This window comes from Salvelinus sp. IW2-2015, linkage group LG22 (genome assembly GCF_002910315.2).
Source record: "Salvelinus sp. IW2-2015 linkage group LG22, ASM291031v2, whole genome shotgun sequence".
In the NCBI taxonomy this organism is placed as follows: Eukaryota; Metazoa; Chordata; class Actinopteri; order Salmoniformes; family Salmonidae; genus Salvelinus; species Salvelinus sp. IW2-2015.
In genome coordinates this window covers 9,256,397-9,327,298 of record NC_036862.1, presented here as the reverse complement: position 1 = coordinate 9,327,298, position 70,902 = coordinate 9,256,397, and the positions used below count along the sequence as shown (strand labels likewise).

The following is a 70,902-nucleotide window of genomic DNA, read 5'->3' as shown; positions in this document are numbered from 1 at the left end:
TCCACATCATCAGATGAAGGAGGGGCATATGTATGTCACCAATTAGTTTGTGACCGGGCAAAAATGACGGTATATAGGCCTATATCAAACACAATACATTTTGCCCTACAGTTTGTAGTTAATTATCGCAGTCGTTTATTGGAACTACACACTACTTTTTTGTAGAAACAAAATTAAATCTAGGTGAAGTAGGCAATCATTTCATTTCTTGCCTAATTCTCTCTTTTTTGTGTAGGCAGTTTGTGTTGACAGTTTTTGTGTTTGTGTTTTTTTTGTGTTGACAGTTTTTGTGTATGCTAAAGTTCACATTCTGTTAACATATGACGCCAAATTGATCTGACTTGCAATATGTAGTCTATGACATTTCACAAAGTAGTTTGGATGTAGTGAACAACTTTTTCAAAGTAACTTTTGTTAACTACACAATATTTTTCTTACGGGTAGGGTAGCTTTAGTGTATCTTAACCAGTGGTGTAAAGTACTGAAGTAAAAATACTTTAAAGTACTACTTAAGTAGTGTTTTGGGGCATCTGTACTTTACTTTACTATTTATATTTTTTACAACTTTTACTTTTACTTCAGTACATTCCTGAAGAAATGTATGTACTTTTTACACCATACATTTTCCCTAAGACCCAAAAGTACTCATTACAGTTTGAATGCTTAGCAGGATAGGAAAATGGTCCAAATTCACACACTTATCAAGAGAGCATCCCTGGTCATCCCTACCACCTCTGATCTGGCGGACTCACTAAACACAAATGCTTCGTTTGTAAATTATCTCTGAGTGTTGGAGTGTGCCTTGGGTATTCGTATAGATATAAAAAAAAGAAAATTATGCTTAATTAATATAAGGACCTAAAAATAATTTACACTTTTATTTTTACTTTTAATACTTAAGTATATTTTAGCAAATACATTCACTTTTGATACTTAAGTATATTTAAAACCAAATACCTTTGGACTTTTACACAAGTAGTATTTTACTGGGTGACTTTCACTTATACTTGAGTCATTTTGTCACGCCCTGACCATAGAGACCCTTTTTATTCTCTATGTTGGTTAGGTCGGGGTGTGACTAGGGTGGGTAATCTAGGTTGTTTTATTTCTATGTTGGCCTGGTATGGTTCTCAGAGGCAGCTGTTTATCGTTGTCTCTGATTGGGGATCATATTTAGGCAGCCATTTCCCCACTGTGTTTTGTGTGATCTTGTTTATGTGTAGTTGCCTGTGAGCACTCCATAGCTTCACGTATAATTAGCTTTTTTCTTGTTTTGTGCATTTCATGAATAAAAAGATGTGGAACCCATATCACGCTGCGCCTTGGTCCGAATGTTATTTTGACGATCGTGACAGAAGATCCCACCACACCAGGACCAAGCAGCGTGCCCAGGAGGAGAAGGTATCCTGGGCTTGGGAGGAGATCAAGGAGGAGAAGATATCCTGGACTTGGGAGGAAATAATGGGAGGACCATATCACGTTGCGCCTTGGTCCGAATGGTAATTCGACGATCGTGACACATTTTCTATTAAGGTAGCTTTATTTTTACTCAATTATGATATTGGGTACTTTTTCCATCACTGATCTTAACTTCTAACAGTGAAATAATTGGTAGCTTGGTTAACTATATTTTCAGAGTAGCTCCCCCAACATTGCCCAGAACAAAAAGATTATTAAGATTATTTGTGATTATTAATATAAAACAATACCCAGAACACCAGAGTGTAATATTTGTCACACTTTGAACCATTTAGGACCCCAAACAAAAGGAAAATAGATAAGGGCTGCATTCAATCTTATCATAGAAGTATCATTATTGCTAGCTCGATTGAAATGTAATGGCAATGTTTGCCGAGACTGCATTCATGGTAAAGACATACTATATGTCGGTTCAATCGGAAATCACCTTTAAATTTGAACCCGGAGCTTCAGCCAGGGGTGCAACTTTCACTGGGGACGGGGGGACATGTCCGCATTTTTCTGAAATTGCAACCCCCCCAGTTTTATAATTGGAATGTGATACAAGGTGTGCTTTAGGACCATGCGGACGCTGTTTGGAGTGTTTAACCGACTGGATAAAAAAATATATAAACTCAGCAAAAAAGAAACGTCCCTTTTAAAAAATATATATAATTTGTAAAAATCCAAATAACTTCGCAGATATTCATTGTAAAGGGTTTAAACACTGTTTCCCATGCTTGTTCAATGAAACATAAACAATTAATGAACATACACCTGTGGAACGATCGTTAAGACACTAACAGCTTACAGACGGTAGGCAATTAAGGTCACAGTTATGAAAACTTAGAACACTAAAGAGGCCTTTCTACTGACTCTGAAAAACACCAAAAGAAAGATGCCCAGGGTCCCTGCTCATCTGTGTGAACGTGCCTTAGGCATGCTGCAAGGAGGCATGAGGACTGCAGATGTGGCCAGGGCAATAAATTGCAATGTCCGTACTGTGAGACGCCTAAGACAGCGCTACAGGGAGACAGAACAGACAGCTGATCGTCCTCGCAGTGGCAGACCACGTGTAACAACACCTGCACAGGATCGGTACATCCAAACATCACACCTGCGGGACAAGTACAGGATGGCAACAACAACTGCCCGAGTTACACCAGGAATGCACAATCCCTCCATCAGTGCTCAGACTGTCCGCAATAGGCTGAGAGACGCTGGACTGAGGGCTTGTAGGCCTGTTGTAAGGCAGGTCCTCACCAGACATCACTGGCAACAACGTTGCCTATGGGCACAAACCCACCGTTGCTGGACCAGACAGGACTGGCAAAAAGTTTTCACTGACGAGTTGCGGTTGTCTCGCCAGGGGTGATTATTGGATTTGCGTTTATCGTCGAAGGAATGAGCGTTGTTGCCAGTGTTGCCAAGGAGATGGAGGGTCCGTCATGGTCTGAGGCGGTGTCACAGCATCATCGGACTGAGCTTGTTGTCATTGCAGGCATTCTCAACGCTGTGCGTTACAGGAAAGACATCCTCCTCCCTCATGTGGTACCCTTCCTGCAGGCTCATCCTGACATGACCCTCCAGCATGACAACGCCACCAGCCATACTGCTCGTTCTGTTCGTAATGTCCTGCAAGACAGGAATGTCAGTGTTCTGCCATGGCTAGCGAAGAGCCCGGATCCGATTGAGCACGTCTGGGACCTGTTGGATCGGAGGGCTAGGGCTAGGGCCGATCGATGCACTGCAGTACTTAATGTAACTGGTGGCCACACCAGATACTGACTGTTACTGTTACTTTTGATTTTGACCACCCCCCCCTTTGTTCAGGGACACACTATTCTATTTCTGAAAGTCACATGTCTGTGGAACTTGTTCAGTTTGTCTCAGTTGTGGAATCTTGTTATGTTCATACAAACATTTACACATGTTAAGTTTGCTGAAAATAAACGCAGTTGACAGTGAGAGGACACATCTTTTTTTTGCTGAGTTTATATAAATAAATATGTCTCCCCCACTTCTAAAACCAAAGTTGCACCCATTTCTTCAGCGATACGGATTGAATCAAGCCCTTACCGGCCTTTACACTATAAAGGTGGCACTCTCCTAGCCACGCTAACCTTGACCTCATGTGGATGCTAACAAGCTAGCAAGCAGCTAGGCAGTGCTACATATCAACAGCCATTGTCAGCCAATCCAGTAGGGGTTGGAAGCTATGGTGAGCTTCGATTGGTCACTCACGTTGCGTTATCGCGGAGGATTTGAATAAAATTCAGCTTTCCCCAACTTTTTAGTTCTGCCCTGTTCAGCTCCCTCGCCCATGCTCACATCGCTCAATGGGCCCCCGCCCACTCTGCTTCTCTTGCTTTCCTTCCATTGAAAGTGAATGGCTTCGATGTTTCACCGCGCAATGCCGCTTCCTGGCGTAAACTCACCGTTAGTGTCACTACTTATTTATCATTCATGGCTAATCCCTTTAAATCTCTGGAAATGCTTTCCTTGCTGGTCCAGTTTAAACACCAAGATACGTCCTCATATCTCAGTGGAGCAGCCAATGAGGATCTTAATAGATACTAAATACTCCCAGAATTAAAGCTATGAGGTTGTCTTTTTTCTCTCTGCATTTATCACTTTCATTATGTTAAACCTTCTCAAGGTCAAAAGAAGTCATACTTTATTTACAAGTTTAGTTAGGTTAATTAACTTTAACCATTTCATCATTCAGGTTCCTGCCTTGGATGACTGCTCCCAGTACCAAGAGTAGGTCATTGCCAATTATGGGCAGCTATTGTGTGCCGGGCATTTCAGACGCCCAGAAAGAAAATCGGCATGTTTTTTACTTTGCTAGTTTGATCAGTTACCTYATTGGCCGTTCAGTATTTATTGATTTAGATACATTTGAATGTTAAACATTAGTTTTAGTCTGATTAGAGTATATTGCCACATTGTAGTAGCAGCGTTTGAGCACTGGTAGGCAGCATTGATGCAGTTTCCATAGCTGTGGTGAGGTCAGATGGTGTGCAGTACTGCTTTGCATTCTCATCATTAGCTCTAAGATAACATTTTGACAAGACCTTTTCTTGCATGTGCTAATTACCACGTCATGGCTGAATAACAGCCATTATCAATGCTTTGTGGATTGTCAGGGAAGGCTCTCTGTAAATGTAGCACASACCCCCCCCCCCCCCAACCTAATCTCAGAGGCCTATCAGTCAGAATAAGGTATGCACTGGACCATGATAAGGTAGTCTGCACTGGACTTCATAGTGAACACAGATGTGCGTCAATCTCATCGATCAGATCTCAGAACAATTTCTGTAATGCCAACGTCGTCAGGTAGAGAAGTATGCAAAGCCCAGACCAGAGGTTATTTTCATTTCCCTGTGCCAGTGCCTTCACCCAGTGGGGAAGAGGGAGGGTGGAGCAATACGTGCCTACTGCCTACAGCCATGGTGGTCTATTGGCGGTGCAGTCCTCTATCAGGACACGATGCCTCTCTCTGAATGTCCTGTGTTTACAGTGGAGCCGCCGCTCTGAGCACCACCCTGGAACAGCTGCCCGCCAGCCCACCCTCCTCACCCCTAATCACTCAGACTACCCCCTACTCGCCTGCTTCCTGCCCCTTAGAAGGAGACAACGCTCCAGTCCAACTTTCCCATTGAATTTGATATTGATTCTGTAGGGCTAACCATTTGGTCTGAATGATGAACATGTCATATGGCCTTTCCCACACAGATGCTGGTGTTGCTGGACTCCTTAATGGAAAAGAAAGACCACGAAGATGACCTTACATACCAGTAAGGAGGAAGGATCTTGGTTTGTGTGTAGTAGCCAGGGTGTTTTCCTTTGATAGAAATGTTCCTACTAAAAGAACAAATGCACTTTAATTACCATCCTGTCGTGCCAGTGGACAGGTGTGGTGACGAGGGTGCATACAGTAGTCGTGGGCGTCACTCTCCTCCCTGCCTGGCGCTCCCCATGCCGGGCCCAGGGCCTTTTGGAATTCCACTACAACCCAATGAGTGGGCCACCCATCTGGGTGGTTCTATTCACCCAGGGGAGTATGGGCAAGGGGTGGGTTTGGGGTGTACTCTTTCCAAATGGCCTGGAATGAGATCTCTATCTTAATTGATATCTAGCCATGTAATCTAACATAGCATTCAGAACCCAAGCCTGATCTCTCCTTTTGTCCCTCTCTATGGAAAGTGTAGTTACTGGGCTGTAGTTTTTCACCCCCCTCTGTCTCTATTTTAGCTTTCATTTTCTACCCCTATGATCCTCTCCAGTCCTCTCCCTTTCCAGATTCTTTAGGCTGGGCCAGATGTAGACGAGGGGCATGCCTTTGCCATGCTGGCACAGTCTGTGATGTCTCCATCGGTGGTGTCTGGCTCCACCGTGGGCAGCAGATGACTTCGAGGAGGGTTCCTGTTCCACTGCGAGTTGGCTTCCCTCTATCCCAGCCTATAGCCCAGGAACCACATTTCTCTTCCAGTTACATCAATTAGTTCCATTTACACAGTTTCCAATCCACACACTTAGACATGGTGGGCTGCATTTGGTCCCGGAGGATTTGGTTTGTAGCCACAATGGTTTCTTTCATTATTGATGATTTTATTCATTTAAACTATTGTCATGGTTTGCTGATGTTCCCTACCCCTTTTCATGTTTTCCTTAGTTGTGTATTCTGCTTGTTGACTCTAATGTCTGTTATTGTGTAGCTGTAGGACCAGTGGCTGGAGGATCTGCAAGCAAGTGATGGCAGATGGAAGGACCATCAAAGCGAGGGATTGAAAAGGCATTGCTGAGGACCAGAGGATCAAAGCCCTGGTCTATTGACCAATCCTTTCTAACATGATGTCCAGCACAAATCTATTATTGAGATGAGTAGCTCAGCCAATAAAAGTAAGATCACTATTAACAATTCGTCCTGTTCATAGCAGTGACAATGTTGACATTATTTGTTATAAACAGATTGTTTATGGAAGTGCCAAAAGGTTAGTGCCATCAGGACTATGTGTGACCTTTGGATTTGCTGCCAAGTTTATACTACACTTGTGGGAAATAAAGTACTGTTTTGACCCTGAACTTCTGTTCCTTGTCTCCTCGTGCTTTTGAATGACATCATGCAATTAGGATACCTCCTTTTAACCACTTCAAGTGTTATTGGGTCGGCTGTTATGAATGGTCTGCAGCAACACTTAGATTTCATCACATTCAGGGGATATTCTCATGCTTCCCAAGTGACAGCAAATCAGGTAAGCAGCGGAGTGGATTCAAACTCAATTCTGATACCACCAGGTGAAAGTTGTGTTGGTCTATAACTAATCAAGTGTGGATTTTTTTTTTTTGCCTTGTATTACTTAAAATGTGTTCATTTTAGGGTGTAACATTTATTGCAGAATGTTGGTATGATTATTAGAAATGTTAATATACTGTAGTTGCCCAACAATGTCTCCAATTGGTATGTCAGGATGTTATGTTTGGATGATTAGCGTCCTGAGTATATTGTGTAATTTATAAGTTCCTGTGGGAAATGGCTCACATGATTGAACTATTCAGTTCATTAGAAATAAAAGTACCGAGGGGTTTCCATCTGGTTGTTAATGTCTTGAGTTGGTGTCTTTGAATGGGGAGCTGCTTTGGTTGCCTTCCTGGAGCTCTTTCTCTCTCTGTCAGGGCATCTTTAGTCCTCTCAGCAAGGATGGATGAATCAAGTTTCCACCAACTTAGTCATTGAATCATTGGAATCATGTGTGATGAATGTGCTTGTGTTTAAATGTAAAGCTCAGACTCAGTCTAAACCAAGGTTCTCCAACTGGCGGACTGGGGATTTTATTGTATGTTAAATAAATAATATGTTTTAGAACACCTACTCATTCAAGGGTTTTTATTTTGTACTATTTTCTACATTGTAGAATAATAGTGATGACATCAAAGCTATGAAATCATGTAGTAACCCAAAGTTTTCAACAAATCAAAATATATTTCTTCAAAGTAGCCACCCTTTGCCTTGACATTCTCTCAACCAGCTTCATGAGGTAGTCACCTGGAATGCATTTCAATTACATGTGTGCCTTGTTAAAAGTTATTTTGTGGAAATGATTTCCTTAATGTGTTTGAGCCAATCAGTTGTTGTGTACAGTAGGGGTGGTATACAGAAGATAGCCATATTTGGTAAAAGACCAAGTCCATATGTCAAGAACAGCTCAAATAAGCAAAGTGAAACGACAGTACATCATTACTTTAAGACATGGTCAGTCAATATGGAACATTTCAAGAAGTTTGAAAGTTTCTTTAAGTGCAGTCGCAAAAACCATCAAGCGCTATGAAACTGGCTTTCATGAGGACCGCCACAGGACCGTGAAATGTCAGAATAATAGTAGAGAGAATTATTTATTTCAGCTTATATTTCTTTCATCACATTCCCAGTGAGACAGAAGTTTACATACACTCAATTAGTATTTGGCAGCATTGCCTTTAAATTGTTTAACTTGGGTCAAAAGTTTTGGGTAGCCTTCCACAAGCTTCCCACAATAAGTTGGGTGAATTTTGGCCCATTCCTCCTGACAGAGCTGGTGTAACTGAGTCAGGTTGGTAGACCTCCTTGCTCGCACACGCTTTTTCAGTTCTGCCCACAAATTTTCCATAGGATTGAAGGCTTTGTGATGGCCACTCCAATACCTTGACTTTGTTGTTCTTAAGTCATTTTGCCACAACTTTGGAAGTATGCTTGTGGTCATTGTCCAGATGGAAGACCCATTTGCGACCAAGCTTTAACTTCCTGACTGATGTCTTGAGATGTTGCATCAATATATCCACATAATCTTCCTACCTCATGATGCCATCTACACTGCTCAAAAAAATAAAGGGAACACTTAAACAACACAATGTAACTCCAAGTCAATCACACTTCTGTGAAATCAAACTGTCCACTTAGGAAGCAACACTGATTGACAATAAATTTCACATGCTGTTGTGCAAATGGAATAGACAAAAGGTGGAAATTATAGGCAATTAGCAAGACACCCCCAATAAAGGAGTGGTTCTGCAGGTGGTGACCACAGACCACTTCTCAGTTCCTATGCTTCCTGGCTGATGTTTTGGTCACTTTTGAATGCTGGCGGTGCTTTCACTCTAGTGGTAGCATGAGACGGAGTCTACAACCCACACAAGTGGCTCAGGTAGTGCAGCTCATCCAGGATGGCACATCAATGCGAGCTGTGGCAAGATGGTTTGCTGTGTCTGTCAGCGTAGTGTCCAGAGCATGGAGGCGCTACCAGGAGACAGGCCAGTACATCAGGAGACGTGGAGGAGGCCGTAGGAGGGCAACAACCCAGCAGCAGTGGATGTTTAAAGGCACAGTCAACTTAGTGTATGTGAACTTCTGACACACTGGAATTGTGATACAGTGAATTATAAGTGAAATAATTTGTCTGTAAACAATTGTTGGAAAAATGACTTGTGTCATGCACAAAGTAGATGTCCTAACCAACTTGCCAAAACTATAGTTTGTTAACAAGAAATGTGTGGAGTGGTTGAAAAACAAGTTTTAATGACTCCAACCTAAGTGTCTGTAAACTTCCGACTTCAAATGTAGTATCATTAAGTTAAAGTCGCATACAAACATGGTCTCTTTTTTGTTTTCTTGAGTAAGGCAGCTCCAAAATGCAAGTGTTTCACTCTAGCTCAGTGCTTTCTGTAGTGGTGGGGCAAACCAGCAGAAGATATGTGGCGTTGCACCGTGACTTGGCTCAGTGTTCTGTCACTCATGGGGATGCTGTGTCACCTCCAAGTCTAAGGATAGAGCTAGAACATTTTAGCCCCTTGGGTTCTGCCATAGAGTTACATTAGAAGTTCCCATCCAAGAAGGAATCAAGGTTATTGGCCACAGATAAAATGACGTCAAATCACATTATATCTACAGTTGCTTTGATTGGACTGATCATATCAACATCATACTTTCAAAATCTTAACTAGCAGTCAACATCATGAATTAAGTCGACAATCTACTGGCAAATCCTTTTTAATCCTTGTCATATAAAGATAAATAATGAAGAAAAATTATAGATAAAACGTATCGGTGCTCATCGGCCATTGGACATAAACATTCCACAAAAAGTTGGAAATTGCAAATTCTACAATGAGTGGTTTGGGAGGAATCAGTGTGGATAATTGCAAGCATTGCAACGCAATCCTTAGCCTGCTATTCGGTGGAGTGGCTGTGTGGTCCCAAGTCTAAGAATAAGGGTGTCTTTTCCTAGTTTAAAATGATTAACATTCAACATATAGCATTATTTGTGCCGCGCTCAAAACAACTGTTAACTCGGAACTACAAAATCTGACTTTAGTGAGTTCAAGACAACTGGGAACTCAGGAAAAACTTTCATCCCACTCAGAATTGTAAATTCGGAACTCAGGCTTCTTTCAAGAGCTACGACCTGAAGATCACTGACGTCATCATGATTCAACATTTTGTTATTTTGAGTTCCCAGTTGTCTTGAAAGCACCATAAATCCAGAGAATGTCAGACTTTGATGACAAAGTTTGTCTGAGAAGGACCGCCGCGCCACCTTCCTGTGAGCACAGCAGAACAAGGTGAGTCCAAAAATGTCTTGTATGCTGCTGCATAAATTATGTAATATGCCAGGGAGATATGTATACTGTAGCTAAGAAAGTAATACTAAGTGTATGTTGTGTAGTAAGCTGTTAGTAGCCCTTGTGCCTCACCCTAATAATTTGGTCTATTTTCACCTCTTAATTTTGCTTACTGTTCTGACTTGGTGGTGCACACGTAGCCTATAACCTGTTTTTGAGAAATGTCATAATCTAATATTGTAAGAGCTTTCATTGTCTGCTTATATGCCCCCTTTATTTATCCTACGGTTCTGACTTGGTGTACAGGGAGAACACTGTAAGATCGGCCCATGTTCTGAATTCTGTTGCTGTACATTTCAAAAGTGCTGAACAAATAGTTATATTAACTACGCCCGTCCTAGCTCGCTCATTAATGTCTTAATCAAAATTACGGATTGCCTCTTATGTGCTTGTCGTCCCCTTAGGCCATAGTTTGTACATCTCAGTTGTCAGTAGAAACCACATTTGTTTAAGCAAGTCAGCCATATCAGCTGTTTTTTTTAAAGGCAGTAAATGTTGCTGAATGAACTGTTTCGCTGCCAGACAAGGCTTCGCTGATAGGTTTTGGAACTACTGTTGGGACTCTGCTGTTGGGACAGCTTTATGTAGGCCCTAACAGTTTGTGGGAACCGTTTGTCACTGTTATAGTCCAATTAATGTATTATTCAGTGTTGTGTTGTGTAGTGGCTTTGCTGGCATGCACCCCACTTGTTTTTTTTGCCCCACCAAGATTTACATGCTAAAATCGCCACTGGGCATGCTTCAGACGCCTTACACGATCAACAATATGCTCTAGTAGTACTTCACTGCATTGATAAGGACTCAGCTCTCAGTCCCTCTGAAGTGATTACACTATTTGGAATCAAGCTTGAAAACGATTGTTGAACTCTTTCCCCAAGTTCTCAAGTTGTCCCTCCAGCCTCATGGCTCATAGTTAGTAGTGGTACTAGTGTGTGACTGACTGTACAGTATGATAACCTTACTAGGCTACCTGTTGGCCTGTTAACCACAGGATAGGCAGGGGGAATGTGTTTTTCTTTAGATTATATTGTGGCTGATTTTGAGCTTTGTCTGAAATGGTGTCCATTGGCCAGTTAACACTAAGCCTGCTTACAAGGCCGTGTTGGGCTGGGGCTAAAGCCATCCCGCCACCGAACAAAAGAGTAGGGCTTTACCAGGGGGACACCCAAACTGCTGACTCTCAACTTGAGCTAATGCGGCCCCATTCTGTCCCGTCTCGCTCCTGTCGGCCTCTCTCTCTCCTTCTCGCATCGCATCCATCATCCCATCCATCCATCCATCCATCCATCCATCCACCATCCATCCATCCATCCATCCATCCATCCATCCATCCATCCATCCATCACCATCCCATCCATCCATCCATCCATCCATCTCCAGTCCATTTTCATCATCTATCCCTCCCTCTCTATCTATCCCTCTCGCTCTCTTTTTCCCAGCCTGGGACCCTCTGTCTACACACTAGCCCAGCAACAGCCAGGTCTTCCACCAGCCTACTGACAGACAGAGTGCTAACCTTCAGATAATTATCTGTCCATCCAGTTGCACCCATCTCTCTTTTTTTGTTAGTTTCTCAGTGTGTCAAGTGTGTTTGTMTGTGTGTGCTCCGTGGGTTTGCGTCTCTTCGGACCATGTGTGAGTGTCTACGTGGGATATTCAGAGTCACCTGGACACCGTCTTCCAATGCAGGTCAGTAGGGATGGGGGACGAGTGATGAGGGATCTGCTATTCATTAGCCCCGTTGTGATAGACATTGCTTTGTTGAGTTGCATTCAATAGATGAGTCTCTGGTGACACAATATTGATGAGTAACAACATTGACTTATTCTGTCTTGAATCAAATCTATTGGTTAATCCAATCTATTTTTATTGGAAGAAATGTGTGTTCCAAAGTGGCTTTTATTTCACATGAACAGTTTTTTTAATGAAGAGATGCAACTCAAATCAATTCTTAGTTTTAACCATCCACTTGCTTCAATGTCGTGCTGTGTGGTAGCACTAGCAACCCCTACCAGTCCAGTTGACCTCCCTTCTGAAACATATCACAGGAAAAATTCCATCTCTTGCTCTTGTTATTTATGTTAAAGGGTGGTTCCCCACCGAGTCTCTTGACTATAAATACACCTAGACGGAGGGCCAGGTCAAGGTGAAATGAGAAGAGGATATGAGCATTGTTTAGCTGACAGTTGTGTTAAGTTAGTGTAACCTTATCTGGCAGACATTCCTGGTGTTATATGACGTCTGTGCTGGCTTATCTACTGAGATCTGTTTCCTCCTTGTGTCTTAATAAATGCTTGGATTTTGTCCTGGTCTGAGACAGGGATCCATAGTTGGAGGGGACGCTTAGCAGATATATGTTTTCTGGTTGCCATGTTTGTACATTTCATATTAGCTTTACCATATCAAATGTCTGGGTTTCTGTCCTCACATAGTGCAGTAATATTAGCTAGCTTGAAGAAATGCTTTTCTTCCCATCATCTATAGATGTTGGGCTTGTGACTGCTCGGTCTATGTTTTTTTCAGTACACACACGTACACGCACACGCACGCACACACACAAACACACACACACACACACACACACACACACACACACACAGTACAACACACACACACACACACACACACACACACACGGTTAAGGACCAGACAGATGATGTGACCATATGTGACCAACCTCTGGAGTCAGTCAACACTATGGGCTGCAGCTGTCCGCAGAGCCCATCCCAGATCCCAGTGTGGTTGTTTTCCCCTGTAGCCCCCCACAGCCAGCCAGCTCCGGTTTCCCTGGCCCTGGCACAGTGAACGGCTGACACGAAGGGATTGCTGTGCCGCTGGGACAATCTGTCCCGTGCCAAGCCAGTTGCCCACCTCACCTCACCCCCCAATGCTCCTCACCCCCCTGTCTAAATCCTGGTTTTGTGTTCGCGGCATAATGCAACAATGACATCGTTAGGACAATGCAAGTGGCCTGATCCCCCTGGCAGCCTTCAGCAGTGGGCTTGGGTCCCTGGCCAGGGTCTGGTCTCACTGGGACCACCTGTGTGGCTCACATGGGGGTCCAGCTGGCAGAATGGAGGCTATTACTCCATGTCTATGCAGGTGTGTTACTAACCACCACAGGTGTGTTACTAACCACCACAGCACTCACTTTGACTATCTCAGCTCTGCAAGCAGGGCAGTTTATAACAGACCATGCACACAGCACACTCAATGTTAAGCTCACAACAACAGCTGCTCTCCCCAGAAGAGTCACACTTTCTCTAAATGAAGACCCCAGGACTGTTCTTATTTGGAGCTCTAGGGATAAAAATAGCCCCACAACATCAGCTCCGGTACCCCAGATCTGAAGACAATTCCTTTTGTTATTCCACCACTTTGTTTGACTCCTCAGGGAATTTAAACAGTGTCACCAGCAGCCAGCCAGTCAGGCAATTTACATGTCGCTGAAGAAGAGTAGTCCCCTGTCTTTTTCTCAAATCTGCAGCAGGAGAAAGCTCATGCAACTCTGACTGAGTCCTGTCAAAGTTTTTGGCCCCTTCCTCCTCCTCCTATCTGGATAGTCCTGCCCCTCACCTTCCTAATATGGGGGCATCCCTTTGCCCTCGTCCAATCAGTGCTCTCGTTACGTCCCACCTAGAGATTTCCCCACTGAGGTTTCAGTGAAGGGACAGGCTGACTGGTAACAGGGTGATCAGGAGAGAGTGAGTGAGAGTTTGACAGAGAACAGTGTGTGATTTCAGCTCATCAGCCTGGTGAATCTCTCCCCTCTACCCAGGGAGGAAGCACACTGAGACAGTGGTATCAACCAGGTAGGATGAGTCTCAATCTCACTACAGTGGAATTGTCTGACATCTGACTCCTTATGACTTCTTAGATCTGAGAGTTTGTGGACAGTTCATGTGGAAGAGGGGGATTGTTGCAGTGGGTAGGTGCCTGTGGTGCATGTATCTCAGGTTAGGATAGTGGCAATACTTTTTTAACCTCTGTGTTATGGCTGTTCAAATGTTTGTACATAGTGCAGAATGGAATCAAGATCACTGGTGGTAATATACTTAAGTATTGTTCATGTCATATCTTTTCATCTAGTTATCTGCATCGTTGTTTGAGAATGTTCTTTCCCCCTTATTTTATAGAAAAGTTTGTCCAACTGTGCAAAGGGTTGTGCAGCATAGACTGCAGTCTGGAGACTGCACACCCTTAGGTATTGAGAACATAGCTATTGTTTGTTGGATAAGTGCACAGGCCATTTAGAAGGACAAATGCCACTTGTATTGTTGATAACATAGGGCTATGTCACCACACAATATGCTCAGCATGGTTGCTGCTGCCTGCTGCTGTTCCCGCGTGCATAGACTACTGATAAGTAGCAGCAGCGCGCGGTTGTTTCAAACACTTCGTCTTACTTTTACACACGGGCAACAGCTGCAACCTGCCAGTCACAGGATCTGAGTGTTGCTCCCCAGCCCAACAGCTTGGGATGCCATGGCAAGGTGGGTAGAATGGCAAACCCGCTATTGAGGGCAAGACCCACCCAAGGTTAAGGTTAGGTTGGAATGACAATAACAGACATATAAGGTATTCTGTAAAAGTATAAGCTGGCCTCCCAAGTGGCACAGTGGTCTAAGGCACTGCATCGTAGTGCTAAAGACGTCACTACAGACCCGGGTTTGATCCTGGGCTGTGTCCCAGCTAGCTGCGACCGGGAGACCCATGAGGTGGCGCACAATTGGCCCAGCGTCGTCCGGGTTAGGGGAGGGTTTGGCCGGCTGGGATGTTCTTGTCCCATCGCGCTCTAGCGACTCCTTGTGGCGGGCCGGGCGCAGTGCACGCTGACTCCAGGCGCCAGCTGTACGGCATTTCCTCCGACACATTGGTGCAGCTGGCTTACGGGTTGAGCGAGCACTGTGTCAAGAAGCAGTGCGGCTTGGTGGGGTCGTGTTCCCAAAGCCCTCTCCTCCCTTTGATGGCATGTGTTGAATGTCTGTGTGTGTGATCCCCCTGCCATTCCTCTGAGGGGGGGGGGGGTCAAATGTGTTAATGGGACACCAGCACCATCCATGGGGGTGGGGGGTACAGTCTGCTCTGGAGTTAACGTCACTGCACGGACCTGTTATACTATGGATAGATGTTTATACTACTGCATAGCGGAGGCTAATGCAGGCAGCTAACCCTCCCAAAATCACGTCTGAAATAGGGAGACTGTATGGGACCCTCTACAATGCTGTGGATTCAGCCGAGCCAGAGGGTTATAGATATATCATAAGAAGGATTTTAATGGAAATATGAACATTTATGGGAGTTTTTATTTACTGGGAAATGGTAGGATTCCGTGGTATAATATCATAGGAATCCTATCCTGTTTGAGCTGTAGGGGAGTGTGACAGAGTTATTATGTGTATAAGAAAACTAATTAGGACAGTTTCCTAGCGACAGGTTTCTTGAGCAGTGGGCGGGTCGGTCGTAGATGAGGAAGTAGTAGGGTCAAGAGGCGATTGGGCGATTTGGAGGAAGCTGGGGAAACTCACAAGGAAACACAGTTTGACACAGGGAAACTGCCATCAAAGTACACAGATAAAAGCTGGATTTAAGATGCATGCCAGTGCTTTGAATACATTATTCATCACCCAACAGTGCTATATTTGACATTATAAACTGGGTGGTTCGAGCCCTAAATGCTGATTGGGGTCTGATGAAACAGTTTATTTTTACTGCTCTAATTACGTTGGTAACTAGTTTACAATAGCAAACATGCACCTCTGAGTTTTGCGTTGTGCCTAAAAACAGCCCTTAGCCGTGTTATATTGGCCATATGCCACACCCCCTTGGGCCGTATTGCTTAATTATCATGGGAGAAGGAACGTTGTTTGTGTCTTGCCCTCCTTGTTGAGTAGTTATCTCACAAAATATCCCAGTTTCCTGTTTACAAAGAGATATTTCCTGTCCGCTCCAGGGTGTGGCTGATTTTTCCATCTGAGCTTTCAAAGGACAATAAGATCCTCTCTATGTCTGAACTTCAGTTCCCATAGTTCTCTTCAAAGACAGACATCTCTGTCTAAGACAATCCCATTTTCAGTTCACTGTTACATGTTAGTTTTGTGTATTCAGGTTGTGCATTACCTGACTACAGACTCTGCTAATACTCTAATGTCTGATTTATGTTCAGGGAGCACATGATGCTTTAGGAATCCACGCTGGGTACTACTATACCATACCTCTCACCAGAGTCATAGGACTGATAATATCCATGTTTAGACCAGACATGTATGTTTGTATGTATGTATTCACAAGTCACACAGACACTGAAACCATATTTTGTCCACATGCTGAATTATTAACAGTCCAAGGCAACTGCTAGTGAAGAATAGAATATACCACGGTAAATTATAGATGTCTCCTGTTTCATGAAGTTCGGTTTTTAAATAGGATATTGTATCTGAGATATATGTACAGCGGTAAGAAAAGGTATGTGAACCCTTTGGAATGAGCTGGATTTCTGCATGAATTGGTCATCAAATTAGATCTGATCTTCGTCTAAGTCACAACAACAGACAAACACAGTCTGCTTAAACTAATAATACACAAATTATTGTATTTTTCATGTCTATATTGAATACATCATTTAAACATTCACAGTGAACTGTAGGTTGGGGAAAGTATTTGAACCCCTAGGCTAATGACTTCTCCAAAAGCTAATTGGAGTCAGAAGTTAGCTAACCTGAAGTACAATCATTGAGACGAGATTGGAGATGTTGGTTAGAGCTGCCCTGCCCTATAAAAAACACTTACAAAATTTGAGTTTGCTATTCACAAGAAGCATTGTGTTGATGTGAACCATGCCTCGAACAAAAGAGATCTCAGAAGACCCAAGATTAAGAATTGTTGACTTGCGTAAAGCTGGAAAGGGTTACAAAAGTATCTCTAAAAGCCTTGATGTTCATCAGTCCACGGTAAGATAAATTGTTCAGCACTGTTGTTCAGCACTGTTGCTACTCTCCCTAGGAGTGGCCGTCCTGCAAAGATGACTTTAAGAGCACAGCGCAGAATGCTCAATGAGGTTAAGAAGAATCCTAGTGTCAGTTAAAGACTTACGGAAATCTCTGGAACACATGCTAACATCTCTGTTGATGAGTCTATGATATGTAAAACACTAAACAAGAATGGTGTTCATGGGAGGGCACCATTGAAGAAGCCACTGTTGTCCAAAAAAAACATTGCTGCATGTCTGAAGTTTGCAAAAGTGCACCTGGATGTTCCACAGCGCTACTGGCAAAATATTCTGTGGAAAGATTAAACTAAATAATCTGTATGGTTTAAAGTCTCAAACATTTCTGGGAATGCCAGCTATGCAGAGTAGGGCTTCCCCTTCATTGGCCTGATAAACAGGGAATTGACAACATCCAGTAATTAACGTTGTGGAGTCTAACGTGGGTTTGTTTTGGACACAGTTTGGGGGAATAGATTTTTTTGTATTTTTTTCACCACCACAACTCAAGTTGGCATAGGTCCCCTCTAATGGAAGTAGTCCATCTTCATGGGAAAGTAGAGATCAATAACTGACGAAAACAGATGGGGGCATTTGGGAACACTTAAATCTATGTGTAGCAGTTTAATGAGGTCTCTTCATGAATCATAACATGCATGCCCCGGCATTGAACTGTTTGAATAAACTGTTTCTCCAAAATCCAATAGCTTTAGAATAACTTTATCCCCGAGTTGTACACACACTAACCACTTTTTCTCTGTAAATCGTGATGCTATTTGGTTGATATATTTGCACGTCAACTTATTACAGGAATAGTATTGATTAATAGCGTACACAAAGAGTCCTTCCTCTTCATCCTGGGTCTCATGACATTCATTAAATTAGCACCAATCGGGTTAGCTTTCTCCACACAGCAGGTCTGTAGCTGCTCTGTGTGTGTCTTAATATTACATACTATGGCTGTACATATGGGGTAACTGGTGGTAGACTGTCAATGTGATGGTTACTGTAGAGGACTCTCCAATGTTTTCAGTCCAAGTGAAATTGATTTTCTTCCCACTTTAGAGGACTCTCTTTTAGTTGCCTAGTTGCTAACCCAATTACTGTAACTTTTCGAAATGATGGAGAAAAACAAACACAATTTATCCTCTGCAGAATTCCATTAGTATTTGGACATTGTGTCTCGATGACTAGCCAAATCAGTGTCCAAAGTGACTGACCTGGAAGCCCCTAGGACTCAACTACTGCAAAATATATACAGAGCAAACGAGACACACAGCGCTTCCTATCAGAGCTATGTTTACTATATGTGGGGATATTTAAATATTCATAAGGTGAATATATTAGGCCCATTTTCTACTACATAGTACACACACACACTGTGTATTTGTTGGAACTCTGTGAGTGAAACAGTCTGGTCTCCACTGCTGAAAGCATCTCCCGGTGACCTCTAGATCTACGTGTTCTATTTGCTTGTAGTCCTTGAGCAATATTCTTCTTCAGAGAGACAATTCCAGTATCAAACACTATGATGGAAAAGGGTAGGTCTATGCTAAGAACTCAGTTGTGCAGGTATATTTAAAAGGGTATATTTATGAAAGCAATGCAGAGTACCATACTAAGGGCACAATACCAATGGCAGAAACCTGACTTCATAACCACTCCACAGTAGAAACATATTTCAATTATAATTCGATTAGATGTTGCTCAATTGGAGATTAGATAGTTCATATCGCTTTCATTCCTCTAGCGTTGTTGTTGTTGCACAATCCGCCGAAAACAAGGCCACACATCACAAGATCCCATTCTTATCCCATTCTTAACTAGTGTCCTGACTGACACCCTGCTGAGTCTTGGCGCAGGCTGTTTGATGTTGGGAGAATGTTAGTGAACTGTCCTGTCCTTTCCCATATCCTAGAAGCAAATAGCTGACCCCCAAGTCAAGGTCTGTTACCTAATTATCAAATCTAATTGGGGGAGCCCCCCTAAATGCAACAAAAGTCAAACTTTAGGGGGGGGGGGGGTCTCTAAATAATGCTAATTTAGCCATTCTCCTATTTGTTTAAAATGCAATTTGTAGCATACTGCTACAGTGGTAAATATTCAAATAATAGCTTAATCCCGAATTAAACAAACACCCCCACTTCTGTGTCATGGTTTAAAAAATTATAATAATGTGGCTGCATTTGTCATCCCGGAACAGTCTTGTATTCAGCCCCGACTTTTCTTTCTACAAAAAAAGGTAATTTTGTCAGCAAACCGCATCAAATAATTCAGGCTACAAGAGTGTAGACCTAATGACAATCGCCTAATGGCATTACACTTATTGGTGTTTTGTAACAGATGTCTCTTTCCATATATCAAATGGGTGCACAGTGCACTGTTTGGATGCTGAAATCATTTTAGAGTGGACYAACATGCCCAGGTAGCCTACTTTTTAAGTGATTTGTTTGACAATCAGGTGAAAACATCATGACTGGTTGTGTTCATGTGTTCATGGCACATTAAAAGGTAATACATTTTTACCGTTAAATGACATCTTTATGATTAGGCCCATCAATAAATTTCAAGCTCGTGCACACAGAGACTAGGGGGTCCCATGAAAAAAATAGAGACTACCCCCGAATGTCACGGTATAATTTGAACTATGTTTAACCTGGGTATTATGGACACAAGCTCAAAGGTTTGTTTAATTTAGCTATGTCAAGAAGTTAGAGTCATTTAGCTATTTCTTGATACTGGTATTAACGTTATATAGATCATAAAAGATCAGATGCGTAACACCCTTATTTATTGAAATGTCCAGTACTCATGAAGCATACTATCCAAGGCAGGTGTTGCTGCTTTCACACCGTTTAGCCATCTTGTACAGGAGCACTCTGAATGTCTGTAATTTGTTCTCGTGACCGGCTGAGACACCCGACACTCTGACACCACCCATAGAGGCATGAGAAATATGCTGACACTGAATACTGGATCCCCCTTGACAAACACGCACACACGCATAAACACACATGCCAAAGCAGATCAAAAAGCCATCACATGAAACCCAAAAGGGTAGGACATGCATGACATTGCTGGGGACCAAACCATATAGTAGGAAAAAAGTCAAGRGCCTCCTACCTATAAGTAGAAGGGTATTGAGGGGCTAGGGTGGGTGGTGCAGGGAAATGCAAAACCGTGGAAATAATTCCAAGAGTGCCATAGCAATGCACCGCAGTCTGAGAGGCCGGTCACTAAATCAAATGGTTGGAAATCGATGAGCATGCCGCAAGCTAAAACATTTCAAATAGAGAACGTATCATCTTGTATCCATGTGTTGTATCCATGCATCCATGACATTATGTCATGCCAATGTAGAAGTGGGGTCAAAGCAGACAAAGTAAAGCCATTGATGATATCTATGAAGTGATGTAGTCTGGTTGAGATCTCTGATCTGTCCTCTGTCAGTGCATAACATGCCAACATTGACCCAATCTCCTTCTGTCTGCAGACTCTGACAGAGAATTGGAAGAAAGTCATGTATTTACCCAGGCCAGAGAACCAGCCGTGAGTAGCCACTATCTGGCTTTCACTTGTTCAGGAGATGCTATATACCATATATGAAGTGGTGTACTGCAGTGCTATTTACTGACCTGTTAAACTTGGTATCTCCTCTACTGAGCCAGGTGAAAGACAAAAGGCGGTCTCCCCCTTCGGACAGGCCTCCCACCGCCCCCCACGCCAACCCTCACCACAGTGCCTCCCCAGAGGACCAGGAGAGCCCAGAGAGAGTGGTGAGTGGCGACTGTTTGGATACCCTAACACACTCAAGCCAGGGAAGGATAGGATATGGTGAACTTTAATGGTGAACTTCAAGGTTGAAGCATTTCAGAATTGACAACAGTATTATGCATTATAATAATGTTTATGACATGTCCTCTAGTCCCCAACACCTGGTGTGCTAACACAAGATGCCAATTGTTGTTGCCACTGTGCCCTGCCACCTACCGTATGAAAACAGTGGCATCTCTGCAGAGCTTGGCTAAATGAATGGTTGTTTAGGTTGAGAGAAGTGACCGGGAGAGAGAATGACCTCAGCAGGTTTTGACTGTGTCATTGTACTTCAGTCAGTGAGGTTGGGGTCAGGGCTGCAGCTAACACAAAGCTTATAGAGTATGTCCAAGCCCATGTGATTAGAGAAACTATGTTTCTATGAGTGTGGCTATAATGAAGGTATTCTGTCAATCCCTAATAGGTATTTTCTCTCCATATCCCAAAGCATTCATTGGCTAATTCAGTTGGCGCAAGCACACACACATACACAAAGTTCATTGGGTTTCAATCCCCTATGCTTACAAAGTTATTTACCTGCCAAATACTTGTATCTTACAGTTAACACACAATAACCTATATTGTATGTGGCCCATGCAGGATTTGAACCCATGACGGAACTATTACCATTACTATCATGGTCCAATCAACTGAGCCATCAACACAGACACAATGCTTCCTTCCGTTTAGGTTCAGAAAGAGAAACTGCATGCAGAGCTGAAACAGGTGCTGAGTCTGAAGAGAAGCCACCTGAAAGAGTCGTCTCGTTTGGCCCAAGCAGAGATGGATTCCTCAACAGAGGTCCAAGCAGTGGTAAAGAGACAAGAAACAACTAACACTCATGAAACAGTAACATTTACACAGGCCTAGAAAACGCTCAGAATCGCATGCCATTCTACTGTTTACATTTGAAGACAAGAGACTTTTATTTTATTTATTATTATTTATTTTAATGTAACCTTTATTTAACGAGGCAAGTCAGTTAAAGACAAATTCTTATTTACAATGACGGCCAACCAGGAGGCATAAGGCCTCCTGCGGGGACGGGGGCTGGGATTAACAATAAAAAATAAAATACAAATATAGGACAAAACACACATCACGACAAGAGAGATACCACAACACTACATAAAGAGAGACCCAAGACAACAAGCATGGCAGCAGCAACATGAAAACAGCATGGGAGCAACACAACATGACAATAGACTTGTGAGGAAACCCTCTCCTCTGGTGTGTCTTTACAGGAGGAGACTGCATCTGAGGTGGTGGAGGTTGTGATGGAGACAGAGGCTGAGGCCGGAGCCAGTGGCTACAGTGTCACAGGTGGAGGGGAGCGAGGCATCTTCATTAAGGACGTCCTTAAAGACTCCACTGCAGCAAAGCATNACACACACACACACACACACACACACACACACACACACACACACACATCAAGCTCATTGGGGTTCAATCCCCTATGCTTACAAGGTCATTTACCTGCCAAATACTTTTATCCAAAGGACTTACAGTTAACACACAATAACCTATAGTGTGTGTGGCCCATGCTGGATTTGAACCCATGACGGAACTATTATCATTACTATCACGGTCCAATCAACTGAGCCATCAACACAGATACAATGCTTCCTTCCTTTTAGGTTCAGAAAGAGAAACTGCATGCAGAGCTGAAGCAGGTGCTGAGTCTGAAGAGAAGCCACCTGAAAGAGACGTCTCATTTGGCCCAACCGGAGATGGATTCTTCAACAGAGGCCCGAGCAGTGGTAAAGAGCCAAGAAACAACTAATACTCATGAAACAGTAACCACGTTGTTTGGTGATATCCCTGTAGATATTTACACATGCCTAGAAAACACTCAGAATCGCGTGCCATTCTACCGTTCACGTTTGAAGACAAGAGACTTGTGAGGAAACCCTCTCCTCTGGTGTGTCTTTACAGGAGGAGACTGCATCTGAGGTGGTGGAGGTTGTGATGGAGACAGAGCCTGAGGCCGGAGCCAGTGGCTACAGTGTCACAGGTGGAGGGGAGCGAGGCATCTTCATTAAGGACGTCCTTAAAGACTCCACTGCAGCAAAGCATCTTAGCCTCCAGCAAGGTAACTGGACGGGGAAATTAGAGTTGCATGAATATAAAGCTATGCAACACAGCTGAGGTAAAGTAGTTATGGACTAGTTTAATAGATAGAAATAGAAATGAGAATGTCAAACCGTAAACTATTAAAACATATAATTAATTCCATACTAGAAATAACTGAAAATATTGAAACCATCTTGTTTCTCCCCATCAGCATCCCTTCCTTGTGTAACTTCCATTAAGTGTATTGTGTAATTTATTGTAAGTAATGTCATCGATCAATCACCTTGTTTTGACGTGCATACTGTACATTATATTGTGCAAATAAAATGGAAACAGTCAAAAAATGCCATGCCCTTTCATATCCTCCCTTTGATTGTCAAAAGCAAACCACAACCACAAGACTTGAATATTTCCCTCAGTTCTCTTTATCTCATATTCACTTTTGTCTGGTTGATTGGTGTCCTTGCAGGAGATCAGTTGCTCAGTGCAAGAGTCTACTTTGACAATGTGAAGTATGAAGATGCCCTGAAGATCTTGCAGTGTGCAGAGCCTTATAAAGTCTCCTTTTTCCTGAAGAGGACCATCGCCGGCGCTGATGTCACCATGCACCCTGGCGCTGATGTCACCATGCACCCTGGCGCCACCAGCTTGGAACTGAAAGGACCCAAAACCAAGATGCAGAAAATGGTACGGCTATGATAGTATTTGTAATTGCCAATTTGACATTGAGATATACAACTGGTTATTCCAGATTCATCAGGCTCATGTCCACCTAACTCATACTTGCATCTCTGTTGCAGAGTGTCAAGAGCATCAAACCTTTCAAAGCGAAGAAAAAGAGGGGAGGACGTTTTGGATTGAAAAGGCTGAAGGAAAACAAGAAAGGGAGCACTGGAGCAGAGTTAGAGATGGAGGGATCCCCTTCCAAGGTGGAGCTCAACCCCATTGACGTGGAGTTTGCCTTCCCAAAGTTCAAGCTGAGGAAGGATGGGAAGGCAGAGGGAACTGAGCAGCATGGAGGAGTGGTCGCCACTGGCAGGAAGAAGAGGATGATAAGGTGTCCCAGGATGAAAGCAAATGGTGCTGAGGCGGCTACAGGAGAAGTCGACATAACAGAACCAGCGGGACAGACTGATGTCTCCCTGCCAGACGTGCCTGGAGCTAAAGTCAAAGTCAAAGGAAAGGGCCACAGGTTCGGAATTCAGTTCCCTAAAACAAAAAAGACTAAATCGGACACTGCCTTGTCTGGAGGGTCCCTGGACCTGAAACCTCCTGATGTCAAATTCACACCACCCTCAGTGGAATTCATTTTGCCATCTGGAAACAAGGACGTTGACCTACAGAAACCAGAAGTGAAAGTCAAGGAGGGGTCAAAATTGATGCACCGAGAGGTAGAGCTTTCATTAGGACTCCCCTCAGCCTGTCACTCTGATGAAATTGATGGTGAGATAAAAGCAAAAGGTTTAGCTGAAGGAGTTGAAGGGTCAACAGGCCTATCTGGCATTAAGATGCCAGCTATTGACATCTCTGCACCCAACATAGATCTGCAGCTGGACACCCGGCGTACAGTGCCAGACGAGATAGAGGGACCCTTTTTTAAAGGGCCAAATATATCCATGCCCAAAACTGACATCTCATTACCAAAGATTGGATCATCTAACATGGATATTGAAGGTCCAGAAAAGGGTGGAAAATTTTGCCTGCCAATTGTTGACATTTCACTGCCAAAGATGATACCAGCAGAAGCAAATGTTGATGTGGAAGGACACATTGGAAAAGGAGGCAAGTTCAAAACACCAACTTTTGATGTTTCTCTTCCAAAATTCATGTCTCCAGAGGAGCATATGAATATAGAGGGGCCTGAAGTCAAAGGGGAGTTCAAAATGCCAAAAGTTGACCTTTTACGCCCAAAAGGTAAAGCAGAGGGAGCGGTGGACATTGAAGGATACTTAGGAAAAGGAGGTCAATTTCAGATGCCCACATTTGACATTTCTCTACCAAAAATGAAGTCATCAGAGAGAGAAATGAATGTAGAACGACCTGAAGTGAAGGGTGGCAAAATTAAAATGCCCTCTATTGACATATCTCTCCCTAAAGGAAAAGCAGAGGGGAATATTAACATTGAGGGACATTCTGGAAAAGGAGGCAAGTTCAAAATGCCCTCATATGACATTTCTCCTCCTAAAATGAAGGGTGATGCTAGTTTAGAGGGACCTGAATTGAAAGGGGGAAAGTTTGAAATGCCCACACTTGATATTTCCCTTGCCAAAGGAAAAACAGAGGGTGAAGTCAACATTGATGCAAATGTAGGAAAAGAAGGAAAGTTCTCTCTTCCAAAAATAAAGTTACCAAAGGGTGACATGAAAATAGAAGGATCTGATATGCCCACTATAGATTGTTCACTCCCAACAGGAAAAACAGAAGGAGACATGAGCGTTGAAGGAGATGCATCTAAAGGCGGAAAGTTTCACATGCCTTCACTTGATATTTCTGCTCCAAGAGTGAAGTTACCAGAGGGTAAAGCCGTAGTAGAAGGCCCTGAAATTAAAGGTGGAAAGGTTGAGATGCCAAAAATGGATGTTTCCCTTCCAAAAGGCAAAACAGCGGGAGAAGTTAACATTGAAGGCCATGTCAGTAAAGGGGGCAAGTTTAAGATGCCCAAATTCGGCATTTCTTTCCCGAAATTGAAGTCACCAGAGGTTAAGGTCAACACAGAGGGACCTGAAGTCAAAGGAGGGAAGTTTATAATGCCTACAATTGGCATTTCAATACCAAAAGGAAAATCGGAAGGTGACATCAATGTTGAAGGAGATTCTGAAGCAGGAGGCAAATTTCATATGCCCACATGTGACATTTCTCTTCCAAAAATGAAGTCACCAGAAGCAGATATCAGTTTAGAAGGACCAGAAGTCAAAGGAGGAAAGTGTCACATGCCAACAATTGACCTTTACCCTTCCAAATGAAGTTGCCTGAAGGTGAAGTCAAAGTAGAAGGCCCCGAAGCCAGAGGGGAAGATGAAATGCCCATATGATATTAACTTCCAAAGGGAAAATGAAGGGGGAAATGACATTGAAGGACATTCTGGGAACAAGGAGGAAGTTTTCATATGCCTACATTGAACGTTTCCTTCCAAAAATGAAGTCACTAGAAGCAGATATCAGTTTAGAAGGACCAGAAGTCAAAGGAGGAAAGTGTCACATGCCAACAATTGACCTTTCCCTTCCCAAGGAAAGGGCAATTGACACTGAAGGACATTCTAAAGGAGGCAAGTTCAAGCCAGCATTCGATATATCATTCCAAAAAATGAGACACAGATGGGAAGTCACGAGAAGGCCCTTGAAGTCAAAGGGGGAACATTAATGCACAATAAACATTTCTCTTCAAAAGGAAAATGAAGGAGAAGCTAAGGGACATGCCAAGCAAAGGCGGGAAATTTTCACATGCCCTCAATTGACTTTCCTTCAAAAATGAAGTTGCTGATGGTGAAGTCAAAGTGAACCCAGAGCCAGAGGGGAAAGATTGAAATGCCATCGATTGATATTTCACTTCCCAAAGGAAAAATGGAGGGGAAATTGACATTGAAGGACATTCTGGAAAAAGGAAGATTTCATATGCCTACATTTGACGTTTCCTTCCAAAAATGAAGTCACTAGAACCAGATGTCAGTTTTAGAAGGACCGGACGTCAAAGGAGGGAAGTTTCATATGCCAACATTGACTTTCCCTTCCAAGGAAAAGGGTGAGATTGACACTCAAGGACATTCTGGAAAAGGAGCAAGTTCCAAATGCCAGCATTGGATATATCACTTCCAAAAATGAAACACAGAAGCAGAAGTTGGCCTAGAAGTCCCTGATGTGAAAGGTGGAAAGTTTGAAATGCCAAGATTGATATTTCACTTCCAAAAGGAAAAACAGAAGGGGAAATAGACATTGAAGGACATTTGGGAAAAAGGAAAGTTTCACATGCCCACTTCGACATGTCCTTGCCAAAAAATGAGTCAAATGATGGTGACATGAAATTAGAGGGGCCAGAAGTGTAAAGGTAGTAAAATACATATGCCTGCCATTGACAATTCTCTTCCAAAGGGGAAGGCAGAATGTGATCTTCAGGTTGACGGGCGAGTGGCAAAGGGGGAAAGTTCCATATGCCTCAATTGACATTTCCCTTCCAAAAATGAAGTTGCCTGAAGGTGATAAAGTTGAAGGCCCTGAAGCCAAAGGTGGAAAGTTTGAAATTCCAACAATTGATATTTCACTTCAAAAAGGAAAAGCAGAGGGAGAAATTGACATGGAAGGACATTCTGGAAAAGGAGGAAAGTTTCATATGCCAAAGTTTGATGTATCGCTACCAAAAATTAAGCTCCCAGAGGGTGACATCAAACTAGAGCCGGAAGAAAGGCAACAAAATACATATACCTAACATTGACATTTCTCTTCCTAAAGGAAAACTGAAGGAGATATTGAGGTTGAGGGGCATGGGGGCAAAGGGGGCAAGTTCCCATGCCCTCAATTGACATTTCCCTTCCAAAAATGAAGTTGCCTGAAGTGAAGTCAAAGTAGAAGGCCCCGAAGCAAAGGTGGAAACATTGAGATGCCATTGATTGATATTTCACTTCCCAAAGGAAAGATGGAGGGGAAATTGACATTGAAGTTCATTCTGGAAAAGAAGGAAGATTTCATATGCCAACATTTGACGTTTCCCTTCCAAAAATGAAGTCACTAGAACCAATGTCAGTTTAGAAGACCGACTTCAAGGAGGGAAGTTTGAAATGCCAAAGATTGATATTTCACTTCCAAAAGGAAAAACAGAGGGAGAAACTGACATTGAAGAACATTCTGGAAATGGAGGAAAGTTTCATATGACCTCCTTTGATGTGTCACTACCAAAGATGAAGCACCCAGTGGGTGATGTCAAAGAAGGCCTTGAAGTCAAAGGGGGGAAGTTTAAAATGCCCAAAATCGAAGCAGAGGGTAGGAGTGGAGTCAAGTTACCAACTGTTAAACGGCCAACAGTAGACATATCTGCACCAAAGGTTAACTTAGACTGTGGCCTGTCAAAAGCTAAAGGAGATGATAGGGAAGAGATGGAGCTACTAAAAGCAGAGGGTGATAGGCCATCCTCTGGGTCAAGTTTTGACATGCCAGATGTCTCTCTTAAAATGCCAAGATTTTCTCTCCCTAAATTTGGTGGAAAGTCTAGTGGAGATGTAAACCTAGAAGGATATGGCACAGAGGATGATATTGATATCAGCCCCCCACGAGCGGATAGTGAGGGCAGACCAGCATCAGCGGAAATACGCGGAGAGGGAAAAATAGAAGGTAAACTAAAGAAGCCCAAAATAAAAATGCCAATGTTTGGAATATCTAAGAAAGATGTATCAATAGCCAGCCCTGATGTGGAAATCAAGACAAAAAAAGGGAAAGTGGACATTCCAAAGCCAGGGATCAGTGTAGAACATCCAGAGGACAAAACAAATAGAAAATATAGACTAAAATTCCCAAAGTTTAAGAAGTCATCTCCTAAAGGTAAACTACCAGAGGGAGAGATAGATGTCTCAATGGATAGTGGAATGGACGGGAAAGGTGGCATTCATGCACCCGGTGATACAATCAAAATGCCAAAGTTCTCCATGCCAGGGTTTGGCTCACAGGAGATAGACTTTGACAGGAGTGGGCCCAGTGCTGAACTAGATGTCAAAGGAAAGGTAAAAATACCACCAGTGGAGATATCCCTGCCAGCTGCCAAGAAATCTGAGCAAGAAGTATTACTCCCAAAGGCTGAGGTGGATGTGTCTGAGGCTGACATCAGAGGTTATGAAGGAAACCTGAAAATCCCTAAAATGCCAACTATTGATGTATCAGCACCCAAAATTGACCTTGATGTAACTCTGCCTAAAATCAAGCATGAAACAAAAATTGAGGGGGAAGGAGGCAAATTTAAGATGCCAAACATCAAAATGCCTGATATAGATTTATCACTTCCTAAAGAAAAAACTGGTGACATTGATGCATCCAAGGTTGAAATTGAGGGAAGGGGTGGAAAATTCAAGATGCCTGTCATTAAAATGCCAAAGGTTGACATATCACTTCCAACAGGAAAACATAGAGCAATGGATGTATCCACAGTGGAAATTGAAGGAGAAGGTGTAAAATTCAAGATGCCACATATGGAAATTCCAAATGTTGATATATCACTTACCAAAGGAAAAAGTGGAGGGATTGAAGGGCCAGAGATGGAAATTGAAGGAGGGGGCGGAAAATTCAAAATGCCACATATGAAAATGCCAAAGGTAGACTTATCACTTCCGAAGGGAAAGTATGGAGACATCAGTACACCAGAAATGGAAATGGAAGGAGGAGGAAAATTCAATATGCCACATATGAAAATGCCAAATATTGCCATATCACTTCCCAAAGGAAAAAGTGGAGAGATTGAAGGACCAGACATGGAAATTCAGGGAGAGGGAGGAAAATTGAAGATGCCACATATGAAAATACCAAAGGTAGACTTATCAATTACGAAGGGAAAGTCTGGAGACATCAGTGCACCAGCAATGGAAATGGAAGGAGATCAATTCAAGAGGCCGCATATGAAAATGCCAAATATTCATATATCACTTCCAAAAGGAAAAACTGGTGATGTTAATGCAACTGAATCGGAAATTGAAGGAGATGGAGGAAAATTCCAGATGCCACATATGAAAATGCCAAATAATTGGTATATCACTTCCACAACAAGGAAAAAAAACTGGATGACATTCAGAACCAGACATGAAAATTGAAAGGACGGCAAAAATGTAAGTGCCACATATATGAAAATGCCAAAGCATTGATTATCACTTCGCCAAAGGGGAAAAGGTAGAAATTGAAGGAACAGAATGGAATATTGGCAGAGGGGGGAGAAAATTTGAAAGATGCCACATATGAAAATGCCAAATTTGATATATCACTTCCAAAAGAAAAACTGGAGATGTTAATGCACCTAATTTGAAATTGAGGGAGAAGGAGGAAAATTCAAGACGCACATATGAAAATGCCAAATAGTGGTATATCACTTCCACAAAGGAAAAAGTGGAGAATTGAAGGACCAGAATGAAATTACATTGAAGGAGAGGTGGAAAATTCAAGGTGCCACATATGAATACCAAATATTGTATATCACTTCCAAGGAGAGAAATGAAGATTGAAGCACCAGAGATGGAACATCAGGCAGAGGAGAATTCAAAATGCAAAGGTAGCATATATCACTTCCGAAAGGAAAGTCTGGAGAAATTAGAGCACCAGAAATGGGAAGTCAAAGAGGAAAATTCAAGAATGCCACATATGAAATGCCAAAGGTAGACATAATCACTTCCAAAAGGAAAACTGAGATGTTAATGCACCTGAATTGGAAATGGATGGTGAGGTGGAAAGATATAAGATGCCAGAAATCAAACTGCCAAATATAGATATTACAATGCAAGGAAATCTGTGACATTGATGCTGAAATCAAACAGCCCAACGCTGAGGAGAAGGAAAGATAAAAATGCCTTTGATTGGTTTACCAAAGTTTACAACTCCCAACCTTGATTTGGACATGAATGTTTGGAAAACCCAACCATGGAGCTGAGGTTCATGGGAAAAATTCAGACACAACTGTTCACATTCTAGGGAGACCATAAGATGAAAATCAAAATGCCAACAATAGACATAGAGTGCCCAAAAGGAATCTAACTGGATATAGGCTTCCAAAAGCTGAGGAAAGAAGGACAGAAAAAATAGAGTCCTGACTTAGACCTTAAAACTTCTGGTACCAAAGTAAGGGCCAAAAGTCAAAGGCACCAAATTCAAAATTGGAATGCCAAAAATGAAGAACACTGGAGATCAAGCATTAGATGCAGCCACAAAGAAGACAGGGAAAGAGAATGAAGGGGCCAGTGGTAGATTCATGATTAAGAAGACAAAGCTTGGCAAAGGTGCAGATGTGGCGGCAGATGCGATGGCAGGTGGTTCTGCGTTGCCAAACATCTCCCTCCCAGATGTGGGCTTCTCAGTATCCAAAGGAGCCAGCCAAGAGGATGAATGTCATGGTCCAGAGATGCGTGCTAAATTGCCAAAATTCAAACTCCCTAACGTGGAGATCTCAGGTCCTTCAATGACTGGCCAAGGAGGAGCACAAATCAACAGCGGACAACAAGAAAACAAAGATGGTATCAAGTTTCAAATGCCAAAGGTTACTCTACCGTCTGTGGGGCTGAAGAGCAAACAAGGCTCTGCCGAGCCCACTGGCACAGATGCCAGCACAGAGAATGGATTCACATTACCTCATCTTGGAATCAAAGTCCCCAAATTACCAGATATAGACTTTGATATTGGAGCATCTCAAGCTGAGGACCAAGGGGCAGATACAAGTACAAGACAAAAAATCAAAATACCCAAGTTCGGGGTGGCTTTACCTGCTATTTTTTCACCTGAAGCTAGAGTACATTTGAAGGACCCAGAGGTTGAGTATGAAGGCCCTAAAATGCCCAAAGTTAAAAAAGCTGTATTTGTTTTGGTGAATCCCCAAACAGACCACTCCACTATGTCCACTATATGTGAAGCAAGTGTAGAGTCTGGAGAGGCTAAAATCAGAATGCCAAAGATCAAAATGAAGCCATCATTTGGAAAGTCAGGATCCAAGGAAAAGAGTGTTGCTTTGAGCATTGAAGGAGACGTGGATGGAGCTGACAAGTCAAAGGGATCAAAGCAAAAAATTCCCAAAGTCACCTTCTCTCCAGGCAAAACAGGTTCATTTGATGTAACCCTAAAAGGGGAGGGGTCTAGTTCCAGCCTCAATGGTGAGAAAGTTTCAACATTCCAGAATGGATCCAAGGAGGATAAAGCTACGTTTGTGAAGCTCAAGCTTCCAAAGATAGAGTTGTCCTCGCCATATTCAAAAATAGGCAGTGGAGAAGAGGACCTTGAAATGAGTGCTAAGCTTGTCAATGAGTCCTCAGGAACTGACGGAGAAACAAAGAGGAAGAAAGTGAAATCAGGCAAAATGTCCTTCCCGGGATTTAAGAAGAAGACATCAAAAGGAGAGGAGGAAACTCAAGACAATGTGGTGTCCTCATCGGCCAGGACAGAAATGCTAGATCAGGATAGTTCAGAATCACCAACGCCCATGGTCTCCATTGGCTTTGTTCCAGGGAAGTCTAGGGGGCAGGCAGAGGCTGAGAGCAGAAAGAAGGAGCTGGAAGGAAAGCATTCGACCTGGTTCAAGGCCCCCAAATTCAACCTGAAACCCAACTCAACAGGAATCCTCCTCATTACACCAGAAGGTTCTCCCCAGGGCAGCAGATCCTCGCTCCAATGCCAGGGTGTAGATGAAACTGCAGGTACCTTCCGGCTCCAGATGCCAGGCACGGGGTTCTCCACGCAGGAGGTGTCTGAGGAGAATGTTACCACAACAAAGAAGGGAACAGTAACTGTGGTGACAAAGACGACAAAAAATACAGTAACAGAGTCCAGAACTGGTCAAACCCACACATCGCTATCCCATTGTAATTACTGAAGTCCGAAGAGATGTGAGAGTAATATATTTTCCCTCTGTCCTGATGTGACGACTGTTTTTGAAAATGTTCCTCCATGTTTTCTTTCTATTTTAGTCTTCATCATCTTTGATAATTTGAGTGGTTTAAATCTGAATGTCAATTCATTATGTATTGTTGTTGATATCTTTTTTATGCAAAAATACCACACATTTTAATTTCCCAAAGGAAATGTCTATTTTCAATGCCTTCCCATTTGATATACCGACATTTACTTTGGCATGATTGCAGAATTAGACTGACAGAGAACACAAACCAATTTACCAAAAGCAATTTGTATGTAAATACATTGACATGTTGCCTGCTTACTTAATGAAACATGTAATTATTTTCATATTACCGATGATTGGAATAGTAATAAGGATAGTAGTGATTTGTGTTAATGTAACTGAGGCTTGAGGATGGTGTGAGATTTGTGGTTTTATAATTTACTTACTTCAGCTTGTATTTTCTTTTTGATATATGAAGATTTTTTGTAATTATACCATACATTGAAATGTAAGATTAAAGGCTTCTACAATGCAATCCATTTCAACACTCTCTATGAGAATCAAGATAAGTAGACAAAACCCAAAAGAATAGGAAACTATCATCTGATATTAAGCCATGGTTTAAAGAAACAGATTGAAATATTTCAAAATGAATGCAAAACCTCTTGAACAAAACAATGTCTCAATGTCTCCATTTTCCTTTTCTTTTTTGGTGAGTTAGGAAGTAGGAATTCAATGTGTGTGTTCTACTGCATGGGAAGAGTCCCAGCAATCCTCTGTCAATCAAGTTTACAAAATTTTCCTTAACCAGATTTAACACCTGTTGGAGCAGAAAATTTGAAATAACTATATAGAATGGTGCATGACAAGGAGAGAACATGTACATGACCAGATAACACAGTTTAACAGTGTTTATACGTATAGAGAGATTTTTTACAAATACCTTTGTGCTTATGTTTTCAGTGCTTATGGCTTCACAATAAGCAGTTTTCAAGCAAAGTGTTATCAAAGTGGTATTATCAATAATGTTGTTAAGAGATCATATTATTAATAAACCTAATATTCCTAAAAAATAAATAAAGTTGTATCGTCTTCCAAATTATTCTCTTTCTAGGCGAACAGCACCCTCTCCTGTCAAATACAGCAGACATTTCAAACATACTTCCTCGCCTTATCACAACATAGTCATGGGCCTTTTATCAATTCGATTTGTCCTGCATCCTCTCTCCTCTGTCCCCTCTCGCCTCCTTTTGAAAAAGGTCAAAGTTAATTGAGGAGAGTCAGCGAGGAGAGTAAACATGGATGGAAATGTGCTTGCTTGAAATGAGATGGTCTTTCTCCACCAGCCTGGTTTCATAGACTAGACGTAACATAGTAAACGTAAATCCGGGACACTTAAATTAGTATGATATGTTACGTTTACGCCTTTCCTAAGGCACTGCAGATTGAGTTATATCATATTATTTTTAGATTATTTTGCTGGCAACATGTGGCTTGTCTGCTTACACTGAGTGTACAAAACATTAGGAACACCTTCCTAATATTGAGTTGCACCCCCACTTTTGCCCTCAGAACAGCCTCAATTCGTCAGGGCATGGAGTCTAAGGTGTTAAAAGTGTTCCACAGGAATGCTGGCCCATGTTGACTCCAATGTTTCCCACAGTTGTGTCAAGTTGGCTGAATGTCCTTTGGATGGTAGACCATTCTTGATACACATGGGAAACTGTTGAGCATGAAAAACCCAGCACCACTGCAGTTTTTGACATAAAACGGTGCGCTTGGCACCTACTACCATACCCCACATCAAAGGCACTTAAATATTTTGTCTTGCCCATTCCTCCTCTGAACGGCACACATACGCAATGCATGTCTCAAAAATCCTTCTTTAACCTGTCTCCTGCCCTTCAGCTACACTGATTTAAGTTGATTTAACAAGTGACATCAATAAGGGATCATAGCTTTCACCTGGATTCATCTGGTTAGTCTGTCATAATGTTTTTTACATTCAGTGGCCTACTTATCCCAAAACATAATTTTCAAATCCCTGTTTTGTGTTGTAATATTAGGCCTAAAGGAATATCATCAGTGGTGGAAAAAGTACCCAATTGTCATACTTGAGTAAAAGTTAAGATACCTTAGTAGAAAATGACTCAAGCAAAAGCAAAAGTCACCCAGTAAAATACTACTTGAGTAAAAGTCTAAGTATTTGGTTTTAAACTTACTTAAGTATCAAAAGTAAATGTAATTGCAAAAATATACATTAGTATCAAAAGTAAAAGTATAAATCATTTCAAAATGCTTATATTAAGCAAACCAGACAGTACACTTTTCTTGTTTTTATTTTATTTACAGATAGCCAGGGGCACACTCAAACACTCAGACATAATTTACAAATGAAGCATTTGTGTTTTGTGAGTCCGCCAGATCAGAGGCAGTAGGGTAGACCAGGGATGGTCTCTTGATAAGTGTGTGAATTTTTTTCTGTCCTGCTAAGCATTCAAAATGTAACAAGTACTTTTGGGTGTCAGGGAAAATGTATGGAGTAAAAAGTACATTATTTTCTTTAGGAATGTTGTGAAGTAGAAGTAAAAGTAGTCAAAAATATAAATATTAAACTACAGATACCCCCCCCAAAACGACTTAAGTAATAGTTGAAAGTATTTTTACTTAAGTACTTTACACCACTGAATATAATGTGCCATAACATGCATGCTCCACAATCACACTATTTCCAAGGCTTACATTAGTTATTAGTGCATAAGCATACATCCTAATGCAGTATCATGTGCTCATGTACAATTATATTCAAGTCTAGTCTAGGCTGGAATTGTAACCATCATCACGTGTCGCTATTGTGTCTACTCGATTTTATTCCGCGTTCAAGTGCTAGTCGTAACAAGGAAACTCGGACATTTCGACTTGCTAACTGGTTGAACGCAGCACGTGAATAACTACACGGTCGAACATTTCCGAGTTTGCGACTTGCTCTAACTGGTTGTAGTTATGCATGATACTGCATTTGTTCCGACTAGAACGTGAACGCGGCATACCTCAAGAGTGGGCTACAGTGATGATGCGATGCTGCGTAGGCTACGTGTGAGTGGGATGCAAGTAGCTTGCCGCCGACATTCTGGTTGCTGGGTGCACGCACGGTAGGCTACTGCGGTAAGGATGCGTCTGCTGACTGGCTCGAATAAGATGAGCAAAGAGACTCACAGAAAAATATGATTGTATTTTTAAAACAGCCTTTTGACTTCGATGCAGGTATAGGGGACCTTTTCCACCTTTAAATGTATGTATAGTAGCCTAAATAAACCCTCGTCGGTCGATGCTCATTGAGTCGTGTTCGTGGGAGACGCATAAAATGATCCTACAGAGAGACGCGAGTCAAATACGACAATTATGAAATGAAGGTTAACGTCAAGCAGACAACATCCAACCGCAATTAGATGTCTGGCAACGTCTAGCTCGGAGAATCTGAGTATGAAATGGTAAGAGAAACAAGCAAGGACGATGATGACAATATTGAACTGTGGTTGCTATTTAACAGCGTCCTTTAAAATCGAAAAATATTGTGACTGTTTTGGGTACCCTCATGATGATTTTATTGTCTGAATAGGCACCTTCCCTATTAAATATTCATACTGGTAGGCTTTGAAACAATTTATGCATGTGGAATGACCGTTTGCGCAGCATAGTCTATTACAACTGTTTCTGGGCTAATCATACGTGCATCACCCATATAGCCTACTATACCCTATTTTCCATGGCCTATATGAATTACATTTTTTGTTTGGTCAAGAACCTCCACTTAATAATATATCATGATAATGTCCACTATAACTATACATTTTACATGAGCACATAAAATAAGAACAAATAAACATTTGATTGAGCCCCAAAACACCAATCAAAGTGGGTAGTTAAGATTGTGCGAGAGGATCGATACATGGTTCTCACACAATGCCAGCCATTCAATCTCTCTTGTGGGCTCTAGCAGATATTGATTTGTAGCTTTATTTGATTATGAGAGTCTTTGTACAGTAACATCCTTTCCAAAATGAAATGAGGTATTGTATCATGTTTTCAATGATATATCTGATCAATGTTTGTTTCTCCTCTAGGTTGTTTAGGTAGACTGAATTGGTTTACATGCCTGACACCCGTTGATAGAAATACTCTGATGCTGCGTATCTGGATGGAYAACACTGTTGACAGCACTGTCACTGAATATTACTCGGAAATACACAGCGCGTCATTACTTTGAGTGTCTATTCTTCATGTGTTGAAGCCTCCTTGTTAAGCTACATAGAAGTTTGAAGATTGCACATTAGCTACTATTTTTTGATACTATCTTAATCATCTGACGGCTGCAACAATGATCCAGCAGAACAATAACAACAACTACCCATGCCTGGAGATGTCTGGCTCCCCCAGGGAGGTGCTGCAGAAGTGCCAAAAAAGCAATCTTCCCTTCACCAGACACTTGGAGCTTGGGGACATGCCCTTAGTAAAGGGCCTTCGGGCCTGGGCTGCGTGCTCCAAGAACCGCAGGAGGGCAGCACCTCCCCCCAGGTCCCAAGGAACGTGCCCCAGGCCTGCAGATGTCTACCCAGTGGGACAGTGGGGCAGGCTGGGTTATGGTCTGGGGCTACCGCTGGACTCCAACTATGCCTCCAACCCCAGACAGACAGGCCTGGGGGCACTGGTGACTGTGGCCACATTGAAGGCCTCTGAGGGAGGTGGTCAGACTCAGACAAGCTGTCTGTTCCTCAAGACGGAGGGTGGAAGGTGCCTCTACTCTACAGGCAGCCCAAAGCCCTGCACTCAAGGTCTGGTCCCTCAGTCCCCCTCCACGCTGGTGGGCAGCTGGCTGAGGGATAAAGTGGGAGGGGTCAGGGACTCCTCCACGGTGGGGAAAATGGGGGTGCGGGATATGGAAGGGGCCTTGGGGTCATACCAGGTCAAATCGAGGTCAGCCCAGAGGTGGAGAACATCCTGCAAGCCTGTGGTTTCCATCCAGGGGAGAACACTCCGGAACAGGGAGAATGCTGGCGAGCATACCCTGGAAGGGAGCCAAGAAAGCAGTGACAAAGGGGAGTTTCCCAAAGCTGGTCAGGACACTCCGAGTGGAAAACAAGACCGAGGGAGTACTAGAAGCCCCAAATGCAGTCACGCTCAGACCAAGACCTGCATCCAGTGTCACGGGCGTAGAGGAGGGCAGGGGAGTAGTGGGGGTCAGAGGGAAGCTGCCTCTGTATGTGAGCAGGATCAGTCGAGCTGCGGTGTGGAGGGGATTAAGGAGAAGGAGGAGGGGAAAGTGCAGGATGGCACTGGCCTCACCCGGTCAAAGCCCTGTGACTCCTGCCTGCCTCCAGACAATGCTGACCCAGAAAACTGCAGCAGTGACGTCGGGGACCGGGGAAAGCCAGACAGCGCACACACACAGGAGGGGCTGCATCCTGAAACTTCTCTCAACAAGGAGCACTTCCAGGACAAACTATGGGATAAAGACATCCATACTGGAGGCAACGATGTGGCCAGTGGTATCATGAGACATGTGGAAGACATTGATGGCATGGTGGGTGCTGTGATTGGGTTTGTGGATCATATCAAGTCCGCAGAGTGTGATTCAGAGAGGCTAAGGGGGACCGGGGAGATAGCTGAGGGGGAGCTGCCCAACAGGTGGATCGATGTTCAAACCTCAGAGAGCCACTGCTGCTCTGAGAGAAGCTGCCTCAAAGACTGCTCCACTCAACCACCCAGACCAGTAGAGGGCAGCATTTATACTGCTACCGATGAGACTGGCTATGGTCAGATAAATCAGGAAACTAAATCAGATAAATACAATAAGCTTTGTGAGAAATGTCAGCCAGAAGAAAAAGATCCTGTGGCAGTGGATAAAGAAGGTTTACAGGAATCTGTACATGGCCTCTGTGAGGAAGAGGAGATAGAGGGGGAGGAAGGAATCCAGTCAACAGTACCAGAAATTAGGGAGCTCTGTGGGGAGCATGGAGAGATACTGCCTGAGGTCAGGAGCACAGATGATGAGGCCACGCTAGTAAGGGGAGACATCATATCCCAGAGAACTGAGCGAGGGCCTCACTGGGCAACAGAGGAACATGAGTCCGAGGAGACATGTAGGATGGAAGCGAGGTATTTTTCAGATTTACCGGCTAACCTAACTGAAGAGGCCGTAGTAGGGTGGAGGAAGGCAGGGACTAGGCAGTTTAATTACCTTTTACAAGGCTCTGCTGTTGCTGGCCCTGCTACCTCTGTCACACACTCGCCACCTAATCCGGCCTTCTCAAGAGCCATGGCAACAGGCCTCCCTTCTCCGAATGGGGGGCAGACAGACGCTGGAGGTGGGGCTCTGGTGCCTCTGCTACGGAGCCCAGGGGAGCAGGAGTGGAAGAGGGGCACGGACGAGAGCAAGGTGGCCTCCAACAGGGGGTTCCTGGATGGGGGGCCAGAGGGGGAGGATGACTTTGGGCTTTTCATGCAGGCAGAGGAGCAGCCGCCCTGGGACGACAGCTTCACTGCATCACCCCTAGTGCCTTCTGGGAAAAGTGAGAGTGTTGGTAAGTCCCCAGCCTACGGCACCTCAGAAATGTGACATGAGCTCTTTTTAAAGACATCCAGACACTACACACACATAACAGAAACTTCTTATGACTATCACATCCTCCAGTTAGATTATGCAAATGTGACAGAGGCAGCAGTAACAGCAAAACATGAAAAGGTTTTTGAAAACCACAAAGACAAGAGCTCTGATGTGAACAGTAGCGGTAACTCTCTTTGTTGTGGTTTGCACCATGCAGCAGCCAGGGCATGTAGACACGTTGTTCCCAATGCCCGAGTGGCGCAGCGGTCTAAGGCACTGCGTCTCAGTGCTAGAGGCGTCACTACAGACCCTGGTTTGATTCCAGGCTGTGTCACAACCGGCCGTGATTTGGAGACACATAGGGCGGCGCATAATTGGCCCAGCGTCGTCCGGGTTTGGCTGAGGTAGGCCGCCATTGTAAATAAGAATTTGTTCTTAACTGACTTGTCGAGTTAAATCAAATAAATAATCAGTTAGTCTGGTCTGACCTGGATTCTTGAGGGCCCTCCTCTCTCAAACTCATGTGAAGGTAGTGCTAGTGCTCTCTGCTTTGGGATGTAAGGCGTGTTAGCCTCAGGACATGGGGTTCCATGTTTAAAGAGACAGAGACCTAGGCAGGCAGCTCCTCCGTGATTGGGAGAGACCATGCAGGGTGACAGCCCATCCATCCCAACGTTCCATCCCCAAGTAACCTCAAACATCAAACATCATGCAAAGACAAAACTCCCAATCATTAGTGTCTAATGGTAATAACAAAGGTCTAATCATTGTTGTTGTCATGATTATGTCAGTTAAAGCAATGGCACTTGCAGTGACTTTTAACCAAGTGTATAAATCAAAGTTTCAAAAATAGTTGTCAGATTATAGAAGGTAAAAAAACAGGTCAACTACCAAAAAAACAAACATTATTTGTTGCCCATTCAGGCCATTTGAATGAGGACAGTATGCAAAATATCTGTCTATTTGGAGCATACACCAGGTCCCTGCACTTTAAGGTCGACTCAGTGCATGGAATACAGATCATATAGAACCAATAGAATCTAGCTAGTGTCTAATGATTCATTTCTGATGCCTTCTTAATGTTTCCATGCTGCACTTGAAAACCATTCTATTACCAATGAGTCTACCCATTGGACCTCAGGTTGGACAGACAGCTCATTCCAACAATCAGAGGATGCCTGGACAGCCTTCCCAAAGGATACAGCGGGAGAAGGGCAAGACACAAGAGAACAGTGGTGGCCCACAAATGCTGTGGAGGAGACAAGGGGCAGATTCTCTGCCACGCAAAATGTGGTAGGCCTTTAAATCTTTCCATCTTTCCTCAGAAGTGACTACAAAAGACAAGGAGTCAATTTATTGCATATTCCTATATCTCCAGGAGGACATGGTCCATGGGACTGACTGGAAATGATAGACATACACATTTGTTCTTCATTTTTCATTATTTCCATCTTTCAGAACAAAGTGTTTGTGGAGGCCTTCCCGTCACTGTCTACTCCCCTGTATGATCGTGATGCTGTTCCCACACTCAGCCAGCTCCTCAGAGGCGTCTTGGATCATGAAAGCTCTGCAGAGGATCATGGGTAAGTGGGTCAAGAAACCATAATGATATTTTATTAAAATCCAGCTCAGGGACTGATTTGGAAGTTTGATCCTGTATTAGCAGAAAATCCTACTTAATTTCCTTTCAGCTCGGATTTTAAATCAGTTAGAAGCATAATCTAGACAGTTTTATAATTCATGAAATTGGAACGATAAGGAACGTTCTGACATAGTTGTTATATATTGCCATCTAGTGGAAGAAATTATGACCCTCAAGATAGCGCTAGAGATTGCATGAAATGTCACCACCACCGAACAATTACCCTACTGTTTGAACCCATGATAAGCTGCATATTAGGCAATATTTCACGCACTGAATCAGTATTGCTTTAGTGATAGATTCACCGTTTCACAATTATTTAATAGGCTGTGGTGTTATTCATAACTGTGGTGCGTACTTCTGCCATTAATTGACTTTACGTATCTGTGTTTGTCTTGTAGCTTACTCGATGGGTTCCATGACTTGAACAAAATGTTTGGCTTGAAATATAAGAGGGCAAATGCTGTTTCCCGTGAACGGCTTCTACAGTCGCTACATTTGGGCCAGTGTAACACGGTGAGTATTTACATCTGTAGTGCTAGTGTAATGGGCTGTTAAAAGTAATAACAGGCCTACTCTGTTTCATATTATGAGGCTGAAATGATACAGCCTTATCTTATGTTAGTATAGCTTTTTAACATAAGGCTCTATCACCATGACAAATGCTACAGCATGTTAAACCAAACTGAAGTGCCTGTAATTATAGAATGCATAATGGGTCACGCATCATAGTATGACATAGTCATTTGACTGTTCTCTGCACTGGCACTCAGATAACAACTGACTACAGTTAATGTAAATTGATGTAAAGTTTATGTCAATTTAGAAGAGTTATCATTTATTCACCTCTGCAGGAAAATATGACTGGGCACCGAGCAGCCAACTACAGTCCCTCTCTTGGCCTCTCCTCTTCCAGTCAGCATGCACAGGCCTGTGGGAAGAGACGTTTATCGTATGTCAACAAGAACATCATGGAATAACCAAAATGTCCACTTTCCCTGACCTTCAACAACACATTTAGCCTTTTCTATGCCTGTCCATGCCAAACCACTAATGGGACACAGTCTTCATCTCCATGGGGAGAAATAACTAAACATTTCACAAGATTCGGGAACTCAGAGGATGCTCTCCTTGGGCTGACTGGACCACCTGACTATATGGTGACCCTTAATAATGCCCTGTTTTGCTTTACCTTCGCTGGAGTTAGATCACCGATGCATACCTGTGACAAATTTGATAAAATTAAGCACTAATTGTAATTTTTGTCTCTCAGATATTTTTAAAATACATGCAAATGTTAACATTCTTATAAATCTTATTCTTATGGACTATAGGAAATGTTAAAGTAATTAGTGTTTGCCCGGAGAAGTGGATGGCTATACCCCTACCCCCCCTTTGTTCACTCCCACCCTCTTTCTCACACACACACTGACATGGACACAAACAACAAACACACACTATCCTCTCCCGTCACGTGATCTGGCTCAAACTTGCCTGTGACAACTCTGGAGCAGAATATACTGTAGGTTTAGCAAACATTGGAGCTCACATGGATCACAGCTCCTTTTCTTATTACCATAGTAAATAATGACCATGTTTTCTGAAATGATTACCTTTAAATTGGGGTGTTTCTGGCTGTCAGAATACAGTTGTTTTGTGCTGGCAAAGAGAAAATGTGTTATTTTACCAGTACACGTTTGTTTTAGATCACAAAAAGCAGTCAAGTCATATTTAGATTCTATTTGTTTCTCTCTTGATTGTTGTTTGTGGGTAACCCAGGGCAACTCAGTAGGCCTACAGAAAATGTAGTGAATGTTTGTCATTTGTACATAATATGTATTCCTCAAGAAAAATACAGATTTCCCGAGTTGTTCAAATTGATAAAAATAGATAGTCAACTTGTTAATTCATGTAATAAAATGATACGTTGATTGCTGTTTTCCATCCTCAAAGCTTTTGCTAATGTTATGATATACTGTATAGTTTTTGAAGTACCTAAACAGTCATCTCATTTGGGTGTTTGATGCAATACTCACTATAAACCAAAACAGCAAACAACAAAAGAAAGGGGAGAAAATAATACTCTACAGGCTACACATGTCAGTCAATTAGAATGGCCTACGGCGCTTCAAAACATTTTCATGGGTCAAAAGGCAACCACACTGGCAAATCAACACTTACAAGTGACATACTTTGAATTAGCACACAATCAGCTGTAACCACTGGCAAGACTGTGCAAAGCCTTCAAGTCATTACATAAGACTGCTAATGAGGAAAACTGACAGAGCAATGCTATTCTCAGTTCATTACCCACTCTAACCTTGTGGCCAAGAATGCCCCCTACCAGAATGGCAAATTTGTAACGTCTCCCATGTATGATGATGACAGGTAAAGGGCCCAAAAGGAGGTCATGTAGAAGATTTTGGTCTGTGGCCACGGCCGGATTACCGATCAGTCAGCAGGACAGGTGACCTGGGCCCCATGACCTCCAGGAAATTTGCTTTAAAAACTGCACAATTTTCTCTCAGCTTCATGGCAAAATGTGAAGAATAGCATGAGATAAGCTGTAAAACAGCACATTCTTCTCTTTCCCATGGCACAAAATGTAGAAAAACAGGAAATTAGCTTTAAAACTGCAAAATTACCTCTCAGCCTCATGATAAAATGTAAAATAGCATTATAAAACTGCTATTTTGTTCTCTGCACCATGGCAAAATGTGTTGAAATGCAGGAAGTTAGCTGTTTTCCTTTTTGTTTTTAAGTAGGTGCCCCGGGGCCCCAAATGCGGTAATCTGGGGCTGTCAGTAGTGCTGAATTGGTTAATAGGAAGTTGCTGAGTCAGAGGATCTATTTTCACCAGATATTGTGGCATTGACTGTGTTTAAGTGAAAATATGCAAGTGGCCTTAGATGACCTTTTGGCAAGCTATCAAATAAAGTCAACAGTTTGTTTGCCTAATGCGCACTGTGCACATTGCCCTGGTATAGTTCAGTGCATGGTTGGCAAGAAGAAAAACATATCCTGGTGTTGCTATTTTCTTCAGCTGCAGCATGTGATACGATGGCTCCCCTAATCACATGTATTAGTTTTACGTAAAAGCTCAAGGCGAAGCAATCTCTGTCTGCAATAACAACTATATGAAGCCATTATGGACATATGAAACTAGGAGAGTGAGGCAGTATACTCTAGTTCCTTTTTGGCCCACCCCATAGCTCTTCACTTTAGTCTGCAGATCCAGATCTGGGGCTTAAATTCAGGTGATTGAAACGTTCACATTATTGCAGATAGAAATAGAACGTAAAAGACTAAGGACATGCTGTTATCATGAGGAACAGTAGGGTGCAGTGTATTCTCAACATGTTTATTTGCAGAGTTCTAGGCGTTTTAACACATCCTTGTCAAAATTGTAACAGTGGGTTGGAGGACTGCCGACACGTACAACTTGAGCGGACGGAGGCAGGGAAGTAGGCTACAAAGTCACAGTTTGGCGGATGACATTGAAAGCAGAGAAATGTCTTCGTGGTACAAATCTTGGATACTGCTTACAGGTTTTATACTGTTCTATGTTGCTTATCTGTTGTTTGGAGCGTTCGTTTTCTCCACCATCGAACGGCCGGTGGAGGACAAACTAAAAAGAGACATACAAGTCCTGAAGGAAGAGTTTCTCAACCAAAGTTGCGTCAATGCAACATCACTTGAAAACTTTTTGGAGAGAGTTTTACAAGCCAATAAGTATGGGGTTTCTATCCTTCCGAATTCTTCTGCGAGTTCTAATTGGGACTTGGCTTCCTCTTTGTTCTTCGCCAACACTTTAGTAACGACAGTCGGTAAGTAAATAGCCTATAACGTTAACGTCACTTGTCTTTGTTAGGCCTACATCGTTTTCGTTTTGTTTCGGCTGGTCCGTGTAAGACAAATCCATGTAGACATTTCTAAACAACTTAATTGCTAATATTGCAAGATACTCAAGGAAACACTGATTGGTTACAAATTACAGTTGTAGCTGGGCATTTTTTTGTATTCAGTGACCAAAACATGCCAGCATCAATGGGCCATGTGGTTTTTCAGGTAACTGCCCCAGTATCAGTGCTTCAAAGTCGTTAAAGCAGGGATGGGCAACTGGTGGTCCTCCTTTTGAAAGCCCTCAGATCCATTTCCACTGACTAAGTCAGGGTCTCAATTTACCGTTGCAATCTAGATTAGTAGACTGACATGGTGCAATTTCGAAATCAGGAGTTTTACACTTGTTATGTCAATCACTGATAGTCAGTCAATTAGCCCATGTCAGCTAACATTTTTTAGATTCCTAACTTAGTTTAGCGGCCAGCTATCTAATATTGTTATCATGGTTGAATTACCTGGCGAGGTCCCCCATTGATTTTCTAAATTAGACTCACTCAGATATCATTAAAAACTGCAAAAATGTCGCTTCACGCAATGACTAAATGTGTATAATTGCAGGAAATTAACTCTAAAATTAAAAAATATGTGGGTGAGCAGACCCACGAGCAACTGCAGCCTCTCATTATGAGTTCAGATTTAAGTGCCTTTGAACTGGGTATGGTAGTAGGTGCTAGGCACACCGGTTTGTGTCAAGAACTGCAACGCTGCTGGGGTTTTCACGCTCAAGTTTCCTGTGTATCAAGAATGGAATGGTCCACCACCCAAAGGACATCCAGCCAATTTGACACAACTGTGGGAAGCATTGGAGTCAACATGGGCTAGCATCCCTGTGAAACACTTTTGACACCTTGTAGAGTCCATTCCTGACAGATTGAGGCTGTTCTGAGGGCAAGGAGGGTGGGGTGCAACTCAATATTAGGAAGGTGTGCCTAATGCTTGATATACTCTGTGTGTGTGTGTGTGTGTGTGTGTGTGTGTGTGTGTGTGTGGTGAAAACAGTAGTGGTCATAGAACGGAACCTTGAGGAACACCAAAACTTACCATTGATTTGCCAGTGGACAAACTTATGTCATTCCAACAGATAAGATCTAAACCAGGCAAGAACCTGTCCATGTAGACCAATTAGGGTTTCAAATCTTTCCAAAATAATGTGGTGATCGATGGTGTTGAAAGCGGCATAAAAGTCTAGGTGCACAAGGACAGACGCAGAGCCTTCTAATGGTCTGATGCCATTAGAAGGTAATTTACCACCTTCACGAGAGCAGTTTCAGAACTATAATGGTGTCTAAAACCAGACCGGATGGTTTCGTAGTAATTATGTCTTCAGGAAGGCAGTTAGTTGCTGAGCAACAGATTTTTCAAAACATTTTTAGAGGAATGAGAGATTTGATAGTCAGATTTCTTTATTTAAAAAAATATATATTTTTGGGGTTAAAGGTTTGGCTTTTTCAGGGGAGGCATTATTACTTCCACTTTTAGTGAGCTTGGTATACATCTGGAGGCTAGGGAGCCGTTTATTATGTTCAACATAGGAGGGCCAAGCACAGGAAGTAGCTCTTTCAGTAGTTTAGTTGGAATAAGGTTTAGAGGCCATGACTATTTTTGTGAATGTGTCAAAATGACACAGGATTAAATTGATCCGAGGTCCTGGCTGTTCTGTGCAGACTCGGGATAACTGAGTTTTGGAGAAATACGCAAATACAAAGAGGAGTCTAATTTGTTTTCTAATGATCAGGATGTTTTCCTCTAAGAAGTTCATGAATTCATCATTGCTGAAGTGAAGGCAATCCTCACTTGGGGAAGGAATGCTGCTTTTTAGTTAGCTTTTCAACAGTATCAAAAATAGGGTGATCGAGCAGCAGTGAGGGATTTTCGATATTGCACGATACTTTCCTAGCTAGTTGGAAGACTTCCAATTTGGTGGAGCGCCATTTCCTTTCCAATTTTTGGAAACTTGGTTTACGGCTCGTATTTTCTGTATCCCAGGGAGCTAGTTTCTTGTGACAATTTAGTTTGTTTTTAACGGTGTGACTGCGTCTAGGGGATTATGCAAGGCTAAGTTTAAATCCTCGGTTAGTTGGTTAACCCTTTAGAACCCATAGCGGTCGTCAACTGCCTTTAAAAAATATATATATACTATAGCGGCTGCGAACGGCCTTGTTTTTCCAACAATATCTGCATCCATATCGCAGAATTAACTTCCTAACAACCTGTTGTCTTATTTGCGTGGCTGTTGTCATCAACCAGAAACAGGTTATGCTGTCATTTTGACCTTTTAACAGAAAATAAATCACTTAATTACTCAAAATGACGGTGCCAATGCGTCCACGACTTTTCACTGTATAAGAGCCTGTATCTATGTTGGTTGGTGATACGGATTCGGACCCGTGATGTTGAAAGAAATGAGAAAACAGCAGATATGTTGGATGCTGAGAAATTTGAGGCATAGCGCTCAGATTAGCAAATCCTGTCGTGCTCACCTGTTCCAATCAAGTGATCATCATCAGAGGAGCTGGAATGATTACTCTCTGTCTCATAGTTGCAGTGTTTAGCTGTATATAGTCAGCTAACTATCTGGTTATTTTGTCTTGTTTTTACAGATGTATTTCATATGGCCCAAGCTGCTTGCTATAGGTAGCTAGCTAGTCTGTCAGGCAAGGAACGTTGTGTGGCTGTAAATTTGGGCTTCGCTTGTGAAGCGTCAACCTCAGCTGTCACTTTTACTAGCTATCCATACATACAGCTAACTAGCTACCGAAATGGAGATTATAGTAATTTGTGTTAATCTGTTGGATTTAGGTCATGGTTTGTCACGTTCGCAAGGTAAAGCTATACATAGCCAGCTAACAAGTTGCTTGTTTTGTCCTGTTTCTACCAATGCAATTCATTTGGAAACTGCTCCAGCTAACATTTGGCAAACTCTGTAGTTTGTCTGTCAGGCAAGAAAACAATAGTTGTATGGAACATTGTGCTTGACTCGCGACACTGTCATTTGATCGTCTCACTCCCTCCCTACAAAGACAACCAGCTAACTTTGTTTGCCCATCAAAATAGATGAGGAATTATTCTAAACCTGTCTGGCTAAATTGCACAGTGTCATCTTTAATATTTTACTTTCAACATCCTAAATAAACAGTAGTTGATGTGTTGAATCTGTAAACTGTTGTGCCACTTTGTAAGAAGTCAATCTATGAAATGTAATCTCACCATGAGTCTTGAAGTGTGTGTACCCTATCTAGCCTTTATGGTTATAATCTGACCCATCTATGAACATATTCATGAATATATTTTTGTGTACTTTATCCTGTCTGATTTCTCCATCCGTCTGACATATAGTGCATACGGAAAGTATTCAGACCCCTTGACTTTTTCCACATTTTGTTAGGTTACGTTACTACCTTATTATAAAATTGATTAAATAGTTTTTTTTCCCCGTCATCAATCCACACACAATACCCCATAATGACAGAGCAAAAACAGGTGTAGATTTTTTTTCAAATGTATAAAAAATTAAATGTCACATTTACATAAGTATTCAGACCCTTTACTCAGTACTTTGTTGAAGCACCTTTGGCAGCAATTACAGCCTAGAGTCATGACGCTACAAGCTTGGCACACTTGTATTTGGGGAGTTTCTCCCATTCTTCTCTGCAGATCCCCCTCAAGCGCTGTCAGGTCAGATCAAATCAAATTTTATTGGTCACATACACATGGTTAGCAGATGTTATTGCGAGTGTAGCGAAATGCTTATCCTTCTAGATCCGACAGTGCAGCAGTATCTAACAGGTAATATCTAACAATTCCACAACAAAACCTAATACACACAATCTAGTAAAGGAATGGGATGAGAATAAATAAGTATAAAATATATGGATGAGCAGTGACAGGGCGGCTAAGATGCAATAGATAGCAAAGAATAGATAGTGAAGGATACAGGATATACAGTGGGGAGAACAAGTATTTGATACACTGCCGATTTTGCAGGTTTTCCTACTTACAAAGCATGTAGAGGTCTGTAATTTTTATCATAGGTACACTTCAACTGTGAGAGACGGAATCTAAAACAAAAATCCTGAAAATCACATTGTATGATTTTTAAGTAATTAATTTGCATTTCATTGCATGACATAAGTATTTGATCACCTACCAACCAGTAAGAATTCCGGCTCTCACAGACCTGTAGTTTTTCTTTAAGAAGCCCTCCTGTTCTCCACTCATTACCTGTATTAACTGCACCTGTTTGAAACGTCGTTACCTGTATAAGACAGCCCGTCCACACACTCAATCAAACAGACTCCACCTCTCCACACAATGGCAAGACCAGAGAGCTGTGTAAGGACATCGGGGATAAATTGTAGACCTGCACAAGGCTGGTATGGGCTACAGGACAATAGGCAAGCAGCTTGGTGAGAGGCAACAACTGTTGCGCAATTATTAGAAAATGGAAGAAGTTCAAGATGACGTCATCACCTCGGTCTGGGGCTCCATGCAAGATCTCACCTCGTGGGGCATCAATGATCATGAGGAAGGTGAGGGATCAGCCCAGAACTTACACGGCAGGACCTGGTCAATGACCTGAAGAGAGCTGGGACCCAGTCTCAAAGAAAACCCATTAGTAACACACTACGCCGTCATGATTAAAATCTTCGCAGTGCACGACACAGTCTCCCCGCTCAGCCAGCGCGCTGTCTAGGCCCGTTGAAGTTTGCCAATGACCATTGACTGATCAAAGGAGGAATGGGAGAAGGACATGTGGTCTGATGAGACAAAAATTTAGCTTTTGGTCTAAACTCCCTCACCGGTGTTTGGAGGGAGAAGAAGGATGAGTACAACCCCAAAGAACACCATCCCAACCGTGAAGCATGGGGTGGAAATAATTCTTTTGGGATGCTTTTCTGCAAAGGGGACAGGACGACTGCACCGTATTGAGGGAGGATGGATGGGCCATGTATCGCGAGATCTTGGCCAACAACCTCCTTCCCTCAGTAAGAGCATTGAAGATGGGTCGTGGCTGGGTCTTCCAGCATGACAACAACCAAAACACACAGCCAGGGACTAAGGAGTTGGCTCCGTAAGAAGCATTTCAAGGTCCTGGAGTGGCCTAGCCAGTCTCCAGACCTGAACCAATATGAAAATCTTTGGGGGGAGCTGAAAGTCCGTACTGCCCAGCGACAGCCCCGAAACCTGAAGGATCTGGAGAAGGTCTGTATGGAGGAGGTGGGCCAAAATCCCTGCTGCAGTGTGTGCAAACCTGGTCAAGAACTACAGGAACGTATGATCTCTGTAATTGCAAACAAAGGTTTCTGTACCAAAATTAAGTTCCTGCTTCTCTGATGTATCAAAATAACTTATTGTCATGCAATAAATGCAAATGAATTACTTAAAAATACAATACAATGTGATTTTCAGGATTTTTGTTTTAGATTCCCGTCGTCTCACAGTTGAAGTGTACCTTATGATACCAAATGAAAGGACCTCTACATGCTTTGTAAGTAGGCAAACCTGCAATCTGCAGTCGTATCAAATACTTTGTTCTCCCACTTACATATGAGATGAGTAATGTGAGATATGTTAAACATTCTTAAAGTGGATTATTAAAGTGACTTGTGTTTCTCTTTATTTAAACGTGGCTAATGATATCAAGTCTGTAGGGTAGGCGAGCCCGCCTCTGTGTGTAGTGGTGGCTGTTTAACAATATGATGGCCTTGAGTAGAAGCCTGTTTTTCAATCTCTCTCTGTCCCAGTTTTGATAGCACGCTGTACTGAGCTCGCCTTCTGGAATTGAAGCGGGTGAACAGGTAGTGGCTTGGGTGGTTATTGTCCTTTTGATGATCTTTTTGGCCTTCCTTGTCGACAATCGGGTGTTGTAGGTGTCCCTGGAGCACGGTAGTGTTGCCCAGTGATGCGCATGGTGCGACCGTCATACTCACTCTCTGGAGTAGCCCTGCGTGTTGTGGGGAGGTGCTCAGTTTGCCGTACCAGGCGGTGATACAGCCCGACAGGATGCTCTCAATTGTGCACCTGTAAAAGTTAGTGAGGGTTTTCGGTGACAAGCCAACATTTTTCAGCCTCCTGAGGTTGAAGAGGCAGTGTTGCGCATTCTTCACCACACTGTCTGTGTGCGTGGACCATTTCAGTTTGTCAGTGATGTGTACACCGAGGAACTTAAAACCTTCTCCACTGCTGTCGATGTGGATAGGGGTTTCCTGAAGTCCACGACGTTGGATGGGGAGCGTCGCTGCAAAGCTATATTCAGATCTTTCCAGATATGTTAGATTGGGTTCAAGTCCGGGCTCGGTCTGTGCCACTCCAGGACATTCAGAAACTTGTCCCGAAGCCACTCCTGCGTTGTCTTTGCTGTGTGCTTAGGGTTATTGTAATGTAACAAAAATGTGGAAAAAGTAAAGGGGTCTGAATACTTTCCGAATGCACTGTCTGTCCTTGGTTGCAACACTCACTGCTGAGTTCCAAACTGCCTCTGGAAGCAACATCACCACAAGAACTGTTGGTCGGGAGCTTCATGTAATGGGTTTCCATGGCCGAGCACCCGCACGCAAGCCTAAGATCATGATGCGCAATATCAAGCCTGGGCTGCAGTGGTGTAAAGCTCGCCGCCATTGGATTTTGGAGCAGTGGAAATGCATTCTCTGTGTGTGATGAACTCTTCACAATCTGTCAGTCTGGCGGACAAATCTGGGTTTGGCGGATGCCAGGAGAACTAATAAGGACACCTAATGGTAGATGGGTAAAAAAGTTATGAATCACACTTTGGATGGTGTATCAATACACCCAGTCACTACAAAGATAAGGGCACCCTACCTAACTCAGTTGCCGGAGAGGAAGGAAACCGCTCAGGGATTTCACCATGAGGCCAATGGTGTTTTTATAACAGTTTAATGACTGTAATAGGAGATAACTGAGGATAGGTCAACAACATTGTAGTTACTCTACAATACTAACCTAATTAAGAGTGAAAGAAGGACGCCTTTACAGAATAAAAATATTGTAAAACATGCATCCTGTTTGCAGTAAGGCACTAAAGTAATACTGCAAAAGATGTGGCAAAGTAATGAACTTTTTGCCCTGAATACAAAGCGTTATGTTTTGGGCAAATCCAACACAACACATCACTTATACTCCTATTCATACATTCAAACATGGTGGTGGCTGCATCATGTTATGGGTATGCTTGTCATCTGCAAGAACGAGGGAGTTTTTAAATTTTTTATAAAAGAAACAGAATAGCTAAGCACATGCAAAATCTTAGAGGAAAACCTGGTTCAGTCACCTTTCAGCAGGACGATAATCTAAAACACAAGTCAAAATATACACTGGAGTTGCTTACCAAGATAACATTGAATGTTCCTGAGTGGCCTAGCTACAGTGGATTGTTTTGACTTTCATTTTGTTCAATGATAACCGACTTGTTCCCATCATAGCTTTAATTTTCTAGATAGTGAGATCACTTACCTCTCTGCTATTGTACTGTGTTTGCTTGTATGGGATCCTAATAATTTCTTAGCTCTATAAACTTGCGCTCTGTCTCACTCTTTTTCTCTCCACCCTCCCCAGGATATGGGCACACTACGCCCCTGTCGGACAAGGGCAAAGCCTTCTCCATCTTCTACGCCCTGCTGGGAGTGCCCTTCACCATGCTGGTGCTCACCGCCTGCGTCCAGAGGCTCATGCACCTGGTGACCTACGGACCCATCAGCATGTTCCGCCAGAAGATCGGCCTGGACCCTCTCGCCGCCACTGCCGTCCACTTCGCCATCCTGCTGCTGGTGGTGGTGCTGGGCTTCTTTGTGGTACCTGCTGTGGTGTTCAGCTACATCGAGGACACCTGGTCCTTCCTGGACGCCATATACTTCTGCTTCATCACGCTGTGTACCATCGGCCTGGGCGACTACGTGCCTGGCGAGAAGCCCGGACAGAATTTCAGGTCGCTGTATAAGATCTCTGTGATGGGTGAGTCATGAACTAGTCTGTGTGTTACTAGTCTGAGTGTGTTTGATAACAGAGCAAGGCACCCTGACATGGCTCATGACACAGCTCAGACTAATGTCATATAAATTCCGTGATAGTCATTACCCATTCAACTTAAATATTGGTGTTCATGATTGAGTTAGAATTGTTTTCCCCCTTTTTTGAATAGAAAACCAGGAAATAAGTATGAACAGTGACTGCACGATATGGTGGAGTTTGCATCAATGTTTTAAACAGAGGGATGTGCATAGGAATAAGTGGACTTGACAATTTTGACCGTGTGCAGACACTTGAGTGAAGTGGGTGACGCTCGGCCCCAACACCACCTCACATTAGAGAAGCCAGAATGTGACATCTTGTCCAGCACTGAGATCGCTAGGCCCTCTGGTGGAATATGGTGTTGTGTCTCTGTGAAACCGCAGGAACTTTCACACCTCGGTTGTGAGAACTGGCGCTTCCTGAGTGCTCCTCCTCCTCTCAAGTAGTGCACTCTGGTCAGAAGGATCTATAACGTCCAAGGAAGCAATTTTAAGAACTAGTAAATGCTGTTTTGTTTGAGTTTTTAAATGTGCTCATGTAAGATATGTTTGCAATACTCGTAATTTGAAGATGACAGGACACCTCTGCTCTTCATTGTGCTCAATGTCCTGAGACAACATTTGTGGGCCAAATGTCAGAAGATATTAGTCAGAATGCAGAGACTGCATGAGTCTCCCGATTTAACATGGTTCAACCGATGAAAGAAAATGGATGCATTCCTTATCCCTGTATTGACCCTAGACATGTAATTCTGATACTGCAAATATGCAGTACGGCTTATCGCTTTGAGTATATTTGTATAAGTCTGAGGAGGCATCCTTGTGGTTTTCAGGAGGAAACTAAAGTGTCGCTCCACTGCCCCCTCCATGTATCTCACAATGTCTGTGATTTGGTTGGTATACTGGATGGGTGAATTTGAATTTGGCTTCTTGTTTTGGGAAGAGTGTAATGTCTGGTGAAATTGCTCTCATCTCAAGGGCATGTTGCAGTAGGGAGTCAAGGATACCACACCATCTACCCAACTTGTACTTGGAGGGATTTCATATTGTCACATGACATTTGTCAGAGTTATGGTATAATTGAATTACTGGAATTACCCTTTTTATCCTCTCAAAATAACCTCACTGTTTAGAGCCTAGTGGTATTTGTTGTACTCTGTGGCATTGTCTAAATACCTTGTTTTAGGGCCTGTTTTGGTTGATCATGTCACATGACCTGGATTTAAATTTAAATTTAAAGCTTGTTCATCACACTTTACCCTTAAAAAAAAAAAAAAATCATATGGTTCAGCACCATTCTCAGACAATTGCAAAAATGTTGGGTGTAATTCTCATTAAAGTTTAAACTACTGGGAAATTAGGTTGTTTTGCTCATATCGGAATATACTTTTCCTGTCAAAAAATATACCCACAACATGGCATGACAGAATTTAAGTCACAAGGGAGGTGTAAGTCTACTCTGCTTACTGAGCTGCACTGAAACAACTGTTGAAACAAATGAACCATGATATGGCATATAAGCATAACTGTATCGTGAGGAAGCCTGTTGAATAGCTGGTCTTCTTGTCCAGCAGGAATACACCTCGAGCACACCAGTGTGGTGAGTTTGCGCTTTGTGAGACAAGTGACTGTGTCCATGTATAATGCTTCTTCCCACAGTGTCTACTTGCTGATGTTGTACTCTCTGTCCTCTGCAGTGTACCTGTTTGTAGGGCTGATGATGATGTACCTGGTCCTGCGTGCCTTCCACCGGATGGCCGACCTGCATGGCCTGACTTCTTTCTTCCAGCTCCCCCACTGTGACGAGGATATAGAGGAGGACAGGGAGCCCATCATCGAGGCCGGCCATGAGGACCAGCATGAGGCGGAGGCCTCGGCCAAGCCCCTGGATCCGGCCTCCCAGACCTCCTATAACACCATCATCCGATAAGGACTCACTCCACTGGCCCGTTCTCCTTTACATCAGTCAGGTCAAACAGCTAAACAACAGTCACTGTTTTACAGCAACACAGGGAGGAGTTTAAAACCTGACACTATATAGGCACCAAAGACCATCTTTACCACTGTGAGGCAACTCATGGGTCAGGTCAGACCTTCCTGCTACGACAGCTCAACTAAACCAAAGAGAAACAAGAACTCTACAGATGCACCAGTGTACCCAGTTGACACTTGGCGAGGGTTGTGCGTCAAGGTGGGAGGAGGTTGTTATTCCATAACCTGCAGAGAACACTTCTGGTCGGGACTGATTCTGATTATTTATCACTTTTTTTGTTTCAGACCAAAAAATATTTAAGTATCATATACTGACATTTTCTTGTGGATGTATTTTCATGTACCCTTTTGTGGTTTTAGGTCAGGGTTGATCAAGGAAGGTCATACAGAAATATCTGATATTTCAAAACTAAACAAACTCGTTATAGTGGCCATCTTTTGAAGGAGTTTGTTGCCCCTCCCTAGTAACTATGAAAAAGCCATTGCTTGAGACTTTGTCTTGAGTCATATGATGGAGCACATTCCCAGGACTAGCGTGGGCCTTCCCGGCTTTGTTTTTGCATGTGGTGTGACATGGTCATGTGTTTTWAAAAAAAGATAAGGATATCATCTGAAGGATAACAAATTTAGGGAACAAAAGGATTGAAAATAAAAACCAAGTATCTGTGTTCTGATGTGTAGTTGTCATTTGTTCAATGTTAGGAAGTGTCAGTGTGACAGATTGTTCAGGATTAGCATGTATGAAGTTTGTCATTTGCTACTACGTACATTGACAATGTAATATCTGCCAATAATGTAATGGTTGCTAATGTAATAACTTCTGCATTTGTTATAAATGCTGATAATAAATTGCTAAAAGTTTGTGCATAATGTAATAATTATTACAAAATGAAGTGGGTCACTTTTTATGAATGTAATAATTTTAACCAATGTAATAACACAATTACTAAACTAAATTCACTCTTGTTTGTTCATGCATATCAAGTGTCATGCTTCAGTAATAGTGGACAACACACCACATTCCTGAAWCCTTTTTTGATATTACTAAGGGAACGTAATTGTCCAGTTCATTAAACCTGTGGACTAATGTTGGAGGGCCCAAACTCATGTTTCCCAGCAGACACAAATGGGAAGATCGTGGCATTTTAATTAGTTTGGGACTGTTATCTGTAATATCTACACATGACCTGAACATACAGGGCATTCGGAAAGTATTCAGACAACCATCTCTGCAGCACTCCACCAATCAGGCCTTTATGGTAGTGGCCAGATAAAAGCCACTGCACAGAAAAAGGCACATGACAGCCCGCTTGGAGTTTGCCAAAAGGCACCTAAAGGACTCTCAGACCATGAGTAAAAAAGATGCTCTTATCTGATTGAGCTCTTTGGCCTGAATGCCAAGCGTCATGTCTGGAGGAAACCTGGTACCATCCCTACGGTGAAGCATGGTGGTGGCAGCATGCTGTGGGGATGTTTTTCAGCGGCAGGGACTGGGAGACTAGTCATGAACGAGGGAAAGAGGCACAGAGCAGAGTACAGAGATCCTTGATGAAAACCTGCTCCAGAGCGGTCAGCACCTCAGACTGGGGCAAAGGTTCACCTTCCAACAGGACAATGACCCTAAGCACACAGCCAAGACAACGCAGGAGTGGCTTCGGGACAAGTGGGAGTGGAGTGGCTTCGGGACAGCCTTATTTTAGAATAAGGCTGTAACGTAAGAAAATGTGGGAGTAGTCAAGGGGTCTGAAAACTTTCCGAATGCACTGTATGTAAAATAGAGCCATGAAGGCAACTTTGTATTAAAATGTTTCTTGTACTGGTTGAGCTGAAAGGTAAGACTTCCATATGTGAGGCTCATATGAGGACTGTAAAGCAGATCATTGAAAGTAGTGGGGGGAAAATACTGATTTTGGCCTTGGACCGATGGGTTAAGGGTGATTGAGAGGAGTGAGTGTCTAACATGAGTCTGGTCCCATCTCCATCTCTGTAAAGCCTGGTCAATCCTGGGATAAGGAGTGAAACTGCTGTTTAATATTTTTGCGATAATTACAATTTGTCTAATCGCATGACTGAAAGCTGTCTCTTCAAATTGAGCAGTTGGTTTTTTCTTTACAGACGACACTGGACACTGCAAGGTCAGAATGGAAGTGCAAATCTGTTGTGGCAATGGATGCAAATGCAGTGTTTCTTAATATGCATTTCAATTGTTTTTTTTAAGTGATTTTGGGCATCCCGAGTGGCGCAGTAGTCTAACGCACTAGCTGTGCCACTAGAGATTCTGGGTTCGAGTCCAGGCTCTGTCGACCGGGAGACCCATGGGGCGGCGCACAATTGGCCCAGCGTCGTCCGGGTTAGGGGAGGGTTTGGCCAGCATCACGCACTAGCGACTTCTGTGGCGGGCCGGGCGCAGTGCATGCTGACACTGTCGCCAGCCACACATTTGTGCGGCTGGCTTCCGGGTTAAGTGGGCATTGTGTCAAGAAGCAGTGCGGCTTGGTTAGGTCGTGTTTGGGAGGATGTACGGCTCTCGACCTTCGTACCAATTGGATACCACGAAATTGGGGAGAAAAATGGGTAAAAAATATAAAATAAGTGATTGGTTTAAGTTATTACACTATTGATGAAAATGTTTTACTAATCAAACAGTGTCACAAACTCTGCTGGCCGGTTACTGCTAGTGTGCCAAAAGCCTACATTAAATTAAGATTGCCAGAATGGCCAAACCACATTTTTGTACTTTTTGGCAAAAGAAATATCAACTTCGATCCCCACAGTGAATTATTTTAAAGTTCGCTACAAATGGAGATATTTAATAAAACAGTGATCCATTCTGACTACTACACTGAACAAAAATATAAACGTAACATGTAACGTGTTGGTCCCATGTTTCATGAGCTGAAATAAAAGATCCCAGAAATGTTCCATATGCACAAATAGTGTATTTCTCTCAAATTTTGTGAACAAATTTGTTTGCTTTTAAAATATTTAACCTTTATTTAACTAGGCAAGTCAGTTAAGAACAAATTCTTATTTACAATGACCGCCTACCAAGAGGCAAAAAGGCCTCCTGCGGGGACGGGGGCAGGAATTAAAAATGTAGGTCAAAACACACATCACGACAAGAGAAACACCACAACACTACATAAAAAGAGACCAAAGGCAACAACAGCATGGTAGCAACACATCATGACAACACGGTAGCAGCACAAACATAATACGAACATTATTGGGCACAGACAACAGCAAAAAGGTAGAGACAACAATACATCACACAAAGCAGCAACGGCCATACATGTTAGTGAGCATGTCTCCTTTGCCAAAATAATCCATCAACCTGACAGGTGTGGCATAACAAGAGGCTGATTAAACAGCATGATCATTACACAGGTGCACCTTGTGATGGGGACAATAAAAGGACACTAAAATGTGAAGTTTGGGTAACTGTACTTTACTATTTATATATTTTTGACTACTTTTACTTCACTACATTCCTAAAGAAAATACTGTACTTTTTACTCCATACATTTTCCCTGACAACCAAAAGTACTCGTTACATTTTGAATGCTTAGCAGGACAGGAAAATGGTTAAACACATGGTCATCCGTACTGCCTCTGGCCTGGTGGACTCACTAAACACAAATGCATATTTTGTAAATAATGTCCATACATTTTAAAAACAAGAAAATGGTGCGCTCTGCTTTGCTTAATATAAGGAATTTCAAATGATTTATACTTTTACTTTTGATACTTAAGTATGTTTAAAACCAAATACTTTTAGACTTTTACTAGAGATATATTTTACTGTCTGACTTTCATTTTGTTCAGTATACATTTTCCGTCACACAAGACCACGTGCTAACACAGCCCAATCACTGGCCGGCAGGCTATGAGGAAGCTTGTACCCATATACCATATACATTAAAGAAAAAGTTCACCCAAAACCACTAATTCCTTTAATTTACAGTGTTAAATAACACATATGTGATTTAAAAAAAATTTGAACAAATGTTTCATTATGGCATCATAATAAGGTTGGTAGCAATATGGAACATCGCTGTGGAAATCTGTTGCAGCTCAAGTCGACTACAAAGTTCACAATGCAATGCTTGCTCTATGGGCTGGCTACACACAATAATACCAAAGACAATATCATCATGTAAAGTAGCTATTTAGCTGTGAAATCGCTTAAACAAATGACACTATCAATTTAGGAGTCTAGTCTCACCATGTTCAACCTGCAGATTGATGAGCCTCACAGAGTGGAGTCTGACATTCGCAAGGGCAGATATACTTTGAGGAGATGGAAAACGTTGCCCATACTAAGGCACTGGGCCACGAGGTGCATGCTGGACTATTATTATGGGACAATAAGCGCTCCTCCTTCAATGGGTGAATGGGAGTCAATTGGGCGCTAGCTCAAAAAGTAAACATTAGCATGAATTTCGTCAACAAGATGTACAATATTACTAATAGTTTCCATGATATGAGCTATTTAACTTGCTATATGTAATACTATATAGCTTTGGAGTCGTGACATTAAGTACTGTCGAGGAAAATAGCCGTTTCTCGACTCATACCCTGACATTGAGAAGAGATTGTGTGATGATTATTTTAGCAACCGTGTGACGCTGCATAACAACGTGAACGAGATTGGTAGCGTCTGCTGGGTGAGGCGTTAAACGTTCAATTCATTACCCAATGAGATTCCGTCTCCTTCTTTCTCTGGGCCCATTCACCAATATGGCACGCTTGAAATTCAAATTCTTTCGGCTTTATGAGCCATCAGGAGTTTTCCGTAGGAATACTTAGATGTCGTCAGCGCTATCACTATCTATTGGTTTTAATGTCTGCAATCAATGCATAATGTAATAATGATTACATTACGCGCAAAAACGCTATCACGTTATGCGTTCAGTATATTTATTACATTATAAATACAAAAGTTATTACATTAGCAGCGATTACATTATTGACAGTTAGTTAATACATTATCAGTTGCTACAAACTTATTAAACTTTTCACATGCACTTTAACAATTCAACAGCACATGATCCAGCTGCACTTGCATTGTTCTGACACTTATGTCCACTAGGGGTCAACACCGTACACTGAGTATTTTTCTCTGGCTGCTTGCTAGTGTTCTGCAGCAGGATCCCCACCGAAGAGGTGTGATTCTACTGTCGCACAGTTTAGACAAGTGTAACTGTTCGAAAAGATTGGCACAAACCCATTTAATTATTTAATTTCAGAATRTATGCTACGTCAACGGGCATAAATTAGACAGTGCACTTACATGTCTTTTATTGTAAAATGTCAGCATAATTTCCTTTTTCAGGGCATCAAGCCAAAAATACATTATATAAACAAGAATATAAAACAAACCAATTGTGTAACATAAAGATTACATATTTAGCTGAACATTTAACTATGATGTTTCTATAAATAACTCATCCTTTGAACCATTTCTGACACTGGTTAGACATTTTCTTTCATAATGAAATCCTTAATGATGAAACTGCCACATCCGTTTGGAATATTACAACAACCAAGTTACTGTAAGCAAACACAATTTTTCCCCTTAGACATCATTGCACACACAACAGAACCAAATTGAGGAATTCCTCTATATTAACTCCAGCTGTTATAACCGGATATTGAACTACTGGTAAGCACCATGACATTTCACAGCCAGTAACTCGTGTTAAGGTAATATTTGTATTTCCTAATGGCTGAAGCTAGCTGTAAGCTAGTGGCACAGCTCAATATGTAGCCTAATTATGCATACTGTTTAGGCAAAGTAGACTACTACTAAAGAACATACTGACAAATACAATGCAGTATTATTGTAGTTCAGATGTACTTTTGTGATATTGAAGGATGTGAGAATGTGTTCAACATTAACCTGTGACTTACTAGAGTGAGACCAATGAAAGGGATTTCTTCACAGAAGACATTTCCCCTCAGGTTAGTTTTTTCCCCCCACATTTAAAAACGGTCATCCATCTTCCCTTCAGTAGATGCCTGAGGCATGTAATGGTATTCCAAAATTCCAACTGTTTGAGTCAATCCTACCCACTAATTAATTTATTGGACATCAATCTGAACTGCTTTGCTATTAGGAACATCTTACAATATAATCTCTTGATATAGCTAGGCATAAGGGATATTACATTTAACATTTAAAACACCACTAATAGAAAACGTAGGCTAGTCTCTCATTCAGCCTTTTCTTCTTTTGTATAAAAACAGCGCATTTCAGTCATTAATCCATGTGATCAATTGGACAGAGTAAACACTACATTTCAACGTCTTGTTCTCTTTATAATGTAATAATTTCCTCAACGTTCTGGTGATCAAGACTCTACCAGTATTTCCATGATGTGCTCCAGCTCATTCAGGTCCCTGAAGCTCTGGTTGAGGGAGAAGGGAGAGGGCGAAGTGGACGGAACGGAGGAGAGAGAGTACTTAAGCAGCTCGTCACTGGCTGCAGCAGAGAGTGCTCGGACCCCCATCTCCCTGTCAAACACAGATGTGTCAATGTCATGGAAAAGTTCATCCAGTTTCACATCCTGCAGGTAGCTGGAATGCATGACCTCCTCCACACTACCAAATGCCACCCCCTCTGAGGTTCTAGAACCCTCAGGGCGCCACTCAGAACTCCAGTGCCATGTGGGGGCCTGTTTGAACCCCAGGTCTCCAGGTAGGTTCTCAATGGACATGAAAGGTGTCCTCTGAGGTGCCTGAGGCCCTGGCCCTCCATCAACGGCCAAGTCTAGTTCTTTCAGGATGGAGGAGACAGCAGCTGACAGGGAGAAGTCACTCTCTGAGGACATCCAGACCTCCTCCATGTCCTCGACACTGTTTACAACACCCAGACCAGACTCCCGGTGGGTGCAGGGGTTAGATGGGACCATGGGTGGCACAGGTCCTGACAGGTTAACTAACCCAGATGGAGGCTTGTTTTCTATGTGTATCTGCCGAAGGGTGTTGGTTATCAACACGGAGCGGCGCAAACTAGGCTCCACCAGTGCCTTCCCGCGGTGGTACTTGTCGAGGGAGATGACCAGCACTGATTGCCGCTGGCTCTCCCAAGTGGCGCTACGCATGCCCCCCACGACATCATCATGGAGTTTGCGCTTCTGTCCCTTGGATATCATCATCCTCCTCGACCAAACGAAGTTACTGTTAGCTAGAGGGAGAACACAAAACATGATAAGAATCTTTAAAGATCACATCACGTTACATGGTGAGTTGACTGCAGTTGTGGGATAATACTTAGCTAGTAATATAGCTATGTCCCGGTGATAATTGGCTAGTAAATAAATGCCTAGATAACTAACGTTAGTACAGTAGCTAACGTTGGTTAGCTAGGTAACTTAGCTAGCTAATAGCTTTCTCTCCACTTCCTAACGTTACTTTGTCGAAATTTGACAAAACAACAAACCTGTCGTGCGCAACTGTTCTTCTGGCTCCAGGTATCTTTTCAATATACAAATGTAAAGAATGCTGTTAGCTCCAAATATATTTGTTTGCCTAGCTCGCCAACCGGCAAACTAAAACGTGAACTTGTTCCCGCCCGAGATTTAAGTTTCACCAGAGGAAAAGGCGAAGCGAGAGGTTTGACTCTCGCCACAATCAAGTCAAGGAGAGAAGTGAACAATTCTTCATTAGTTCTTAATTTTCTCGAAATCTAAAAGCACACGCTAGATTCGAGCCAATATCTTAAGTAGTTGAACATATTATTACTCCAACTTCGTGACAAACTGAAACGTTTTAATTTTCGTCAAAACAACTTTTGCCTGTGATTTGTCGCGAGACGACTGTTAGACCCGATAACGTGTTTCTACGCATGAGTTTAGCTAGCCAACGTCGTCATGCATTCATCTACAAGGGTGCGTTCGTAAATTGCCTCCAGTGTTGCAGTGTGCTCAGGTCGTTCTTAAATTCAGAGCGTTGTCAATCTTTGGGTCTTTCGTAAATTGATTTTGGCTATCAGTGCACTCTTGTCTGAGTGTGCCAGAGCGCAGAATAACTGATGAATTCAGATAAGCATGCGCTGAAATCGGAGTAGATAGCCAGAATTAATTTACCAACGCACCCCAAGTGTGATCAACGATTTCTATTGGAGGAACAGTTTTAGCTTATCTTCATACTGTAGTCTTTTCCCTGCGTGCTGGAAATAGTGACAAGCGGCGAGTTACATGAGTGCATTACATCACTAGGGTAGCCTACATAAGAACAAAAAATACATATTTAAGGCAAATTACTAATGCATGTGAATCGGATAACATTTCTCAAATAATACTAAATTAAAATATGTCCTGTATTACAAGTTTAAAAAAAACACGAGTTTATGATAAGCAAGCAACTTTCTTTGGGTTTACAGTAGGCTGGCCTATTTTGACAAAGCCAGCTATGGACTGTCACGAGGTACTTTGCTCAACAAGTTACTGAATGCTTTGCATACCCATGATACTGTGATATTAGGCTACGCAAGTCATTGCATGCCTACCTGTTTGTCTCTATATTCAAGCAGAACGCTTCTCAAATGTTTGTTTCAATCGCCACATTAGAAATTCAAACTAGTCAGAATTGCAGTAGATAAAGGAAATGTCATCTATGGTGTTGACAGTGGTGGGATAGTCCCAGCAGTCTCTAAGCTTTTGTTTGAAGTGTTCACAGAAGGGGTTGTGTACACGACACTTCTAGATATCGGAAATAGTGACTCTGTATGTGAGTGTACTACTGCCTCTGCCAAGAAGACTTTGAGACCTTCATGGCACAGGTCAGGTGCTAGTTCACCTATAACCACAGTTATTGGTTCAAGCTCCATTTCAGCTGTTCACCCTCAATAGCAACATAGTGCCAGCAAATATATCTGATAAACATTGTTGACATGGTTTTCTAGAGAGAGTGACACAAAGACTGGCAACCCTTTATTTCAAAAGCAAGCTATAAAATGATGACATATGATATGATTCTTAGGAATATATACATTTGTAGTCTACATTTGTTTGCACAGCACACGATCAGGCTACAAGTAGTCCTAGGCTATCAATAGCACATAGGCCTATTTGCTGACTCACTTTGCACTCATACTGTACATTCAACATTAAATTGCTGTTAGGATTATTATTTTATTTTTTTAACGATATAGGTCTGCACAAAGTCTGAGACCCACACACAACTACAAAGATGATTAACATATTATGTTTTTCCTACATTATAATATCCATTGTCAAGATAATGAAAATAATTACAAAACATTAGCAAAAGCCAAAGCTGCCATTTCTTTCAAGCAAGAAAGATTGGCCTGTAGAAATAAGATCTAAGTTGCGGTGTCTGATAGGCCAGCTGTGGTAACTGCTTCATGGAAACAGGGAAGGAGGAGGGCTCTGTCTTGTTCGGGTTAACTGTACTCCCCGCAAACCCCAACGGTCTTCCTGTCCCAGTCAGAGATGGACAAGCACTTGACGAAAAAGTGTCCCAAGTCATATTTGGAAATGACGCGCCCTTTCAGCATGTTCTCTGTCACTGTGTACTTCTCAGTCAAAGGGAAGTTATCTGTTGGGAATAGCAGTGCATTTATATTATTCAGAAAATGTTTACTCAATATGTTTATCATGTTTAATATCAGTTGAATTAAAAGCATGAGCTGGAGCACCCCCAGAGAACATATTTAATATACAGGTGCTGACCAATGGCGAATAAACTGTAAACTATAAAAAAATAAAAAAATAATAATAATTGAGTGTGCGACTATTTATTTTAATATCAGTTGAATAACACTAATCCATCCAGTACATACCCACTGGGCACACACTTTGAATCAACATTTTTCCCACATAATTTCAATAAAATTACATTGAACCAATGTGGAATAGATGTTGAATCTGTGCCCAGTGGGTTAGAGTGTGAGGAAGGATGATAGGCCTATCATGTCATTACTGGAATCACTTACAGTAATGGTAGTACAGTATTACATTTCTACTGATTCAGGAAATGAGGAAGGGCGATGACTAACCGTCGATGTGAGGGGGCATGACAGCCACAAAATCCAGCCCTGACTCCTTCAACACCATGTACATCCTATCATGGTCCTCCGTGACCGGCAGGAGCCTGGGTGGCACTTTAGACCGGTCCCATAGAAGGAAGGCTGTGAAGCAGAGAGGGGGACGATATAAGGATATGGTTTCTTTATGGTGGTTTATTGGAAGTTGGAAAGATTCTGTAACCCTGACTGTCCAAGATTCCTCTGTACCCGACATGCAGCCAACTACTTTGCGGATCCCCCGAGCCTTCATGGCGTCTAGGATGTTTCTGGTTCCTTCTGACATCATTGTTGTGGGACCTGTGGATTACAACTTAAACATGAACATACTGACCATTATCCTGGCCTAAGCAACCACTAGTGCAGTTAGTTACTGCAACTCACCCTGAATATTATTACAAAACATATTTTTACCTCAGAGGAGAAAACATGTTTTAATGAGACTCCTGAACACATTTTGATTTTCACTTCAAGATTGATTTCAGTATAAAGGGAAAGGGGGATACCTAGTCAGTTGTACAACTGAATGCCTTCAACTGAAACGTGTCTTCTGCATTTAACCCAACCCCTATAACATATCTGTTCTAACTTGGTTTTATTCACACAACTGCACATATGTTTTTACGAACTTAACATTCCTATAACTTACTAATGAAAGATTGCCTAAACTTACTGAGGTCACTCCTGGTGCCTAGAATGATGATAACAACATCCTGACCCTCTATGGTCTTCTTCACATCCTCCTTATTGAGGACATCTCCCACCACCACCCTGCAGGCTTTGTGTTCTGCAGGCAGCCTGGCAGGGTCCCTCACCAGCACTGTCACATTGTAACCTGTGGACAATGATGAACAAAGAAGATTTGTGAATTTATTGACTCATCTTATCTTATCATCTACCACTGATCCAGAAGAATTTGAGTCTGATGGGAATCTGAAGATGAGTGGAATATGTAATGCAGGKAACTGGTTCATTTTTGACGAATCGATCTCAATTCTAGAGCACGGCCATGGATCGAATTGATGTTATCCAGTGTTCTGGATAAGCGCGATAAGCAGACAGCGGACTTTATCACGTATCTGCTATGCACTCATCACAATCATGTGTCAGCAGAACCCTATAACGACTTGCATGACTCAACACCTTTGTCTCGTGATCTCAGAACAAGGAAACGAAAACGCTTGGGAATCAAATAAGCCAAATTATATCTGCTTATTTTAGCACGTTTGTCACATGTGATTGAGTGTGCATTTTATATAAATGTTTATATTAATTTGAAACTGTGTAATTAATAGCATAGTTCAGATTGGAATAGAATATAAAATAACAGCACAATATAGAAGACCTGTTTTTTCCCAGAGGAAGGCTGTCACAAATAGCTCAGCTGACCGTTGATACTTCCAATTACACTAGCATAGCATATGTTAATGACAGATGTCTGCTAGTTTAGAAACATTGCAAAACACTCCGATCACCTTTGGACCAGTCTACACAGCAAATGCTATATGAGGGATTGTGTAAATAACATATCATTAACCTAATCATATCATATCACTCATATCATTAATCATCTCCTACAATCATTTGTAAATGATGTCATTTAGAAACGTTGCCTACCCGCTGCAACAGCCAGTGGTAAGGTCACCAGTCCGGTCATTCCCGTGGCCCCAAATATTGCAACATTCTTGATCGATTCTGACATAATAACAGATTGAGAAAATATCACTGGTCACAGAAGAATGTTACAATTTCTTGCTTCGTTGATCGTGTGCTACAATATCCGAAAGCACACATGCAGAATGAACCTCTTTGACACTTTGGGGAACGCCCCTTTTAGATAAACAAAAAATGCTCACTTCCGCAAAAGATCCTCCCAGCCCCATCAATTAAAGGAAAACGCACACAGTCACAACAGGGCTACATTGTGCAGGAGTCCTGCTTTTTGTGTGAATTTCAAAACTTTATTGTCAGTTGATCTATCCAGATCAACCATAGCGCACGGTTGATTTTCATGGCAAGATATATTCCTTTTAGAGAATTTCAAGTCATGTATTCTGTTTTCGTTCTCTGTCTGGAGATCCAAAGTTCTGAAAGGTTGGCATTTCCCAAAAATATGTCAAGAGTGTCATGCCCTGATCTGTTTCACCTGTCCCTGTGATTGTCTCCACCCCCTCCAGGTGTCGCTTATTTTCCCCAGTGTATTTATTCCTGTGTTTCCTGTCTCTCTGTGCCAGTTTGTCTTGTATGTTTCCAAGACAACAAGCGGTTTTCCCATTCTCCTGCTTTTTGCATTTCTCCTTTTTCTAGTCCTCCTGGTTTTGACCCTTGCCTGTTTCTGGACTTTGTCTGCCACTCTGTACCTCCTGGACTCTGATCTGGATTTGACCTTTTGCCTGTCCACGACCATTCTCTTGCCTACTCCTTTTGGATTAATAAACATTGTAAGACTCCAACCATCTGCCTCCTGTGTCTGTATTTGGGTCTCGCCTTGTGTCATGATAAGGAGATCAAATTGCAAGCCTAGTCCTAGTTACCTCTTGCCAAATCACCTTCATTGCACTTCAACCAACCCCACCTCGCGACATCCATCCGGTTAAGGCACCAATGTGACTGACAAGGATTCGAACTGCCTCCTGTGTTCCACATTGTGAGCTACAAGAATGTGGTAGCCCACTAACCTAAATCCTGCAGGAATTAGTTTGGGGAGGTGCTATTGTAACGGAGTTAAGAACGTGCCGTAAACTCACTCCACATCTAGCATGAGATGTCGCCGATGAAGCTATCCAATTGGTACCGTTTGTTTAGCTCATGTGTGTTGGGAAGCAGAGGATCACTAGTTTGAGTCTGATATGGGGACAGGAACAGTGGAGAAAGCTAAACTGTTAGCAGCACACTGATGTCCTTTTCACTATCACACATCTTCAGGTCTCTGGCAAGGTTGTGAATGGTTCACATAGTCTTCCCTCGTCAGACTCATGGCGATACAGTTGCTGGGGGAAGAGACGGTTCAGAGAACCACCTCTGTTACATAACATAGGCCCACTTTTCCTTAATAGATGCATTCCATAAGATGCTCCCTGTATGAAAGGCTCTTCGTTAGGTGACATTCATGTTATTAATAGATGAGGAGAGAACAATTACTGTAGGTTGAAGTAGATTCATTTTAATGTCACTTCAGGTACAAATCTTTTATTTAGTTATCCATAGATGTATCCATAGGTGGGTGTGCTTTTTAAAAATGTATATTGTTTTTTAATTCAGATTTTCATGGGGTGCTGCAGCACCCTTAGCCCTCCTACTTCCCGCTCTGTAGTTAACTGTTTATTATCCGTTTATATACCAGTAATACAATGAGTTTATGTGAATTCACTTTTAATAATATGCCTACTTGCCAATAATTCCACTTCCGGAGTGGCGCAGTGGCACTGCATCTCGTGCAAGAGGCGTCACTACAGTCCCTGGTTCGAATCCAAGTGGTATCACATCCGGCCGTGATTGGGAGTCCCATAGGGCGGCACACAATTGGCCCAGCGCATTGTAAATAATGATTTGTTCTTAACTGACTTGCCTAGTTAAATATTGGTTAAATAAAAATAAACTAATAATAAAAAATTTAATTCAACAATTACAACAACAAAAAATCCCGGTATGACATAAACTACCTTCCAATAGTTGCAAACTACATGTTCTCAAATGAAATATGTCCACGGGGAATGGAAGGGGGCATCTAACACATTCAAACAATTTCATAGAGATAGGAAAATAATTATAATGCATCTCTATTTCTAAGGAAAATAATCATAGGGCATCTCTATTTCTATCTGTAAACCCCTGGCACCATTTATAACGGGTAAAGTCCCCCCCCCCCCCTTTCTGTCTCTCTCTCAATTCAATTAAAATTTCAATTTTTATTGACATGGGAAACATGTGTTAACATTGCCAAAGCAAGTGAAGTAGATAATACTTCTCTCTCTCTGTCTCTCTCGCTATACGGAGGTGAGTTCCTTCGCCGCACTAATGCCGAAATCTCTCTAGCAGTATCACGACTGGAGGGAGAGGGAGCGCGTAGGCTATCAAGTGGACAGTGTATCCGAGCCCACCGGCTTGGATTATTTGATCAAGCATTTTAGCCTGGCTGCAAGACACCTTTCATGGCAGTCGCGTGGTCCCACTAGCCACGGCCGGGAACTGACATGTAATTAGCGCATTATCTGCCTTTATTAGCCAGATGTCTTCATACTGATCCCACAGTTCGATTGAGGATATAGGCTACTTGACTACTATGCCGGCGAAGAAACACCGCGTCGCGAGGCTCTGTTCATAATTTGCTCACTGGTTCATTGATACTGGTACCACATCGACTGATTTTACGTCTATTTCGGTGAAAAACAGACTCATATCTGAAATTGAGGTTAAGGTAAGGTCGTTGTAGCATAGGCTGCATGTCTATCTATATATAAAAAAATATATAAAAAACATTTCAAATATCATTGAGCATGAACAATCCGAGGTGCCCGTGTTCGTGGGAGATGCAGCAACACCGGCCTGCATTGGCTAAGGCTACTGCAGTGATTCAATAGGGCCGTATTATATGCTGTTTTATTTTGCTGGGTATTAGGCATTTGCTTTTGTTTAGATCACTTGTGTTTGCCGAACATAGTATTTAGGCTACTATTTGTACACAGGCTTTGAATAGCAAATATGGACAGGTTAGGATCGGCCTTATACAATGTTTAATTATTTAGTATTGGTCCACGCATGTTCCTGATGATTCAACGCACATAAGTGTATGACACTTTTAGAACATTCATTGCGTGTCACAATGGAGCCTTATTCTTGAAGGAAGTAACCTAAGAGGGCATTAAATAACATGCTTGTACATACAGTAGTCTCTAGCCTTATGGAGCTTAGGCTACGTTATTTGACCGCAACTACATGAACTAAAAGTAGTCCAAATTGAAATGCTATTTTATCCAACAGCAGATTAGCCATATGACAATTATAGCATAGACTATGTCATTTTAACGCAGCCACTTCCTTGCTTAAAAGTGTTAATCCAAAGAAAAGATCCATGCACTTCATATGGGATGGTGCAGGGGACGGTGATCATAGCCTAAGTGCGGTATGGACCTAGGAGACGGCGGTGGTAGGGATGCAGGTCATACAGTATGTGTCATTTTAAGGTTAAAAGCGATTGCACAATAGGGAGTTAAGCAGCTTGACAACATGCCAATATTCCATAACCAAATATCTGCCATTTATATCCTCTTTTGCCCTGGCTTCTTACACACAGGCATGCGCACAACTGCGTCGACACTGTAGTAGCCCAACTCACCATCAACTTGGATAGGCACCACTAGGCACTACTATTAATGATAGCCTAATCATGCAGGTTTGAAATGAGAAATCTTGATCTAATGTGAGGAGCGTTTGTGTGGATCAAGCCTAAATTCTGTTCACTGAACTATATATATTTTTTTTGTCGACCGTAGAGCTGGGCGTAGCCTGTTCTACGGATGTCAGTGTTGTTACAGTTGGTCACACACAGCTGTTTAAATTGTGACATGACTAGAGAGATCAGTTGCAACACAGTGGCGTGCTGTGACGTCACGCTACTACCGGATGTCCATTGTACAGATCTGTCATGGGACGCAAAAATGTCAAATTCAGACACTTCAGCAAAGTTTGTGTGCAAAGGCAAAAAGGATGTCAAGAACTAATTTATTCTGAATGCAAATGAGAATTTATGGTTTAACGTTAGTATATTTTGACATCCAGTCTTATAGGACAATGTTGCATGACTTTTAAAATAATCGTTTGACAAGGCCTGCTGTCGTAGTAGGCCTATGCGAGCTATTCAAACTGACACTACATGCTACATTTTCCTATGGCGAGACAATGATTGATACACACCATTGATATTTACAGATCATTTTTAAAATCTGCATAGACAATAGGTCTACTTCTGGAAATGTGACGCTGTATGACGTCTGATAGACTTAAGTGAAGTTGATTCAGATACAGTCAGAGGCTTACACGAACGGGTGTTTTTTGTGTGTGCGTTATGGGTCTTCTGTCCCTTGAACACAGCAGATTATAAGACCCATTGTCTTTACATTTAAACACAATAAAAGG

At 42.4% G+C, this 70,902-nt stretch overlaps 6 protein-coding genes and 1 pseudogene across 7 annotated transcripts; 5 read left to right on the top strand and 2 right to left on the bottom strand.

The window, feature by feature from the left end:
- The first annotated feature begins 11,569 nt into the window (after positions 1-11,569).
- On the top strand, positions 11,570-25,953 carry LOC111982793 (periaxin-like). 2 transcript variants are annotated; one of them, XM_024014386.2, is made up of 7 exons: positions 11,570-11,805; positions 20,595-20,650; positions 20,770-20,877; positions 22,555-22,677; positions 22,853-23,009; positions 23,460-23,677; positions 23,791-25,953. In XM_024014386.2, the coding sequence occupies exons 1-7, from the start codon at positions 11,748-11,750 to the stop codon at positions 25,951-25,953; spliced, it is 2,883 nt and encodes a 960-aa protein (XP_023870154.1). In that variant the 5' UTR covers positions 11,570-11,747. The 2 variants fall into 2 exon arrangements, with proteins under 2 accessions (XP_023870154.1, XP_023870155.1); XM_024014387.2 differs by lacking the exon at positions 11,570-11,805 and adding an exon at positions 13,831-13,928.
- A 1,794-nt stretch (positions 25,954-27,747) lies between these two features.
- LOC139022776 (neuroblast differentiation-associated protein AHNAK-like) lies at positions 27,748-29,745 on the top strand (annotated as a pseudogene).
- A 610-nt stretch (positions 29,746-30,355) lies between these two features.
- LOC139022798 (periaxin-like) lies at positions 30,356-33,626 on the top strand. The gene has a single exon (XM_070434019.1). The coding sequence runs from the start codon at positions 30,827-30,829 to the stop codon at positions 32,522-32,524; it is 1,698 nt and encodes a 565-aa protein (XP_070290120.1). The 5' UTR covers positions 30,356-30,826; the 3' UTR covers positions 32,525-33,626.
- Positions 33,627-35,453: 1,827 nt separating this feature from the next.
- LOC111982794 (uncharacterized) lies at positions 35,454-42,732 on the top strand. Its single transcript, XM_024014388.2, has 6 exons — positions 35,454-36,042; positions 36,676-39,132; positions 40,297-40,448; positions 40,614-40,738; positions 41,199-41,313; positions 41,652-42,732. The coding sequence occupies exons 2-6, from the start codon at positions 36,930-36,932 to the stop codon at positions 41,775-41,777; spliced, it is 2,721 nt and encodes a 906-aa protein (XP_023870156.1). The 5' UTR covers positions 35,454-36,042; positions 36,676-36,929; the 3' UTR covers positions 41,778-42,732.
- A 1,334-nt stretch (positions 42,733-44,066) lies between these two features.
- Positions 44,067-55,577, top strand: LOC111982806 (potassium channel subfamily K member 6). Its single transcript, XM_024014406.2, has 3 exons — positions 44,067-44,624; positions 52,273-52,668; positions 54,422-55,577. The coding sequence occupies exons 1-3, from the start codon at positions 44,309-44,311 to the stop codon at positions 54,652-54,654; spliced, it is 945 nt and encodes a 314-aa protein (XP_023870174.1). The 5' UTR covers positions 44,067-44,308; the 3' UTR covers positions 54,655-55,577.
- Positions 55,578-59,614: 4,037 nt separating this feature from the next.
- Positions 59,615-62,679, bottom strand: LOC111982807 (SERTA domain-containing protein 3). Its single transcript, XM_024014407.2, has 2 exons — positions 62,161-62,679; positions 59,615-61,905 (listed from the first exon to the last, which is right to left on the bottom strand). The coding sequence occupies exon 2, from the start codon at positions 61,874-61,876 to the stop codon at positions 61,070-61,072; it is 807 nt and encodes a 268-aa protein (XP_023870175.1). The 5' UTR covers positions 61,877-61,905; positions 62,161-62,679; the 3' UTR covers positions 59,615-61,069.
- Positions 62,680-63,639: 960 nt separating this feature from the next.
- Positions 63,640-66,594, bottom strand: LOC111982809 (flavin reductase (NADPH)). The gene is made up of 5 exons (XM_024014411.2): positions 66,385-66,594; positions 65,441-65,602; positions 64,978-65,067; positions 64,741-64,872; positions 63,640-64,280 (listed from the first exon to the last, which is right to left on the bottom strand). Exons 1-5 carry the CDS (start codon positions 66,467-66,469, stop codon positions 64,126-64,128), a joined length of 624 nt encoding a protein of 207 aa, XP_023870179.1. The 5' UTR covers positions 66,470-66,594; the 3' UTR covers positions 63,640-64,125.
- Between the last annotated feature and the right edge of the window lie 4,308 nt (positions 66,595-70,902).

Coding starts and splice junctions, on each gene's coding strand:
- LOC111982793 (XM_024014386.2), top strand. CDS start 11,748: ATGTGTGAGTGTCTACGTGGGATATTCAGAGTCACCTGGACACCGTCT. Junction 11,806..20,594: donor GACACCGTCTTCCAATGCAG/GTCAGTAGGGAT, acceptor TTCTGTCTGCAG/ACTCTGACAGAGAATTGGAA. Junction 23,678..23,790: donor AAACCAAGATGCAGAAAATG/GTACGGCTATGA, acceptor TCTCTGTTGCAG/AGTGTCAAGAGCATCAAACC.
- LOC139022798 (XM_070434019.1), top strand. CDS start 30,827: ATGCCAAAAATGAAGAACACTGGAGATCAAGCATTAGATGCAGCCACA.
- LOC111982794 (XM_024014388.2), top strand. CDS start 36,930: ATGATCCAGCAGAACAATAACAACAACTACCCATGCCTGGAGATGTCT. Junction 40,739..41,198: donor AGCTCTGCAGAGGATCATGG/GTAAGTGGGTCA, acceptor TTTGTCTTGTAG/CTTACTCGATGGGTTCCATG. Junction 41,314..41,651: donor ATTTGGGCCAGTGTAACACG/GTGAGTATTTAC, acceptor TCACCTCTGCAG/GAAAATATGACTGGGCACCG.
- LOC111982806 (XM_024014406.2), top strand. CDS start 44,309: ATGTCTTCGTGGTACAAATCTTGGATACTGCTTACAGGTTTTATACTG. Junction 44,625..52,272: donor CACTTTAGTAACGACAGTCG/GTAAGTAAATAG, acceptor CACCCTCCCCAG/GATATGGGCACACTACGCCC. Junction 52,669..54,421: donor GTATAAGATCTCTGTGATGG/GTGAGTCATGAA, acceptor TGTCCTCTGCAG/TGTACCTGTTTGTAGGGCTG.
- LOC111982807 (XM_024014407.2), bottom strand. CDS start 61,876: ATGATGATATCCAAGGGACAGAAGCGCAAACTCCATGATGATGTCGTG.
- LOC111982809 (XM_024014411.2), bottom strand. CDS start 66,469: ATGTCAGAATCGATCAAGAATGTTGCAATATTTGGGGCCACGGGAATG. Junction 65,603..66,384: donor ACCACTGGCTGTTGCAGCGG/GTAGGCAACGTT, acceptor CATTGTCCACAG/GTTACAATGTGACAGTGCTG. Junction 65,068..65,440: donor AGGCACCAGGAGTGACCTCA/GTAAGTTTAGGC, acceptor TGTAATCCACAG/GTCCCACAACAATGATGTCA.